Source organism: Gossypium arboreum, chromosome 7 (assembly GCF_025698485.1).
Source record: "Gossypium arboreum isolate Shixiya-1 chromosome 7, ASM2569848v2, whole genome shotgun sequence".
Lineage (NCBI taxonomy): Eukaryota > Viridiplantae > Streptophyta > Magnoliopsida > Malvales > Malvaceae > Gossypium > Gossypium arboreum.
Window position 1 is genome coordinate 92695648 of NC_069076.1, and position 72089 is coordinate 92767736.

General features: G+C 32.2%; 6 protein-coding genes and 1 long non-coding RNA gene across 8 annotated transcripts; 2 read left to right on the forward strand and 5 right to left on the reverse strand.

Moving 5' to 3' along the window:
* Window positions 1-12307: 12307 nt before the first annotated feature.
* LOC108484864 (allergen Asp f 7 homolog) lies at window positions 12308-14971 on the reverse strand. The gene is made up of 3 exons (XM_017788757.2): window positions 14804-14971; window positions 13333-13956; window positions 12308-12585 (listed from the first exon to the last, which is right to left on the reverse strand). The coding sequence occupies exons 1-3, from the start codon at window positions 14883-14885 to the stop codon at window positions 12554-12556; spliced, it is 738 nt and encodes a 245-aa protein (XP_017644246.1). The 5' UTR covers window positions 14886-14971; the 3' UTR covers window positions 12308-12553.
* A 1380-nt stretch (window positions 14972-16351) lies between these two features.
* On the reverse strand, window positions 16352-18008 carry LOC108456698 (60S ribosomal protein L13-1-like). The gene is made up of 5 exons (XM_017755336.2): window positions 17919-18008; window positions 17690-17805; window positions 17467-17600; window positions 16821-16979; window positions 16352-16736 (listed from the first exon to the last, which is right to left on the reverse strand). The coding sequence occupies exons 2-5, from the start codon at window positions 17796-17798 to the stop codon at window positions 16515-16517; spliced, it is 624 nt and encodes a 207-aa protein (XP_017610825.1). The 5' UTR covers window positions 17799-17805; window positions 17919-18008; the 3' UTR covers window positions 16352-16514.
* Window positions 18009-19513: 1505 nt separating this feature from the next.
* LOC108471286 (transcription initiation factor IIE subunit alpha-like) lies at window positions 19514-23458 on the forward strand. The gene is made up of 11 exons (XM_017772925.2): window positions 19514-19734; window positions 19841-19904; window positions 20019-20141; window positions 20649-20769; window positions 20950-21078; window positions 21321-21430; window positions 21529-21712; window positions 21816-22010; window positions 22319-22573; window positions 22673-22880; window positions 23016-23458. The coding sequence occupies exons 2-11, from the start codon at window positions 19882-19884 to the stop codon at window positions 23117-23119; spliced, it is 1452 nt and encodes a 483-aa protein (XP_017628414.1). The 5' UTR covers window positions 19514-19734; window positions 19841-19881; the 3' UTR covers window positions 23120-23458.
* A 950-nt stretch (window positions 23459-24408) lies between these two features.
* Window positions 24409-27362, reverse strand: LOC128295503 (uncharacterized). 2 transcript variants are annotated; one of them, XR_008285964.1, is made up of 3 exons: window positions 26431-27362; window positions 24921-26076; window positions 24409-24779 (listed from the first exon to the last, which is right to left on the reverse strand). It is a non-coding gene; the product is annotated as an uncharacterized LOC128295503 (long non-coding RNA). The 2 variants fall into 2 exon arrangements; XR_008285963.1 differs by having other exon boundaries at window positions 24409-26076.
* A 6129-nt stretch (window positions 27363-33491) lies between these two features.
* LOC108485737 (probable pectinesterase 8) lies at window positions 33492-37573 on the forward strand. The gene is made up of 5 exons (XM_017789584.2): window positions 33492-33919; window positions 34556-34727; window positions 36006-36212; window positions 36295-36554; window positions 37335-37573. The coding sequence occupies exons 1-5, from the start codon at window positions 33528-33530 to the stop codon at window positions 37489-37491; spliced, it is 1188 nt and encodes a 395-aa protein (XP_017645073.1). The 5' UTR covers window positions 33492-33527; the 3' UTR covers window positions 37492-37573.
* Window positions 37574-38149: 576 nt separating this feature from the next.
* Window positions 38150-41824, reverse strand: LOC108486219 (zinc transporter 5-like). The gene is made up of 3 exons (XM_017790132.2): window positions 40607-41824; window positions 39544-39693; window positions 38150-38606 (listed from the first exon to the last, which is right to left on the reverse strand). Exons 1-3 carry the CDS (start codon window positions 41249-41251, stop codon window positions 38301-38303), a joined length of 1101 nt encoding a protein of 366 aa, XP_017645621.1. The 5' UTR covers window positions 41252-41824; the 3' UTR covers window positions 38150-38300.
* Window positions 41825-52965: 11141 nt separating this feature from the next.
* LOC108486383 (VQ motif-containing protein 22-like) lies at window positions 52966-54637 on the reverse strand. Its single transcript, XM_017790426.2, has one exon. It carries the CDS (start codon window positions 54390-54392, stop codon window positions 53802-53804), a length of 591 nt encoding a protein of 196 aa, XP_017645915.1. The 5' UTR covers window positions 54393-54637; the 3' UTR covers window positions 52966-53801.
* Window positions 54638-72089: the final 17452 nt, after the last annotated feature.

Genomic DNA, 72089 nt, shown 5'->3' on the forward strand with positions numbered 1-72089 from the left:
AGTAGAGGTAGACCACCGAGAAATACCGGAGGTGGGACTAGTAGTAAACTGTGATGAAAGATTTAACAGAAGATCGTAAGCTAGAGCACCTGCTAGAGCTTATGCTATACGTGCGAGAAGATGCATCATCTTCCGATGTTATTATCGGTACATTTTCTCTATGATACTATTGTTATTGCATTGATTGATCCCGGTCCACTCATTCCTATATTTGCATGAATTTAGTATCCAATAAAAAGTTGCTCGTTGAATTTATCGAGTTTACGATTAAAGTGTCGAACCCTTAGGCCAATATGTGCTAGTTGACAAGGTTTGCAAGAATTGCCCATTAATGATTCAAGGTCACTGCTTTTCCTACCAACTTGATGTCAGTACCATTTGGTGAGTTTGACGTTATCTTGGGAATGGACCGTTAACATTGTATGATGCTAAGGTAGATTGTAAACAAAAGACACTAGAGTTGAAATGTGAAAATGGAGAAATTCGTGGGTTGAAACAGATGAATCAAATAAATTGCCTATGGTGATTTCGCACATGTCCGCACGTAAATACATGAGAAAAGGGTGTGAAGCTTATCCGCTTATGTAATGAATATTGAGTTGCCTCAACTGAAATTTGAATCAAGACCGATAGTCTGTGAGTTTCGGATGTATTTCCGAGGAATTGCCCGGGTTGCCTCCGAACAGAGAGATAGATTTTGCCATTGATTTGTTGCCAGCATCGCACCGATCTCGATTGCTCCATATAGAATGGCTCAATGAATTAAAAGAATTGAAGGCTCGATTGCAGGAGTTAATGACAAGGGACTTGTGAGACCGAAGTTTCTCCCCGGGTGCTCTCAGATTATTCAGAAGAAGAAGGATGGTTCAATGAGACTTTGCATTGATTACCGCTACTTAATAAGGTGACTATAAAGAACAAGTACCGCTGTCGAGGATTGATGATTTATTCGATCGCTTAAAGGGGCCACAGTGTTTTCAAAGATTGATTTGAGGTCCGTTACTACCAAATGAGAGTTAAGGAGTCGATGTGTCGAAAACCGCCTTTAGGACAAGGTATGGACATTATGAGTTTCTTGTGATGCCTTTCGCTTAACAAATGCTCCAAATATATTTATGGACTTAATGAATCGGATCTTCCTACCATATTTGGATAAGTTTGTAGTAGTGTTTATAGATGACATTTTAATTTATTCTCGAGATGAGTCTCAACATGCCGAACACTTGAGAACTATATTGCAAATCTTGAGAGAAAAGAAACTGCTTGCCAAGTTTAGTAAAAGTGAGTTCGCTTCGTGAAGTCGGATTTTGGGGCATATAGTCTCGGTGATGGCATTCGGTGGATCCAAGCAAGATTTCGCGATCGTTGATTGAAACCGCCAAGAATGTATCCGAGGTTAGAAGCTTTTAGGCTTAGCCGTATTATAGACGCTTTGTTGAAGGATTTTCGATGATTGCCTCTCCTATGACTAAGTTGTTGCAAAAGAATGTTAAGTTTGAATGGACTGATAAATGTCAACAAAGTTTTGAAAAATTGAAAGCACGATTGATCAAGCACCAATTTTAGTACGCCCGAGTCGAAAGGAGTTCGTAATTTATAGTGATGCATCATTGATGTGCCTTGGATATGTGTTGATGCAAGAGGGTAAAGTGGTAGCTTATGCTTGAGACGCTTAAAACCGCATGAGAAGAACTATCCTACACATGATTTGGAACTCGCCATCGTTGTTTTTGCCTTGAAGATTTGGCGACATTATTTGTACGGTGAAAATGCCGAATTTTTACCGATCACAAAAGTTTGAAGTACTTGATGAATCAAAAGGATCTCGAATCATGACAAATAAGATGGCTTGAATTATTAAAGGATTATGATCTAGTGATTGATTATCATCCAGAAAAGCAAATGTAGTTACCGACGCCTTGAGCGTAAAATTTCTTTTTACTTTGAGAGCCATGAACACGGGTTAGCATTGTCGATGATGGGTCAATCTTAGCGAAATGAGAGCTAAACCGTTATTTCTCCGCTTAATTTGTGATGCTCAAAAGAATGATAGTGAGTTGCGGATCAAGAGAACTCAATGCGAATTAGGTTACGACTCGATTTTCGAGTTGGACCAGATGATTGTTTGATGTTTCGAGACAGGATATGTGTGCTTAAAAACGATAAATTGATTCGTAAAATATTACATGAGGCGCACAATGGTCTGTTTATCGCTTCATCCCGATAGCACAAAATGTATAATGATTTAAAGAAGTCAGATTGGTGGCGGTATGAAAAGGACATTTCAATTTGTAACCAAGTGTTTGATCTCACAACAAGTAAAAGCCGAACATCAAGTGCCTTCGTGATTACTTCAACCAAGAATGGTGCCCGAGTGGAAATGGGACAAGATTACCATGGATTTTGTAACCGGTTTGCCTTTAACTCCTAAAAAGAAGGATGCTGTTTGGGTAGTGGTTGATAGATTAACAAAGTCAGCCCACTTTATACCAAGACGCACTGATTACTCACTTGATAAATTAGCCAATTATATGTTGTGAAATTGTGAAGTTGCACGAGTACCTATGTCTATAATATCGATAGAGATCCAAGATTTACCTCGAGATTTTGGAAAAGTTACAAGAAGCTTTGGGTACAAAATTGAACTTTAGTACCGCATTTCATCCACAAACAGATGGTCAAACAGAAAGAGTAATCCGTACTCAAGATATGCTTAGATGTCGTGTTTTAGAATTTGGAGGTAGTTGGGGAAATATCTATCTTTGATTGAGTTTGCCTACAATAATAGTTATCAATCAAGTATACAAATGGCACCGTACGAAGCCTTGTATGGTCGTAAGTGTCGGACTCCTTTATATTGGACCGAGCTTAGTGAGAAACAGATTCATGGAGTTGATCTAGTTAAAGAAACCGAAGAGAAAATAAAAGTAATTCGGATTGCTTAAAAGCTGCTTCAGATCGACAAAAGTCATATGCAGATTTAAAAAGAAAAGAGATTGAATTTCAGGTGGGTGATAAAGTGTTCTTGAAGGTGTCACCATGGAAAAAGATTCTGAGATTTAGTCGGAAAGGCAAGTTGAGTCCGCGTTTTATTGGGCCGTACGAGATTACTGAGAGAATTGGACCAAGGCATATCGGTTGGCCTTACCTACAGAGTTAGAAAGAATTCATAACGTGTTTCATGTATCAATGTTGCGACGTTATCGCTCGATCCTTCACATGTGATTTCTCCAATGTAAATTGAGATTCGATCGGATATGACCTATGAGGAGGAACCAATAAAGATTTTGGCTCGAGAGGTTAAACAGCTTAAGAAATAAAAGTATAGCTTTAGTGAAAGTATTGTGGCACGTACATGGGATAGAAGAGGCTACGTGGGAACCCGAGGAAGCTATGAGGAAACAAGACCCAAACCTCTTTATCGGTAAGATTTTCGGGACGAAAATCTCAAAAGGGGGAGAATTGTGACAACCCGAATTAGGGCCTAATCGGAATAGTGGTTTCGTGACCACAAATCTGAGATAGAAATAATTGTTTTATAATTATTTTGGGGTTTATGATATGATTGAATGATTGTGTGAAAATTTCGTGATGAAATTCTATGCCTAAAGTGCTTAAATTGAAAGTAGGGACTAAATCGAATAAGTTGCAAAATTTGCATCCCGTAAGTTTTAGTATGAAATTGTTTTGGAATATTAATTAGGAGGTCTTAAATAGAAATTTGACCAATTTTAAGTTCATGGACAAAATTAGGACATGGAAGGAATTTTGAAAGTTTAGTAAAGAGGGCATTTTGGTCATTTGGATATTAAATGAAATAAAATGGGAAAAATAACACAAAATTGGTCATCATCCTCCTTAGTTGCTGCCGAATTCTCCTCTCCATAGCTAGGGTTTCTTCAACTTTCAAGCTCCATAGTAAGTGATTCCAAGCCCGCTTTTAATGTTCTTTACGCTTTTGGAATCCCTAAGCTCGATTAAGCTTATGCTAGTAATAATTTAACCTAGGGTTCACATTTGGAAAAATACCCATAGGTGAAATTTGTGTATTTTGATGTTTTATGATAGAATATGAGGTTTTAAATTATGTTAAATAACTTGTGCTACTCGGTTTTAAGTGAAAACGAGTAAAACCAAGATAATCGGTAAAAATACCTATTGTTCATAACTATATGATAGAGTGAGAATTTGATGTTGTTGTAGAAGAGAAAATGTTCAGCATATCATAAAATATAAGAATAAGGGCTGAAATTAAATTCCGAGCCTAGGGGCAAAATTGTAATTTTGAAAAGTTAGGGGCAAAATGTAATTTTTCCATGATGTGATTTTTGGATTGAAATAAATAGTATGAGTATTAAATGAGCTAAATGTGTTATTATAGATCAAGAAAGACGCGAATTGATCTCGAACGGAGAAGGAAAAAGTTTTGGACTAAATTGCAAAATTTCCACATTTTGCACCAAGGTAAGTTTGTATGTAAATATTACAATAATTTCATGTACATTCTTATATTTCAGCCTATTATATAAATATACTAGCTGATGTTAAAATATAAATCGACTATTGGAAGAATGGAAATAAATATAGAGAGAGATCCCTGTTGAACATTCGGAGAGATCGAATGAAATAGAGGAGCGTAGCTAGGTCACATGTATGATGCTGAGTGCACATCATGTGTACAAGAAAGCTACGAGACACCCAGTAGTAGCTAGGTCACATGTGTGATACGAGATGTATCCCATGTAGACAAGAGAGCTACGTGAAAGATAAATGTAGCTAGGTCGTATGCGTGATTCCAAGTGAAGGACACCATGTAGACAAGAGAGCTACGTGAAAGATAAATGTAGCTAGGTCGCATGCGTGATTCCAATTGAAGGACACCATGTAGACAAGAGAGCTACGAGACAAATCGGTTGGGTCGCATGAGTGGTACTAAGTGTTCACCATGTGTACAAGAGAGCCGAACTAAACGAAGTATGATGGTGGAGCTGTGTCAAACCATTAAATATCGAGGATTGATCCGAATTGTTCAACGGGATGGTTTTGTGGTGATATTGTGGTTTGGACCTACACTTATGGTGAATGAAATGTGGTGAAAATGATTTGTGGTATATACATATATAAGATAAAATGAGGTTAGCATAAAGAATGTGTGAAAGAGTGAAACTAGCATTAAAACTGTTTTAGATGGTAGCAGTGACGTGATTTTGAAAAATCACCAAAAATAGGAGGAATATAATTAGAGGTTGAATGAGATGTGAAATTAAAGTTTAATGAGTCTACTTTCATATAAAAGAAATAGAGCAAGCAAAGGAGTTCTATATTTTGAGATATTTACAATTGTATGTGACTTGCTCAGGATGAATACGTGATCCCCTGTTCCAACTTTGAAAAATCATTAAAAATTGTACAAGGAAAATTAAGAAATATAGTTTACATGCCTAAATTCCTTATTGAGACTAGTTTTAAATGAAACAGACCTCAGGGTTGTTTGAATTGTGTACTGAGAGATATTCAATTCGTAGTGAACAGAGGTCAGATCAGTCAAGCTGTGTAACAGGGAAACTTTAACTAATAAACTGTACTAATTGGCTGAACCAAAAATTATAGAAAAAATTAGCAAAAAGCTTTATGAGTCTAGATTCAGGAAATTTTACGGATTTGAATTTCGAGTTTTGTAACCTGAGTTATGATTTATTTAGAGAATATGATGCAGAGAGACAGCTAAATCAAAGTGGAATGAATAGTGAAGTTAAAGTAGATAAACTTGAATTGTTGTGTAAACATGTTAGATTCTTTAATTAGTATTTACATACTTACTTACTAAGCTATAAGCTTACTTTGTTTCTCTCTTTTGTCTTATAGTGTTCTTCGCTTGCTCAGAGTTAAGGATCGTGAAGATCTATCCGCACTATCATACTTTAGGGTATTTGAACTAAACGCTTTTGAATTATGGCATGTATAGTAGGCTTAATTATTTTGTTACGTGTCATATTTGTCTAGGTTAAAATATTAGTTACAAGATTTCGACCAGATACTTTGTACAAGCCATTAAAGTGGGCTAATATTGTTCAAGACATATGTTATACGATGCACTATCAAATTGGATGACATATTTACATCTCGATTATGTTTAATGGTATGTGTTATGTTCTGGTAATACCTTATATCCTGTTCCGGTGACGGTAACGGGTAAGGGGTGTTACAAGACAACTCAACTTGATTAAAACTATTAGAACTAGAGTAATCACTTTTCTCCTAGAGTCTGGCAATTCTTTTGATAAGATCTCTTATGAGTGATTATGTTTCCAAAAATGATTTTATTCCACTTCTTGAAATGAAAAGTGAGTTTACCAAGAGAATTTGAAATATTACCAAAGTACTCCCAATTATTCTTCAAAAATTCGTCAAAATACGGATGTTCAGCCCACCCAGCTAAAAACCTAAAAGGTCTTCCCCGAGGAGGAGCAATATTTGGATTAAGCACCAAAAGAAAAGGGCGATGATCAGACTTTATCTTCGAGAGATGGGAGACCATACAATTAGAAAAATTACGAATCTACGCCTCATTTCCCAAATCTCGATCTAATCTCTCAAACAAAGTACCCCTATGCCAAGTAAAAGGTGGTGCCAAGTAAAAGGTGGACCACTGCAGCCTAAATCATGGAGCTTAGAAAAATCGACAAAATCACTAAAATGTGGACATTTTTTGCCCTAAGAAACACCTCCAGATTTCTCAGAAGAAGAAAGGATTGCGTTGAAGTCACTAATAGCCATCCAAAGAATCTGACCAACCAGCTTAGTGTTTCTCAAATCATTTCACAGCACTTGACGCATTTTCCTGTTGGGGCTCCTGTAGACAAAAATGATAAAAATAGGATGCACCGAAGGAATTTGCCAAATCCGAGTCAAAATAAATTGTGGATGATTGCGAACCACCTCAAGTCGAACAGAATCTTTCCAACCAATCCAAATACCCTAGAGAATCCAATCGCCTCAACACGATGCGAATACTAAAACCCCAGCTTAGCAATGATACTGTCCGCCTTGGTCCCACTAACCCTCGGTGCCAAAAGGCTAACTGTATCGGGTTTATATTCTATGTTATATTCCCAAAAAATTCTAGGAAATTTAACATTGGCACACCTCTGGCAATTCCACGAAAAAACAGTGATATTCATAAATAAAAATAAAATTAAAGGAAGAAAGTCAAACCTAGTTTTCAAGGCCACTAATGCCCTCCGAATTAGAAACAACACCATCAACCTCGGTATTTAAATTTTTATCGAGGATTTGGTTCGATAAAAGTTCCGTCATGACTTCCATAAACTTAGCTAAAGGAATGTGCGAATTTCTAAAAGATTTAAAGCAATTCCCTCTACCTCGTAAGGCGAAAGAGCTTTTACGAATACTTTGACTTCCTCCTCTTTTTCGGTCTTTAAGGCTACAAAATTAGAAGTCGAATTTAACTCCGGAAGCTTCTTTGACCGCGATTCCATAAGAACCTGTTGAGAATTATGAGCATAATATTTTTACTAAAAGTAACAACAGAATGATTACCTGGATCGAGAGAATTATCGGATATTAGTATGATGAAACCTTTAGACTCGTCAAAAATAGGATTATAATGAGCTTTAATTTTTTCCAGCTCATCAGTATTGAGATTAGTCTGAATTTTAGAACCCAACCTGCCTTGAATACTTGTATCACCAAAAAGATTAAATGATGCTCCTGCATGTTCCGAATTTAATTCACCATCATTAGAAGTAATCTGATTTGGTAAAATAGCCATTGAGCCCTTCTTAAAATTAGTATTACCGTATATACCCACAGACCTTTTGCCCAATGACTTGTTCAAGGAAGCTGTAGATAATCTGCCCACTTCATCTAAGCCATCATTCCCTAAATTTTCGTTAAAACCCTATCCACTAACTAAGCCCACACCCAAACCACTCTTATAGCATGCATTAAAAGATGACCCAAAACCAACATTAGTAGTAGCCCTAACTATCGAATCTCTTGGAATATCAGCCTCCTTCCTATTTGTTTTTTCCCCTAAAAATTCTCTAACAGAAAACTTTCATCACTGATTAAATCCTTCTCCTCCATTAGCGTCGCAAACCGAGATCCTTGTTGCTGTTTCTTTTGTTTCGACTTATTCTTTTCCGGAATCTCCTTCTTTCCCCTCCATGATGTTTTCCTTTCTACTAGCATCCACGGCCCAAAAGCCAGCTTTTTCTCACCTTTTGGGAAACAAAAGGTTCGCCATCCGATCTATCTTCATTAGGAGTAGCCATCTCGACTGCCGGTTCACCACAAAGCCCCGCCAGGTTCTTTTCGATCGCAACTGACAGGCATGTTCCTTTAACATGTCCGTATTTGCCACAGACGAAGCATACCGTCGGAAAGGCTTCCTATTCGACTCTTTGAACGGCTCCATCAACAATCACCTAAGAAATCAATAAATTTTCCAGGTTAAAATAAACAACCAAACGGGCAAACCTACCTCTGGTCTGATTGTCGGTCTAAATGTCGAGTTTAACCACTTTTCTGATGAGGCCCCCAATGGCTTCAATTATTTTCCATTTGTATAGATAACCCAGTAGATTCGATAGACGAATCCAGGCCAAAACTATACTAGGGTAGGGTTGTGGAGGACTAAAATGTCTAGTCCATGGCTGAACAGTTAAGTATTGTCTATATACAACCCAAGAACCCTGCGTCAAAGCTCTGTTATAATCTACAGCATCCTGAAACTTGACCAAAAAATAGCCATTATCAATGTCCATTAATCGAACAGAGTTAGCTAGTTTCCAAAAAAAACATAATACGATTATACAGGGCATTTTTAACCAATGTTACGCCCTAATAATTTAACAACAACAGTTAACTCCATTTCTGTAAATAAAATATCCTTAATACGATAAGAAAAAATAATGGTCGGAACACCATCGATAAGGGTTGTATTCACATCTTCTTCGAGTAACTCAAAATCATTCTCACATCCCACATTAGGAGTAGATCGATCCAAGGCAGATTCACCAGATTTTGCCCCCCACAAGTTTGTCTTTCCATGATAAAACTGATTGAGATTCTAGATCTCTGGTCATGGTAGTGTCTTCGTCAAAATCAACAGCATGATCATTGAATCTCACTTTTTTAATATTACGATCATATTCAGGATGAGGATCACCATCTCTATTGTTGCCGAAAAGTTGCAAAAAAGATAGCATTTTTTTCTATATAAGTCAAATTTTAAGCAGCAAAATATAAACTCTAATTTAAATTTCATATATATAACTACCCTAAATCAAAATTTATAAATTAAATTAAACATTAAACTAAAATTTATTTAAAATTTAAAATAAACACAATCAATTCCGTACCGACAAATAATAGGGAGGAAAGGACTATTAATATATACAATATTGTACAAAAAGATAACAAGTGGAATAGGTTAAATTAAAATAATCAAAAGGTTGATGGTGAATTGTCGTAAATGAGACAACTGAAATCAGGAGTCAAAATTAAAGATAATGAGTAACCCCACCACGTAGTTACATAATTTTAGCACATTATATATATTCCTTTTTCAATGTCACTTTCACCGTACCTTCAACAATGTATGTGGCTCAATCTAAATTCCAATGGTTTTAGAAAAGTGGATTGAATTTGGTTTGATTGTACGGACATTTCATGGATTCGATTAAATTATTTTTTTATTTATAGGTTGAGATGAGTTATGATTTTTTTAAGTTAGATTTTAAATTTAATAACTATTAATACGTGGAGGTTTAAAATTTTTTTTTGTCCAAATTAATCTTTGAACTTGGTAATTATTTTTACATTAGAGTCTGAACTTTTTTTAGTCCTAATTATTCTTTAAACTTAGTAATTGTTCTCACAGTAGGGTCTAAAATTTGTCCATGATATTTTTTTTGGAAACCTTAAAATTTAAGCTCTAATGTGAGAATAATTGTCAAGTTTAAGGACTTTGGTCAAAAAAATGTTCAAACCCCTATGTAGGAATAGTTACCTAGTTCAAGCCCCAATATAAAAACAGTTATCAAGTTTAGAGACTAAATTGAATACATAAAGGTTTGAAATCTCAAAATTAAAATTGTTACTAAGTTTAGATCTCAAAAAGTAAATTAACCCCAAAAAATTAAAATTGAAAGATAATAATTGAGAGTTTGTCGAATTAGGGACGACAAACCGATTGAAATTACACTGACTTTTTGGGATTTATACAGTGTGGGAAAATATGTCGGTTCATTCCATGCACCGAATTGCATGGCAGTATCCTCCTTTGGCAGCATAAATAAATAGGATTAATTTTTATTATACCCCTTAAATTAAGACTAAGATAAAAATTCAATCCTAAATTTTGAGTCATCAAAGTATTAGTATCGTAATAATCATAGTTTCTCGTCAACCTAATCATTAACAACTATCAGCTTAAATATAATGTAAAACACATATATTAACTTACAAATACTTATAATTTGGATGAATATTATGGAATTTGAAAAGTGTTTGTACCAATATTGTTATTTATTTATATATAATTTTTTAACTGTTAAAGCACTTGTAATAGGCCAATTTTGGCTTGGGCCCGAAAAAGAAAAATAATAATAGAATCGGTTGAAAACAAGATAAAAATGGTCAAATTGAAAGACAATCATTAAATTGAGGCCAAATAAAAAAGATGGAGAAAGGCAAGGAGTTATCAAATTTTGTTGACTTGGTAAATAGTCAAAAATAGGAAGATATTAATTTATTTTTATTTTATTTTATTTTATTATTAAATTAGTTAGGTTATTTTTAGTAAACTCCATGTATATAAATGGGGATATTTTGTTCTTTGAAAAGAATCAATTACTCTTGTATTCCTACTTCAATTTGGAATTTGACGTGGGAATTGTGTCCATTTCATTTCAATTCCTTTATTTTTTTCTAAATTCGTCTAATTGCTTTTAACCCGTCCGCTTTTTATGATTTTACAATTAAAGTTATTTTTATTTTTAAATTTTCCCCACGGTTCTACTATGGTTTCAATTTGGTCCCCCTGGCAACGGCGCGTTTTGGGAGAAGGGATATTTGTTTTTTGGTCCCTCCCTATTTTGCGCGTGTTTTAATTCGATTGTTCCCCTCTCTTTGGCCTCAAAATTTCTATTTTCAATTCAATTTAGTTCCTTTTCGACTATTTTAACTATTTTATTGTTAAATTAATTAATTTGAGTTTTATATTTATTATTATTTTTAGTATTATTATTTATGTTATTACTGTTACACTATTTTTATAATAATAATAATAATTATTATTATTATTTCCACTATTATTATTATTTTATCACTACTGTCATTATTATTATAGTATTATTAGTATTATTTTTATTATCATTATTTTTGTTATCTTTTTTAAAACCATTTCACCCAATATTTCATGCATGTGTTTATTTGTTCACTTTCAATTTAATTTAAATTCTCGCTAGAATTTTTTGTTATTTCATTAATTATTTTATTTATTTCATTTTTATTTTATTCTTGTCCTCATTTTTATTTTCTTATTATATATTATCCTATTATGTACCTATTCATTTATTTATTTATGTCTTTATATACCGCAAGTTTATGTTATTCGTTATTATTATTGTATTTGTATTATAATTATTCGCCAAGTATGACCATTTTTGTGTTTTAACCGATTTTCTATTTTAAATGTTACATTGATTTTATCTTTTAATTTTTTTTTTATTTTTTACCCAAACTCATAAAAAAGGATTTTTCAAATAAAGGCAATATTCCATGTTTGAAAATTCGAGAAATCGTGCCTTAACGTACTGAGTTTCGGTTTTTCGTTTGACCAAATAATTAAATATCCTTTTAATTGCACGCTTTGGAAATCATGAGATGGCCTCAGTTTTGAGGGCTTAAAATGTCGTATCCTAAAGTACTGGGTGTAGTATTTTATTCTTTCGAAACGAGTGAGTCTTAAATTCCAACTCGAGTTATTCAAACACTCTTTAAATTGTATTTTAAAACTTTCGACATTAGGACATAATTAATTAATCAATCTGGTACTAACCTTGGGCGTGACGAGGGTGTTAATCCTTCCTCGTACGTAATTGACTCCCGAACCCGTTTTTAATATCGTAGATCAAAATTAATATTTTAATAAAACAAAATGTTTTATGAAGTGATCCGATCACACCTAAACAAAAAAGATTGGTGGCGACTCCATATTTTGTTTTAAAGTCTATCCCCATTTTTTAGAATAAAAAAGGTTTCGACAGCACTAATCCAATTCTCTGATAAAAATTTATACCCAACTATTATAATTAAATGCTGAAAATAAAGAACATTGCTAATTGCTGCAATTTGTTCATCTATGTAGAATAAATCTACTCCACATTATTTTCTATCCTTTCTTTTTTATGCATTATAAAACATAAATTACCATTATAATTTTATATAAAATACTTATTATAAAAAGCCTATAAGATTCATAAAATAAACTTCTATCAAAAGCTCTGCTTCATAATTCCCTTGATCAAGCATGGCCAAACTTGCATTTATTGAAACCTGTCACATTTTCATTACAAAGAAAGAAACCGTTAATACAGTTACATTGATGTTTTTCTTGTCGGAAAATACAGTTTAAAAAAGGTATAACGATAAATTTGGGACTCATTATTTACAATTTGTTACCAATTTACTCTTGTTTTTTTTAAGGTAAATTTAGTTATGAACCTTTTAGAAAGAGTGAACTGCTTTTATTTAACAAAATGTTAATTAAAGGAGTACTTTTTAACAATATTGATGTGACAGTTCATTTGTACTTTGTTTTAATCATTTATACTTTGTTTTAATATGTCACTATTTATCTTATATACTAAATGAATAAATAATTTTAAAATCATAAATATATTTAAAATAATTAAAATTCCAAATTCTAAAAAATATAAAATGTGCATAAAAATTAAAAAAAAAGCATGAAGTACATATAAATTGTCATGTAAAAAATAATTTGACTCTTTTTAAAATGTTGATAGGCAAAGACCTTAGTCTTTCAAATGAAAAAAATAAAAATCTTTTAATCTCTTAATAAATTATAAAATTAAAAGTTACTATGTAGTAAAATTATACTTTTAACTTCAAAAATTAAATGATTTTTAATTAGTCCTTTCAAAATGATTTCATCACTTTAACCTCACAAAAAAGTTGTAATTTAATTTTATCTCCTCTTAAAAAAATTTATGAGTCACCTAGGACTAAATTTAGCTAAAAAAAAATCAAATTGATAAAAAATTAATAAAAGAAGAGACTTACTAGGATCGACTGTAACAAGCATGGCAGTACCACCAAAATCACAGGTGCCACCATTCCCCTTCGTGTTCAACCAATAGCTATTAAAAGCAAACGAAGCATGTGATATCAACGTATTGGGTTGAAAACACGGCTCATTGGGTTGAATCGCTTTACAATTCCCGCCAGACCCACATGCATAATCCATAGCCGCTTGGATGATCGAGTCCGGCACCGTTGGTTTAGCCACACACCAAACGCCGCCGCCGGAACGTGACGATTTAGGCGGTGGAACTGAAGACGACGGTGGGCTCAGCGTTGGGGGTCCGTAAATGGGTCTTGGAGTCAATCCATGTTCTGGTGGGGTAGGTTGGTGTTGTGGGGGACTTGAGAAAAAAATACTAGGTGGATTAGCTGATGAACCGTGGCTGTGACTAGATGTCGGAGGCGGCGGACATGGAGTGAACGGAGAGCCGCCAGGTTGAGGAAGTGGTGACAGTGAATCGAAAGGAGGGAGATATAAAGGTGAGTTGATGGTATACGGATCAACATTGGAGACAAAATGACTGGTTAATTTTTGCTTGTTAATTTGACTTACATGGTGATTTGAGCCCTTTTGGTTCCACATATGGAACATAAATCTGGCATCTGTACATAAAACAAAGGGTTAAACTACCTGGGAAGTCCCTGTATTATAGGGAAAAGATCAAATTAATCCATTTATTATTAAATGGATCAATTTATTCCTTATACTATTAAAAAAATCAAATAAGTCCAAATGGGGTAAAAGTACCATGGACGCCCTGTTCTATGAGTCAGATTGCATTTTGCCCCCTCTACTCAAATTAGCTCTTGTACGTTAGACCAAAGAGCAAATTAATTCTTTTTTGTTAAAAATTTCATCAATTTGTACTATTAAAATCTGAAGTGGCTATTGGAATAATCATCCAATGACACGTGGTATGCTATGTGTACCTATGTACAAAGATCAATTTTTAATAGTAGAAATAGAAGGAATTTTTAATAGAAGGAACATTTTGCTCTTTGATCTAATATACAGGGACTAATTTGCCTATTTTTAGAAGAGAGGGTAAAATTCAATTTGACTTCTAATTCAAGGGCCTCCATAGTACTTTTACAATCTGAATTGTAACAAGTTAACATTTATTGTGTAAAAATATCTTAAAATAGATCAATTTCAATAAAAAATTTCATTTATAGAAAGATAAAAACTTTAAAAATATTAACTCTATTAAACAACAAATGATATTTTTAAACAATAAATGTTAACTCTATTCCAATTTGACATTGTTTAATTCTTTTTACTAGCACATGGACTAAAATGATCTATTTGATAATAGTAGGACTAATTTAACATAGTCCCTATAATTTAGGGACCTTTCAGGTACAAACACCCTAAAACAAAGACAAAAAGAACTGGTTTTTTAATAACAAAACATAAAAATAAGCATAAATTAGATATAATTTTACGTACCACAATGACTGAAAATGGTGGCTAAAATGGAAATGAAGAGGACTGAGTTGAAAAAATTTGAACAGTGAGTCATTGAGTCCATGGCTGTAAGCAAAAAGAAAAAGAAGAAGAAGATTGATAGAGCACTGAGATGAGCAGCACATTGGGGTATAAATATTATTGAAATTAGAGGGGAACTAAAAGAAGATTCAAAGCTAATGATGTAAAAAAATGGTGAGAATTTTGTTTTTAATTTGGAATATATGCTTGCTTGGAAATGGAGGAAAATAAGAGAGGGGGGGTTAGGTTTATTGCACTTTTGTTTTGCTTGATTTCTACTCAAAGTCTTGAGAATATTTTTTTTTGATATTCTTTGATGTTAGAATCCCAGAAAACATGAAAAGATTAGAGTAAAAAGGGGTTTCAATGTTATTGAAGAATTATGGGTTCTAGAATATGAGAGTAGAGCTGATCATGGGCTGGGCGGCCCGGCCCGGCCCGAAGACCCGCTCGAAAAATGGGAGAGTTTGGGTAAAAATATAGCCCGAAAAATGGGTTTGGGCAAAAAAACAAGGCCCGTTTAAAAAACAGGCCGGGCCTCGGGTAAAATCTTTTGGCCCGGGCCCGGCCCGAATTATATATTAATATATTTTTTATTTTATTTTTAATTATTTTAAATTTTTAATATAACTATTTTATTATATTTGTTAATTTGTGTATTGTTTTAAGAATTGTTTTAGTATTATTTTTATTTGTTTTAAATATATTTGATTTATTATATTTTTAAATTTTTTTATTTAATAAAATAAGAAAAAAAAATTAATATGGGCCGGGCCGGGCTCAAACTTAGTAATTTTATTTCGGGCCGGACTTGGGCAAAATTTTAGGCCCATATTTTGGGCGGGGCCGGGCCCGGGCCTAGTAGACGGGCCTAAAATTTTATTTGTACCCTGCCCGAACCCAACCCGGCCCGACCCATGATCACCTCTATATGAGAGATCCTACTTTAGTTTTGGTGTTATGGTGATTTAAAGAGATTTTTTGTTCTTTCAATTTTCGTCTACTCGAGACCGATGATAGTTTTTGTCTCAATGCTTGAAAATAAAACAAAAAACTTCCTAAAGTTTAGAGAGCATTAGGGCATTAATCAGTGAAAATGCTACCTCCAACAATGCCTTCTAAACTTTTAAGACATGAGTCACTATTTCGGGTCTTTTAATACGTAATAATGCTTAAGTTCAAATTAGATGCAACGGTCGAGTTATTTATCGAATATTTAGAAGGATTTAAATGGAAATATTAAATTAAGAAATCTATAATCCGTATCACGAATTTGGAAAATATTTTAATTTCAAAATGAAAAAAACCTTCAAATATTTGAACCTAGTTGAAATAAGAAAGAAACTCAGGCTTTAATGTTCAAAGGTATATAAAAATTCAATATAAGGTTTTTTAACCGATTCCTAATCTAATCTAATCAATTCAAAGTTACTTCTCAATCAACATTGAAAAACAAAGCGATTTACCGTTAGCAGCACTTTTTCATAATGCCAATACCACAAAGCCTAATTGCAGGAAACTTCTCAATTTAATAAAATGCTCAACAAAAAGGATTACTGTCATAATACCAAAGTTTTCTAAAGCTGTCTCAGTTCACTTGACAAAATGAAAACAAAATTTAAGGTCTTTTTAGCAAGCCAAATAACAAAACACTGTCCCCAAAAGGGTAACCTTACTTCTTGTCTTCCTTCTCGGCCTCGGCAGCCTTCTTCAACCTAGCACCAATATGACGTTCGTTCGCACGTTCAACACGGAGCTTGTTGTATGCCTTGAATGATTTCATGTCCTCGGTGACCTTCACGAGCTCAACGGAAGGCTTCTCACGAGAAATACGCATGTATGGTCCTTGGACTTGGGTTGCAGTTGCGAGCTCTTCGGCAGTTGAATCACCAGCCTATAGGAACAAGAATACGATATTGAAAATACAAAACAAGGATTCAATGTTTTGAAATGCAAATATGAGCTGATGAAAAATTACCTTGAACTTGCGAGCACGCCTTGGGAAGACAACAAGTTTGGCCTTGTAGGTCTTAAGCCTCTGAACATTGGCTTGAAGACCTTCAAGTGATTTGTTCTTACGGCGGTGATCAACAGCGATACCAATGGTCGGTGCAAGTTTCTTTGAAATACCAGCAGCCTGGTCGGAGAATTAGGTGAGTTCCAGATTCAATACAAGCACATACAAACCATAAATCAAAGTCGAAATTCAACATATACAACATATCTTCTACACAAACTATTATTCATCATTCTCTAAAACTATTCAATCAATTGAAATTAGTGTCAAAAATTAAAATGAGATTTATCATAAATCTATTCATTAGATACATATACGTATTCAATACAAGCCCATATGTACTAAATCGAGGTTGAAATTACACGTTATACAACACATCTTCTACACAAACTAATTCAATTTATCGTTCTCTAATATTAATCAATCAAATGAAATTAGTGTTAGCAGTTAAAACAAGATTTATCGTTCTCTAATACTTATCAATCCAATCCACAAACACATACATGCAAATGATATACAGCTAATGAGGGAAAAAACCACTAAACCTAAAAATCAAAGCATTTGAAACAATACCCAAAGATCGTATTAAAAAATTAAAACAGCAAACCTTAAGCTCTTCAAGGGTGAAACCCTTTCCAGCTCTCAACTTCATGTTATACTTCAAAGTCTGGCCATGGACAATAGGGCGAAGGGGTCCAGCAGTTGGCCTTGGAAAGATCCTCACAGCCTTCTTTTGCCTTGCTGCAAATCCACAAAAACACCATCATTAAACAAACAATTTCAACCACTAAAATAATATATTTTTTTTAAAACGAAGTGAAAAAACCCACAAATTCTTCTTCTAGCCTTTCGTGCTGGCTGATTGAACCAAGTCTTCACATAGTTCTGCCAGTGTTTCTTGAAGTGCCCATTTGGCACGACATTGTTATGCTTAACCATGACTTACCTGCAATATCAATGTTTAAAAGGGAAAAATATCAAATAATTATAACAATCAAAAATGAAAAAAAATTTGAAAGAAATGAGATTAAAGAAATGAGATTAAAGAAGACGAGCAACCTTCGGCCGAAAGAAGAAAGGCGCAAAGAGAAACGAACCCTTTAGCTCTGTTTTAGGGTTTCTCTATGACAATGGTTTGTTTATTTATATTGTTTATAGTAGACGGCGCTTGTTAACCTTAGGATGATCGGACGGCTGTAAAGAAATGGGCTCAAAACGTAATTTTAAGATATTTTAAAACTTAAATGGGCCAATTGGAGCCCAAAATTATTAAAACTACTTTCAAACATTTACGTTGTTTTATCTAGGCATAATATCAAATTTAGCCCTCAATTTTATATCCATTGTCAATTTAGCTCTATTTTTTAAGCTAAATTTGGTCCTCTAGCTTTAAAAAAAAGTCAAATAACTTTGTTTAATGAAAATGTTGACTAAAATATTAATTTTTAATGACGTCTTGTGGCAACCCACGTGGTAGTCCTTGTGTACTTCATACGAACATGGCACTATTTGTCATTTATGTCACATTAACAAATAATTTAAAACTTATAAAAACATTTTAAAAATAAAATTCAATAAGAAATTATAAAAAGTTCATAAAATTTCAAAAATAACAAGAAGTACATATGAATTGTCATGCGAAATGTCATGTTTAAAAATTTAATGTTTTAGTAAGTATTTTTATTTAAAAATACAAAATTCAATTCTTTTAAAAGTTGATGGTCAATTTTGACTTTTTTAAAAGTTAATAGTCGAATTTAACCAAAAAATTAAATTGACAAAAGATATAAACATTGAGAATTAAATTTAGTATTATGCCTTTATTTATACGATGAAGTAATGTTTTGATTTAACTACTATCAATTATTTACATTATTATATATATTAGATTTTGTCAGTGATGAAAAATGTAAGTAATAAATTAAAAATTATTAATAATAAATAATTATTTTGGTTGAAATGATAAAATAAAAATTAAAATCATAGTGTCTTGGGCTTGAAATGAATTAACCTATGAATTTAACAATTATCATTTACTCATTATTAAAATTTTAAAAACTAAAAGAATACATAAATTAAAAGTGACCAAATTAAAATATATGAACTAAATTAGTAACTTAGCATGGTATAGAAACTAATAGCAAAACTTACCAAATTTAGCTCTATGATAATTTTATTTAGTTATTTTAACCACTTAAGCCCTTGAATTATATATATATTTTTACTTTGGTACCTAAATTTTTTGTCATATTTTGATATATGAACTATCGTTTTGTTCTAGTTTATCTAAAAAGGTTGCCTATAAGAACATAACACCGATTAGAGGCAAATTTAGGGGTGGCGGGACCTCGACCCTCTAAAATGAAAAATTATTATTTAGGCCTTTTAATTTTTTAAATTTTAAATTATTAAAATAAAATTATACTTAACCCCATAAAATTTTAAAAATTGATTTAATCACTAAAAATTATAAAAATATAAATTATAAAAGTTAAAATTTTATTCGTACCCTAAAAAATTATTCTAATTTCACTCCTGCACGTGATATATTCTTATGTGACGTCAATAGTTTTAATAATTTAATAAGATCGAAATTAATAAATTAACTATTAAAATGAAAAAAAAAAGTAATAACTTTGAGCAAAATCGTGAACCACAACGGGTCAAATATTTATAATTTTTTTAATTATCCGAATCCACATATCTAAAAAAAAAAGAAATCGAGAAAAAGGAAATATCCAAATCCGTATATAAGCCTACATTTGATCAAAGCCATGGTGTGTTTAATAAGCACATACATTGGGCGATGTTTTGCCTTTTTATCAAATTTTGGCGCAAACAATGCAACCATCCATCGCTATATCATTTTTAACAGGTAATTTCTCCGATCATTGAATTATTCATCGGATAAACCGATTTCATTTACTGTGCTATCGAGAACCCATATTCTTTTATCAGCTGATGCAAGTTTCTTTTCGAAGGTAATTACGATTAAATTGTTTAATGCGCATCGCGTAACAACATGAGCATCGAGCCCTTTAACAGGTATGATCTTTATTTACTGCAAAAACGATTATTTTAGAAAATTGGGCTATTATCATTTGCCTTTTTAATTATTTATTTGTTTATTTTTGAAATTGAAAAAAAAAAAAAACCCAGATTGGTGAAGCTTGCAGCTCGAGCATTTTATGATAATGTGACGACAAAAGCAGAAAATCAACCTAAGATGGGTCGTGGTGATAATAAAGGGATTGCTGTTGTAGTACTTGATGCTCTTACAAGGTAAATATTTCCTTATTAATCTATTGGAAGCAACTAAAAATAGATTTCTTTTTTTTTTTTTTTTTTTGGAAGTAGGAAAAGATGGTTTTGTTTGTTGACATTGAAGTTTTTCCTTTTAAGTGAAACCAAGGCATATTAAAATGAAAATTATGTGTTGGGTGCATTTTTATTGTATTAAAATTGAATTGTAGAAGGGAATTTTCATTGATGTTGTGATCTTGTCTAGAAAGAAAGCACATTGATGTGAGGCATTGGAATATATTTATGGTATACTATGGTGAAACTGAAGTATTAGACTAGGCTGAGTACTTTGCCAAGTGTTTTTGAAGTTCAACTAGAAGTCGTGCCGTAGGCAGTTAGTGGTAAGAGATATGTTTAGTTATGTCATGAATAGTGCTTCCAATCTATATAAATATATTCGAGAATAGTTTTGTGTTGCAGGCTAATTGTGCCAGCTTGGTTGAGCTGCCTGTTATTGTAATTCACAACTTTTGCTTTCTGTTATAGGAGACAATGGGTTAGGGAAGAAGATTTGGCAAAGGAGTTGAAACTACATTCAAAGCAACTTCGGCGGACTCTACGGCTATTTGAGGAAGAAAAATTAATCACCCGTGAATATAGGAAAGAGGTTAGACTCTTGCTATAGTCCTCTTTTCTCTTCCCCTGTACTGATGTTTCTAAGTTGTCACTCAGTTTTCTATGTGAGTTTTTCTTTGTTATGAATCATCACTGTCTTGTTATAAACATAAACTAAGCATATCAAATACTTGAAGCTTACTTTCTTTTTCTCTGTCTGATTTGGTCATAGACGGCTAAAGGGGCAAAACTATATAATGCTGCAGTTGCTGCAACGGTTGATGGTCAACCAAGTGGGAAAGAGGGAGAGGAGAAGGTTAAATTACATACTCACTCTTACTGTTGTCTGGATTATGCACAGGTTGTTATTTTATTTCTTCCTTTTTCTTAACTTTCCCAATTCTTCTTCCTTTTTCTTAACTTTCCCAATTCTTCTTCCTTTTTCTTAACTTTCCCAATTCTGATCAGCATATATCAATTTCTCGATAATGGATTGGATTAAGAAGTCATAAGGCCTCTTTTTCCATTTTATCCATCTTATCATTTGCAGAGCAGATTTTGGCTTCTGAATCTGAAAAATCTCTGAAGCATTGTGTTTTCTAGATATATGATGTTGTTAGGTATAGATTGCATCGTATGAAGAAAAAAATAAAGGATGAACTCGAGGACAAAAATACCGTTCAGGAGTATGTATGCCCGGGCTGTTCAAAACGGTTTGTCACTGCCCTTTCTCTTTTGTCCTCTTTTTTTCTTCGCTCGGGTCATTTGAAATGCATATATGATTTTAGTCAATTTGTAATCGTGTTTTCAGATACAATGCTTTAGATGCATTGCGATTGATTTCCTTGGAGGATGAATCTTTTCACTGCGAAAGATGTAACGGAGAATTAGTGGCTGAGAGTGACAAGTTAGCAGCAGAAGATGTAGGAGAGGGAGATGACAATGCGAGACGACGGCGACGTGAAAATTTGAAGGACATGCTTCAGAAAATGGAGGTATATTCATTTTTACTTGATCTATTTAGTCTTTTGTGCCAATTTAATATGGGAAACACATTATCCAGTTGATGTGTAAGAGTAGACAATGGAATGATTGCAGGTACAACTTAAACCATTAATGGAACAAATCAACAGAGTAAAAGATATGCCTATTCCAGAATTCGGAACCCTCCTATCATGGGAAACTCGAGTAGGTGCTGCTGGTCATACTCTAAACGGTGCTGGTTCTAATGATCCTTACAAAAATTCTCAGGGTTACGGTGGAACACCGATGCCATTTCTTGGGGATACAAAGGTAAGCTTTGCTTCAACTATATGTCTACTATGAAGTGCAACTGCTAAAGATGTACTAATGATTATGTAGTATTGATGCTACACTTTGACATATTACATCTGCATAAATTATTGTTGGTTTAATTTTCTACGTACTCTGAACCGGGTATTTGCTGGTCACATTTCCAAAATTTTCAAGGTTCAAATTTGCTGGAAACCTGAAATTGAGCACACAATGTATTTTGAGCTTTGGGTTTTCTTAAATTCGAATGTTGGATAATCTACCGTCAACTTGGATCATTATTAAAGCTTCTTGCCTGTTCTTGACAGGTTGAAGTTGCTTTTTCTGGTCTTGATAGCAAGGAAGATGTAAAAACCGAGAGTGCAAGCACATCCTTGAAAGTTTTGCCACCTTGGATGATAAAGCAAGGAATGAACCTAACAAAGGAACAACGTGGAGAGGTCAAGCAAGAGTTGAAGGCAGAAGGCAGTTCATCACAACCGGCTTTTTCAGACGACAAAAAGTCAACCATTGGAAATGATGATAAGAAGAATGTACAGGAAGATGATAAGAAGAATATACAGGTATGTGTAATGAGATGTATGATTATCCTTTGATTCATTTTTCTTTCGTTTTACTAGAATTTGACTCGGTTTTTTTTTTCTTTCGTGTTGTACTGGAAGGATGAGTATCTTAAAGCATATTATGCTGCTTTATATAAGAAACAACAAGAACTAGAAGAAGCAGAAAACAAAAAACAACAACCGGCAGATACATCTTTAGAAACTGATCTTTCGGACTCTACCAAGCGTCAAGTTGGCATGAAAGTTAAACGTGAAGACAATGATGAGGAAGATGATGATATTAATTGGGAAGAAGATCCCTTTTCAAGTAAGTATTGGTTTTTTACATTTTATTCACAGTATAACTTAGTTTCTCTTTGATGACCATGAAAACTGGGTAAAAGTATTATGAAGGCCCCCTATTAGGAGCCAAATTGCGTTAGTAATATCTTCCTGCATACAGTTTCAGGCAGTACGACCAATAATTACAAAGTCGATGATTTGAATGTTGAAGCGGAGGCATCTGCAGGTGATGACGAGGATGATATAGATTGGGAAGAAGGCTGATATATATGTGTATATATATATCTCCATGGCATTAGCAAGAGTAACGTGTGGTGTAAATGCCGGTCTCTACTATTCATATCTTCATTTGTTCTTTCAAGATCTGCCGTCCCTGCAACTGTTTTGTTGGTATTAATTTTATCTACCATCACCTGATTTTGTGCAAACAGTAGCAGTGGGAAGCAGAAATTTATTTTCGTGGTCTTAAAAACGGATTTTCACGAACTCGGATTGTTCTAAACTGTAAGTAAAAGTAGTTTGTGTAGCAAAGATATTTTGGTCATATAAATTTTTTCATGTCTTGATTCAGTTATATGATGTAGCTTTTGTTTAACCAAGGAACTCAAGTACGTTTTAATTTGCACTATATATGGTAAAGGTATCATAGACCCCCTTATTTCTTATTGTATTTTGTCCTCTTTACTTTAAAAAAATGGACAAATTAATCTTTGTACGATATATCAAAGAACAAACTGATTATTTATGTTAAATATTTCATCCATTTCTATTGTTAAAAACTGATGCAACTGACGAAATAACCAAATAATTACACGCAACGTGCCATGTGTAACTCATGCTGACATATAGGGATCAAATTCTAATGGTAAAAATGGATGAATTTCTTAACAGAATGGTTAGTTTGCTTTTTAATTTAACGTATAGGGATTAATTTGTTAATTTTTTTAATAGAGAAGATAAAATATAATCCAACTCACAAGTGTTTCCATGGTACTTTTACTCACTACATACCATGAAAAATAAATAAATAAATAAGCTAGTGGCAAGAAGACAATTTTCTTCATTGCAATGAAGGCTTGCTCTCGAATGGACATTATTTGTAGATTAAATTATGTTATTAGTGCTTGTACGTTGGGGATTTGATCATTTCATTGTTATTTGGTCATTTTAAGTCCTTACATTTTTAAAATTTTTATTCTCATCAAACAATTGTCAAATTTATTAAGCTTTGCTATTTTCAAAATGCAATGGGGCAAACATATTATTATATATGTAATGCCATGGCATTTTGTTACTTGCGCATATTACTCATTAAAAATTTAATTAATGGATTAATGATTATCATTTGTGCTAAGATTGAAATTTCAAATTTTGAAAAATATAAGGACTTATGATTTAATTGTAGAATATAGATTAAATCTACAACTATACACATAATACGTGACTAGTAATAGAATTTAACCAAGTAGAGTTACCTGTTATTGTTTTGGGTTAGGACGAAATTTTCAAATTAAAAAAATATAAGAATTAAAATTGACTAAGTTAAAAGTATAGAGATTAAAAAGTTGATCAAATTATAGGAACTAAATTCATAACTTTTACAAAGTATAAGGGCTAATAGCAGAATTTAACATTAAGGTTTTTATTTAGTTATTACAAAGAGAAGAATGTTAAAGAATCATTATATTTTAGTCAAGAGAAATTATGAGCTTGAAAAGCCCAGCCCTAACAAGACCACAACCTTAATCTCTATACACTATCGTCGTCATCGGAAAAGAGAGTGCCAAAGAGTGCCGGAGGGGAAGGAGGATGCACCTGCTGACGACATGAACTCTTCTGTTAAGAGATCATGTTGCGACAACCATCCAAAAGAATACTGTCAACCATCGATGAACTAGTTGGGAACCTACGATTGAAGAAGAACCTGCAACCATTAAAGCAACCTTAGTTACTAGACAAATAGGCAGGTGCGGTGAATGCCAAGCTCCAATTAAAAATGGGGCCAAAGTGGTAATGACACTATCCAAACAAAGGATCAGGGTTCTCAATGAGAAGCCAAGAGTACCAAGCCTGACACCATGGGCAAAAGAGGAGGGAACCCCCACAAGGCGGTTGGAGAAAAGCCTCTTAGATCACTGGTCAAAGGCTGAAGAAAGAGAGAGGCTTGAATTAAATAAAAAGATAAACTGAGAGCCAAATAAAGAAAACAGGCAACAGCCAACACAAAGTTGATCGCACCGGTGACCACAAGGAACCTAGGGTGTCTTTTTTCTTTTTGACAAGATATAAAAGCTTCAATTACAAGCTAACAATGGTATCTATGTTAAGGTAGCATAACTCATCTGTCTATTTGCAATTGATCATAGGATAACCTTTCATCAATCTAGCTAAAATATTAGAAGTCGAGTTCATTTCTCTTGGTACTTGTTTAAAGAGTACTCTTCAATCACGCTGGCATAGTTCTTGGATTCGCACAATTAGATCTCTGTTAGAATATCCTCGAATTTCTTCATGAACCCCTTTAATGGCTTGCGCACTATCAATCTCAATAATAATATTAGCCCATTTAGCTTCACAGGCTAATTAGAGGCCATCATAGATGACCCAAACACTGCATCTCTTAATACTTCTTTCTATTCTCCACATCTAATTATTATGCTCATATCGTGCCACTAATGCTGACCATGCAGAACTCAAATTCAGATTACGAGCACCACCAGTATTTATTTTAAAGAAACTGACAGGTGGAGGGGCCCATCTTTGGTTCCTTTTTCGGTTCTCATTACTCCTCTTCGAATTTATCTGTCTTTGCTTACTTGACCTAGCCCACAATCATGAAAAATGTATCAAATTGACTATGTTGTAATGGCCATATTGGAACATGTACACATTCCTCTGTTTCCAAATTTTCCAACAAACAATCCCAAACAAGGATGGCCAATGTGCATCCTGAAAATTAACCTCAAACTTATTTACCAAGTTAGTAGACAACCCATCCTCCAAAGAGTAAGTGAAAAATCGATCTGAGATTCTCGAGGGAATAAACTGAATCCACATTTCTTTTGCCTTAGGACAATCTCATATAACATAGATACAAGATTTTTCGGCATTCCCACAAAGCTTACAAGAAGGGTCTTCCGATAATCCTCTCGTACACCTTTCCGCATTTGTAAAGAGACATCCCTTACATTTAAAGACCAAACAATCTTCCATTTTGCTTCCTGCATATTTAACGAGTTATTTGTAAGCTTGCTATAAGCCTCCTTAATGCTAAATTTCCCATTAGCTACCCAGCTAGAAAGAACATCAACACGGCCTACAAGAGTATTCAGAATCGGAATTCCTTCGATGTAGGATAGAATATCCTCATTTAAAAAACATCACAAGTACTCTCAATTCCAATTGCCCTCCATATCTACAGCCTTACGGAGCATAATAAAATCATCAACCAAAGAGGGAAACAAGCAATGATTTATAAGGGGTCCCACCTTAGATATCCAACTGTCAGTCAAAAACTTTATATGATTCTCATCACCAACTGACCAAAGAATATTTTGATGCAAAAGGATCCAAACCTTAGCAAAGGATCTCCAGACAAAAGAACAGTTGCTCCAAGAAATGTCTTCAAGATATTCGTCCAAGAGCTTGTACTTAGAACGGAGAACCCTACCCACAAAACTTGCTTTTTTGTTAGGAGATTAAAACCCAACTTAAGCAAAAAAAGATTCATTTTGTTCCTGAACTCTTTGGATACCTAATCCCCCATTAGGTAAAGGTTAACAACAATCTCCCCACTTTATCAAAGCCGATTTCTGAGAGACTTCAAAACTCCCCCAAATAAATTTTTGGACGATTTTCTCAATTTCTGCACAAATACTAGACGGAATTTTCACAGTTTGCATAAAGTAATTAGGAATCGACAATAAAACTGACCGAGCTAAAGTTAAACGTTTCGCCACATAAAGCGTTTTGGCATTCCAATTATCCAGCTTTCATCTAACTTTATCAACAATGAATTTGAAAGTATTCACTGTTATTCGTCGGTGAAAGAGAGGTAGTCCCAAGTAAATCCCCAAATCCTCACTCTGACAATAACCAAGAATACTACAGATAACATTAGCATGGTCGGAATCCATATTGCTAGAGAAAAACACAGTAGTTTTAAGTCTGTTGACTTTATGTCCTGAGGCAGCTCCAAAAGTGTTGAGAACATTCTTTAAGACTTTAGCCTGATTAATATTTTCTTCAACAAACAAAAACAAGTCATCAGTAAAAAAAAAAAAATGATAAAGGAGGACCATTCTTATCCAAAACAATTGATTTCCACACTTTGCCTTCAACCGTATGAATAAGATGACCCAATTTCTCTATACAAAGCACAAAGATGTAAGGAGACATCAGGCATTCTTGTCTGATACCCCTCCTTGGAACGAACTCGGCCGAAAGCTTCAAGTAAGGTGTCTTTAGGAGAGATTCTGGAGATTTTTAGAAGAGAAGGGGTTGTATTTTTCTGAATAAATCTTTTAGGCTATTACAAATAGAGGTGCTCATGGGTCAAGTCGGATCGGCTTCGAGTTTAAGTACGATATTACCATATTTTATACTTTCTTAAGCTCGATCTAACCCAAAATCTAGGCTTAAAATTTTGTTCAATCTGTCCATATTTGCAAAAGATTAAACTAAATCTATTTTAGATCTATCCATATTATTTTAATATTTAATAATTTTATATATTTTTATATTAAAATTTGTTATATAGTCATCTTAACATTATTTTAATGTTTACATTATAGTAGTAGTAGTATTATATATTTAATATAAGTATTTTTTTAATGTATTCTAAATTACATGATATATAAAAATAATATAATATAAAGTATTATAAACTTAAAATGGGTCAGACCTTGAATGTTCGAGCCCGAGTCCAACCCATATTTTAAACAGACTTAATTTTTTTACCCAAGCCTATTTTTCGAACCTAATATTTTTGCCCAAACCCTCCCAAATTTCAGACGGGCCTTCAAGCCTAGGTGGGTAGCCTAGCCCATGAACAAGTTTAATTACAAATAAATAATCCCTCTCTAACTCTTAAATAGAAGTAGAAACACATTTCAATTAAAGGTGTTTACGGGTCGGTTGAGTTTAAGAATGATATTAACACATTTATTGTAACAGCTAAATTTTTCAGTGATGTCGGAAACAGTGATTCGAGATCACTAAATCCGAAGAGTTATTTTTAATTAGTGAATTTTACGATTTTAAAATAATTAATCAGGTAAATTAGGTTGAAAACGAGGTATCGAGACCCAATTCATAAACCGAGCCATAAATATTTTTATAAATATTTATGGAGTGTTATTAAGTTAGTATTAAAGTTTCGTTAGAAAATTTTAACGTTTGGTTAGTCAATTAATTAAAAAGGACTAAATTAAAAATAGTGTGAAATTTATTAAATTGTGATTAAATAGTTTAAGTGATTAAAAAGGAGGGATTTAAAAGGAAATTGGACCCAAATTGTATGGGCTGGACGGTTGGGCAAGAAAATCAGCAAAAAAGACAAGGAGAAACAAGGACAAAATGGGAAATTTTGCAAATTAAACATATAAAACAAGACAAAATTGAAAAATCTAGAGATATCATCATTTTTCTTCAACAAAAACGCCATGGGAGGTCTGAAAGCTGCTGGTTTTTCATACTTTGACATATGTGAGTTCAATTCTTGCCCTTTTCTTTGAGATTTTTATGTTTTTTTTACTTTTACAATTAGGTCCAAGTGTTTAATTCATTAGTTTTTTATTTTATGGACAAAAGTAAAAGCTAGCATTGATAAGTGTTGGCTGTTTATGATGAAATAAAATGAATGTTAAGCTTTGATTTTGTTGTTTGATGATTTTATCAAGTAAATTCAATAGAAATTATTTTAGGACCTAATTGTGAAAAAGTTGTGAATTAAGGTTTAGTGTTAAAATTCTAATTTTCAAAGGTTGTGTAATAGTTTAGAATGATGGAATAAAATGTTAATTGAGAAAAATTAGCTTAATAGATGGGCTAATTGAGTAAGGACTGAATTGTATGACCTGTGAAATTTAGAGGAAAAATGGTAATAAACATCTTGAACTAAAACAGCTTTGGACAGCAGCAGTAGGTTAACTTTGAAAAATTACCATAAATTGTAAAAATCGAATTAGAGGATGAATAATATATAAAATTAAATCTTGTTGAGTCTAGTTTCTCATAGAAGTAACGGTGTAAGCAATTGAATTGTAAATTATGAGATATAATGAATTTTGTGAGACAAGGTCAGGATGAATTTGGATTCCCCTGTTTTGATTTTGGAAAATCACCAAAAATTGGATAAAATTAATTAGAGACTAAATTTTATATGCTTAGAATCCTTAATGAGTCTATTTTCAATATAAATCAACGAGAATATTATCCGAGTTCTATACTGTGATATAATTAATTTTTAGTGAAGAGAGTTCAAAACTGTCGGATAGTGAAATAGGGGAAACTTAAATGAATAAACTGTACTAATTGGCTAAACCAAAAATTTTGAAAATTTTATGGTGGAATGATATGTGAGTCTAGTTTCAGGGAAAATTTACGGATCTTAATTTGGAGCTCTGTAACTCGAATTATAAATAATTGAGTGACTATAACTCTTGTAAACAGTTTAATGTGAGCATTAATAAGTAAATTGTGAAATCGTACTTACAAGAATATTATATACATTAAGGATGTAGAATGGAGAGGAGGAGGAGGAAAATAAATGATATATGTTTATAAGAAAACAGTATGAGAACGATACATATCATGACATGTATATATATGACTAATTTCAATATGATGCTTGTTGGGTATGAAGTTGGATTGAAATGTCTAAGGCAAGTATTTTATTCTTCGTATCTGAAATGTGGTATTTTATAAAGATATGATCTAGCTTTAAATATGAATGTTTGATGATTAAGCGAAAAATTTTATGAGAAATCAGTTGAGTTCCGACTTGATTTTAATGTTCATGTTGGGCTTCGAGGGCCCAAATAAAGGTTGTTATATATATATATATATATATGATCTCAGAAAGTGAATTGTAATGTTTTGATTAATCTGTAAATGTTCTTTATGTACTGGTAACTTGTAACACTCTGTAACCCTGTTTCGACGACGGATACGGATTAGGGGTGTTACATTTATGCTTGCCCAATATCAGTATAGAATATAGGTCCAAATTTTACCCAAGCTTGCTCATATTTGTTAATGGCTAACCTAAATCCATTTTAGGTCCAATCATTTTTTTGAAATTTTAATAAAATATTTATATTATCTAAAATTTAATATTTAATAATTTCATATATTTTTATTTATTAAAATTTTACATGTAGACATCTTAATTGTTTTTAATGTTTATATTATAATACTAAATTTTATTATAAATTTAATTTTTATGTGTTATAAATTACATAATATAATATATTATAAACATTGAAAACGGGTCATGCATGTTCAATCCTGAATCTAACCCATGTTTAAAACAAGCCCTTTTTTTTTTGCACAAACTCATTTTTTGGGTTTAATATTTTTTAGTCAAACCCTCTCAATATTTGAGCAAGTTACCAGCTCATGAACAAGTTTAGGCTTCAAAACATTTAAACTCATTAAACATTATTGTTAATAATACTAATGTCAATCAATTAAAATTTAATCAACAAAATTAACATTATTGTTAAACATAAAATATACTTTCTATTTTATTATATTCAAGTAAGTTTTACATCTAGATTTTAATTTTAAAAAGTAAAAAATTCACTATTGATTTTTTTTTTTTGAGAATATTGAAAAGTAAAAAATTCACTATTGATTTTTTTTTTAAGAATATTAGTGTTAGATATAAATTTGAAAGGACCTAAATCAAACCCATAAACAAAATAAAACCTTTATAATATGACTCCCTAATCCAAATTGACCCTTTAATTTTTTTTCTTACAAAATTGTTAACTTTTTAAAGTTAATTATTAATATAATATGCTGATTGAGTCTTGGCTCGATTAGTATAGTTATTATTGTCAATGCATGAAGATATTGGTTCGAATATGTTGAAGCATATTATCTTCCTATTTATGAGTTGAGAATGGACTATAAATAATTCTAAGTATTGTGTCAAAAAGAACATATATTACAATTATTTTTTTTTTTACTTTTGGAGTGTGACTTCAAAAAGAGGATAATTACAATCGCATTTAAACGTATGTTATGTACAAGAAAGAACGTGCTAAAATTAATGATTAACAAGAAGATTTAATGTCAACATAATAATGATGAAACTTTATCAATTAAAACAACTTAGCAAATTCAGATAATTTGTTGAAGTAATTTATAAATCATATATTATTTTTATTTAAATCATTATTTGTATCGACATTATTATTAATGCAAGAAAGCATATATTTAAATGTGTTGAATCACATTATCCTCCTATTTATAGGTCGGGCAGAAGTTATAAATAGTTCTAGACATTATACCGAAAAAGAGCGATATAATTAAAATCTATAATAAAATTATTCAAAAAAATCATGACGGATAATCAAGAAATTAATCATTTATTATACATCACATGTAATAATTAAATTATAAACTTAGAGGCTGAAGTATTGTCCCAAAAATTTACTTAATTCAACATTAAAAGGATTTTTAAATTTATTTTTACAAATGAACTTTATTTTAAAGTTTTTTATATTATTTGATAATATTTAAAGATTTTTCCATAAATATTTTTTAAAAATAATTTTTAAGCAAAATAAAAATAATTAATAACTCTAATACAGTAGTTTTCGAAAATAATTTTGTCCACGTAAATTTTAAATCAATTTCACTGTGTTAAATATAAAATATTTATATTTTACATCATAAGTTTATTTAAAATTATAAATTAAATAAATATAAACTTTGGTTCTATAGAAATAATCTCGATTTTTAACTTGTATTCCAAAAATTATTTAAACACCACGACTATATTTATTTATATAAATTATATCTATATTCTTTTAGAAAATTCTTAAAGAACTCAGTTTTTAATTATTTAATTTTCGTGATTGGTTGATCTCAGCTAGAGATATTTATAGGTCAAATCAAGTCTTGCATTTCAAAAATTTCCAAGTCAAAGTTTTTAATAGGACAAATATTTGATAAATTGCTAATGAAGTTTTTAGACTTTACAAGCAGAATCAGGAGATGACAAGTGTTCTATAAGGGTATAGTAAAATATAAAAATAGAGTAAGATGACAAATTTTAATGTTACTTGTAGAATAAAAAAAGTAAATTGTCACTATACTAAATACTAATTCTTTTTTTAATCATTTTTAAATAATAAAACGGGTCAGACTGAACCAACTCGAAATTGAAAAATATGAAAACTTAAACCCGATTCAAAGCGAACCAAACCACCCGACTCATGAATATCTCTAAACTTGAGTGGGTGATGTCATTGTCATTGCTGCATTATTTAACCACCTTGCCCTAGCGTTTTTATAGATAAATATAGTTTGTTTGAAAGTGACGATTCTTTTGAAATAATCTTATCTTAAATTATTTCTTTTTTCTTATTTCTCAAATGCCTCTACATAAAATAATTTAATTGAGATGAATTAATTTAGAAAAATTTTGAACTAAATAAAATTACGAACAATGACAGATAAAATAGAAAAATTGTTCAAAATAAAAAATAAGGACGGAATTGAAAAATATGTAAATATTGAATATTAAATTTATTATTTATTCCTTTTTATAAAAGCATCTAGGTACAATTTTAGCTTATAATGAAAAGACTGCTATGGACAAACTGGTGACGCAATTCGAAAGACCTTAAGCAAGGACAATTTGTTGAAGTAATTTGAGAAAGGTCAAAATTTGATATTAGTCCTTGCACTATGTGTAAGTTAATGATTTAGTCCTTACATTTTAATTTGGTAATATTAAAATTCCAATCCTAACCAAGCAGTACTAGTTAAATTTGTTAAGTTATGCTATTTTTAAAATCTTATGCGATAAACATATTTTCACATATATATGTAATACCAAGTCAGATTATTATCATAGAAAAGCCACGTTATTTTAGTTAATAGATTTATCATCTATTATTTGAATCAAATTGATATACCAAAATTTAAAAATATAATAACTAAAATGATCAAATTGGTAAATATGGACTAAATCTACTACTTACAAGACCAATAACAGAATTTGACCTAACATATTTACCTACAAGTTTCAAAAATTCGAAAAGCATAGGGATTAAAATTGATCAGTTCAAAAAGTACAAGACTAAAATCAACTAAATTAGAGTACAAAAGATTAAGTCTACAACCTAAACATAAAACAAGGACTAAAAACAAAATTTCACCTTTGAAAACCTTAAAAAACGTAACCCAGTCTAAGAAATGAACCCAATAGTGGACCCCTAACAAAAAAGGATGATAAAAAGTGAAGGCTAAACTTTTTCCATTTCATGTTTGTTAGGTGAGAAAATCTTCCAAGAAAATTACCAAAAGCCAACCAGGGTGATTTGCAAGGCATGTCATCAACCCTTAAACTTCAAGTCCATGTTTACGGCATATTATTTCATTTATATATAAACACCTCATATGCCCCCCTCCATATTTCATAAAAAAAAATACAATGAACCCAAAAAGCCTTTGTTTTACTATTCTTATTGCTATTTTAGCTGTTTTCATATCCCGGTTTATCATCGATCCAAGCCCTTATTTCCACAAAAATATACTTGATTTTAGCCTAACCCTTTCGTCGTCGTCATGCATCATCATGAAGTTCATCCCGTTTGACTTTAGTGACTTTTGTCGACACCGTAAACACCCTGATAAGGGTAAACCGGTATCCGTTTGTGACGACTTCCCTCCAAATTTTCCACCTCCCGAAACCAACACGACTTTGACGCTTTGCGTTGATCGGAACGGGTGTTGTAATTTCACGACCGTGCAAGCTGCCGTCGATGCTGTTCCGAACCTAAGCATGAAAAGAAGTGTAATATGGATCAATACTGGGATTTACTAGTGAGTTCTCTATCTTTACGTGACGTTACTTTGTGAAATTTAAGAAAGGATTGTATGAAACAGTGACGCCACGTCATATGTATCCATTTCCAATAGTTTTATGCCACATCAGTATTCTTATCTTGAATTTCATGATTTTATCCTGAATTTCAGTATTTTAATTTGTATTTGATTTTTTTCAGGATAAAATCTTGAAATTCAGGATAAGAATACTGATGTGACATAAAACTATTGGAAAGAGATACAGATGACGTGGCATCACTGTTTCATACAATCCTTTCCCATGAAATTTATAGATTTAATCTCTATGTTTTAAATTAATCATTTTTAGTCTCGTACGTACTTTTTAAATTTTAAAATTTCAAGTTATCACCAAATGATAAGTGTTAAATTTATTAAATTAAATGATGTTATTTCCAAAATTTGATGCGGCAAATATATTATCATATATATAATATCATGTAAGCTTGTTATTTTTACATATTACTTACTAAAAACTCGGTTATTGAATTAACAACTGTAATTTTCATAAAAACTGAAATTTCAAATTTTAAAAATATAAGAATTTAGAGTGATGGATCGAATTTTTTTACTATATAACGGGAAATATAAATACATTTTATTGTTTTTTTTCAGTGAGAAAGTGATTATTCCAAAAACAAAACCAAATATTACATTTCAAGGACAAGGATATACATCAACAGCAATAGCTTGGAATGATACTGCAAATTCTGCAAATGGAACCTTTTATAGTGGCTCAGTTCAAGTTTTCTCCACCAATTTTATTGCCAAGAACATAAGCTTCATGGTGAGATATACACAATTCAATATGTTAAAATAGTCAGTTCCATTATTATCCGAATCAAATAATTATTAATTAATTCATATTTTTTCTTTTAAATATATTAACCGACTGAATTAATTTTGGTTAATTCAGGTGATTAATTAAATTAACCAAAATTTGTACAAATTTTTTATTCAAACAAATTTAAATCATTAAAAAAATCATAAAAATTTTTCCTTTATTTTTAATTAAAAGAAATTTAAAAGAAAAACAACAAATAATATAATAACGACACTAAATTAAAAACATAATAACAAACATTAAGTTAAAAATATTACTTTTCTTTGTTATTGGTTTTTTTATAACTTTTGTTGCTTTTTAAAATTAAATTTTAGTTTTTCAAATATTTTAAATTTTCATAATATTTTTAAAGCAATATTTATAAATCTATTAATTTTTATATATTAGGCTTATATAATGTATTGGACCTATATTGAGCCTATATATAACTTATAATATATTATTAATTTTAGCTAATTGATTAATTCAGAGAATTATTTTGTTTCAATGAAATTAACCAGTAATAGAAATTTTCAAAAAAATTTAACTAATTATCTTTGATTGAATTAGATTTGATAACTGACCGATTAACTGAACCAATTCAATTCAATTGGTTAATTAATTTAAAATTGAAAATGTACACCCTTATAATCACATAATATATAACAAATTAAGATTAGTCTAAGTATGAAATGCATCCTCTACTTTATTAAAATTAATAAGTTACTCCTTTACTTTAATATGAAAGAATTAGATACTCATACTTTACAAAAATTGAAAACTTAATTTAATTAAGTAATATTGTTGAACATTGTGATTTACTTGTTAACCTAGAAATCAGCATTCTAGTGCAATGATTTAGCAAAAGTAAACTATTAAACTATTCAAATTCATCTGTTTACCAACTAATGGATTAATTTCCGAGTTTTGTAAAGTACAATGACATAATTTTGAAATTAAAAGTAGTATAATATTTGGTCCTGTTAAAATTTGATAATTTTATGGTTAAAATTTGTCTTTATATATCATGTATTATTGTCTAATTATCTTGTCATTTATACCAGTTTTTAACAATATAATTGAATTAAATTTTTACATTTTTTTATTTAATGTGTAAAATTAATTTATTCAATTTTTAATAGAAATGGTGAAATATAATTGAGTAGAAATGTCCTCATGGTATTTTTACCTTCATTTACGCTTTCTCTGATGTATTCAATTTTCCCTATGCATGTATGGTAGAATGTAGCTCCTCTACCTCGTCCAGGTGATGTCGGAGCACAAGCAGTGGCCATTAGAATCGCCGGCGACCAAGCAGCTTTCTGGGGTTGTGGTTTCTACGGAGCTCAAGACACCCTCCACGATGACCGTGGCCGCCATTACTTCAAGGATTGCTATATACAAGGTTCAATCGACTTCATTTTCGGGAACGGAAAGTCCCTTTACGAGGTAATTACAACATTTTACTGAGCGAACAGTTAGAAACACCGTCGATATGCTGACTAATTTAAGATTCAATAATCTTCAATAGGATTGCCAGTTAATATCCATGGCGAACCAGGTGGCACCGGGATCGAAATCCATAAATGGAGCAGTGACGGCACACGGAAGAGCATCGGCGGATGAAGACAGTGGGTTTGCGTTCGTGAACTGTAGTATTGGTGGTACAGGAAGAATATGGCTCGGCCGTGCATGGCGGCCATATTCTCGTGTGGTTTTCGCTTTGACGTCAATGACGGATATTATTGCACCCGAGGGTTGGAATGATTTCAATGACCCTTCACGAGACCAGTACGTATACGAAAATCAAATAATTAATAAATTCAAAAAATTAATATTTTAGATTTTAAAAACTTTCCGATAAATTTTTGAATTTGGTATAATTATACTTTTAATCATTCTTTAAAATTTATAATTCAAGTCAATCCTTTTCAGTTTTGGTCAAATGAAAAAGTTGTATTTTTGGCCCTTTCAAAAATTATTTATTTAATTAATTTAAACCATCCAACACAAAATTTACTAGCTTTGCTTCCCTTCTCTTTTTGAAATTTCATCTTGGTCCCCCAACACAAAGTCATTGGCTTCGATTTCAGACAGTGACGGAAAATTCCACTAAGTTTTGGAGTTCATTAAAATTTTCAAAAAATATAGGAAATCTAATTTTTTTTTTGAGAAAAATAATGAGAATTTTAAAGGGTTTAATCAAAATCGTCATAACTTTTGTAGGGTTTAATTAGAATTTTCAAAAATTTAAGGACTTAATTATAAATTTCCAATTTTTTTTAGGATGCCAAGTCCCCCTCTAGCTCTTTTTATGTTCCGCCCCAAATTTCAGATTGTTTTGAGTTTGGTTAATTAGGTTTGACACTTAAATCCATATTATTTCAACTTATTCATTTAGGTTATTTAAGTTATTTCGAACTCAGATTATTTTAAGTTTAGGTTAAGTAAATTTATTTAATCGACATCTTTGTGTTCAAATCGAGTTAAGTTGAAGTTGAATTTAAATTTTAATTAATTGAATCGAATTTTCAGGTTGGGATAAAATTGGTAATTAACTTAATGATACAGGACCATATTCTATGGAGAATACAATTGTACGGGTGCAGGAGCAAATATGAGTGGAAGGGCACCGTATGTTCAAAAGCTAAATGATACGCAGGCTTCTCTCTTTCTTACGACGTCGTTTATTGATGCAGATCAATGGTTACAATCTTACAATAGTTAGAAACATTTATTAAAATTATAATCTCCCAAAATTTAACATTAATTCATTTCATTAATGTAATAAACTATTTAAGTTAAATGAATCTGTTTTTTTTATCACATCATGTGAAAGAAAAAAATGAAATAAAATTAATACGATGGATATTAGTGTTTTTATTTTTAATAAAAATAGAATATGTTGTAAGTCTGTATACTCATCATAAACTTTAAATTTAGTCATTTTATTTTTATTTTCATGAATTTAATAATTTTTCTTTTCAAATTTCAAAATTTGAGTCTAAAAGTTAATACCGTTATTTATTTATTTTTGTTAAACTTGATGGTGATATTTTGAAATAAAAAGTTTCCTCACTTTCTAATTATGCAATTAAAAATAATTTTAATCGTGTTAACAATTGAATTTGTATTTTTAAATTTAAAAGTTGAGGATTAAATTTATTGTAATAAAAGGAAAGGAACTAAATTTCATAAATAGTTAAAGTATAGGGACTTAAAAGCCTATTTTAACCTAACAAAAATTGATGCAGGATTGATGGTGAAATTTGACTGATAATTAAAATTTCTTCTTTTGAATAAATTGAATAAATTTATTTAAAGAAAATACAACAAAAATATATAAATATATAAAATTTTGTAATATGTATTATTGATATCTCAAATTTATATTTAAATATAAAATGTTTAAACATTATTATAATATAATAAAATATAATAGTGCAATATAACTACATGGTATTTGCTATTTTCAAAATAGGGCTATATTTTTTTTGGAAATTGATGGGTAAATTTGGCTCATGATCCCTCAAGCTTTTAAGCCCAATAAGCCATGACAGACATGAAAGCAGCCCCAAGTAGAAGAGAAACAATGGCTCCTGCTTGAAGTTTGGAGTTGCTTTGTAACTTCGGGCTCATAAAATCAGCAGCGAGCAGATCAACGAGCGCCGTGTATATTAAAATCCCGGCCGACGCCGCGTTGAAAACTCCTTCGACAATGAGAGCTTTCGGGTTGCTATCGTCGTACCCTTTCGATATGATGATTCCAATGCCGATTCCAAATGGGGTTGTGAGGGAGAAAAAGAGTGCCATTATTGCAACACTACCGAGCTTGAATTGTGCCTAATAAAACAACAACGTAGAAAATTAGAAATCATTGATTAAAGGTTAAACTCTGTTATTAGTCTATGTATTATTTGTAAGTTGTGATCTAGTCCTTTTTAAGTCTTGTTCGAGTTTTGAAGTTTTAATACTTAACTGATCAAATTCTGCTATTGGTCTCATAACTTGTGGATTTAGTCAATTTGATCATTTTTAGTTTGTTTAAAAAAATCATTTTTAGTCCCTATGCATTTTGATTTTTGGAATTTCAATTTTGACTCTAATAATAACTGTTAAATTTATTAATTAAAATAGCGTGATTTTTCTTTAAGTATTATGTGAAAAATAGTAAACTGACATGGCATTTGATTAAAATTTCAAATCTACAACTTACATATAATATAAAAACCTAAACTTGGCAACAACTCCCACATTTGAAATTGAACTTTTTGTTTGGTCCAAGTTAATCATTGAACTTGGCAATTGTTCTCATATTAGAGCTTGAACTAAGCAATTGTTCCCTTATTGGGGCTGAAATTTTTGTTGTCTAAGTTAATCTTTGAACTTGATAATTATTTCCATATTGAAACCTGAACTTGACAATTGTTTTCACATCGATGTTTGAACATTAAGATTTTAAGAAAATAGCAGGGACTAACTTGGACAAAAAAAAAGTTCAAGCCCTAAATGTGGTAACAATTACCAAGTTTAGAGGTTAACTTGGACAAAAAAAGTTTAAACCTCAATATAAAAATAATTATCAAGTTTAAGGATTAACTTAGACCACAAATAAATTCAGACCCCAATTTAAAAATAATTGTCAAGTTCATATCCTAATATATTGAATCTCAATAAAAAATTTAACTCTAAAAAACTACTAAATTTCCTCTCGATTAAAACACACAATCAATTAATTTTATACCATGGAAGAGACATTAAAGATGCATGCTATAATTACCTGAGAAATGCATCCACCAAGTCCCATGCCTTCAAAGAACTGATGAAAGCTAAATGCAGTCACCAATGACTTTATCGTCTTTGGACTTTTAGAAGCTCCCAATGATATCCCTATTATCACGGAATGCACCACTATCCCTAACTCCAAAACCTTCAAAAACATAAATATAATGAGTTAATTGCTCTCAAAGTCCTCAAACCATCACCTAAATTCTAAATTAATCCCTAAACAACCAAGTTTTATGATCGAATTGTCAAAATATCAATATCTTATCAATTAGTCAGCCTAGCTGTCAATTTAGATATTAAATACTTGTTCAGACACGATACAAAGTATATTTAAGACAAGTGAATTAAATTTATCATTATCAACGTATTTTCAGTTGGCTCGTGTTTTTTATGACTGCAAGTGTAATATATATATAAGATTTGATTTACTTACACCCAAAGACCTCAAACTATAACATTATCACCTAGATTTTAAATTGATCTCTAAACTTAAGCGTTCTAATCAAGTCCTTAAAGTATAAATATTATATCAATTAGTCCAACCAACAATTTAAGCATTAAATATTGATTTAAATATGACGTGGAGTATATTTAAAACACATGAATCAAATTGCAAATATGTGTATACATATCACATAAACAACTTAGATCCGACATGTTAAAAAAACAAATAGGGACAATCAAATCAATGGCTCAGTGGCAAAACTTCTGTGAATTTCAATTTAATTGATCATTTTATGGTTTGATCTTTGTGTTTATAAACTCATTTCATCTTTCGGTTTATAATTGTACCAAAAAAAGAAACAAATAGTGCCAACAAAATTTAGGAGTATTATTCTTTTTTAACATATCAGAACATGTTGTTCATCCAATAGATACATATGTTTTTAATTTGGTCCATGTGTCCTAAATGTAATACACCATCATATCCAAACTAGCATTTAACACCAAAATTAACAATCAATAGTTGACGAAAGGCTTTGAAGTCCAGGATTAATTTAAAATCTAGAGAATAATTTGAGCACATATGATGAAATTAACCATATTTTTTGTACCTGAGATATAACTCGACGTCGAACAAGCTCAGGCGAAGCCGATGGCTCGACCATAGAGACCGAACCATGACTCGTTCCATGATTATGAACATGTACATAACTTTGATCATAATCACGTTCCTCGGTTTTCTTTTCATCGTCGCCGCTGCCGGCGTCAACCTGCCGTAGTTGGTTCTTAAAGTGAGATTTAGTGTAGTGAGAAGTAGCGTAAACATCAACAACCAATGTAGCAATCGCCGACGCCATCGCCACTAATCCGGCGAACGGGAACTTTCCCCAAGGATGTTCGTCGAGGCAATGACACGTCAATTTGTCGGTAGCGTCGGGAAGAACATGGATGAATCCGGTAGCCAATATCACACCGGCGGCGAACGCTTTGATTGCGAAGAAAATGTCTTTTTCGGGACGTAAAGCATCGATGGTTTTCCCCAAAAGGGGAACGCAAACGCCGATGGCTCCGGCGATGAGAATCGAAAATATAGCGACGATTTTGTATCTCGTCGCTAAAGAGTTTTTATTTGAATCATTAGTTTCAGGTTCGCACGTACAGTTGCTATCTCCTTGTACTAAAGAAGGAAATAGGATGAGAAAGAAGCAAAGGAACTGTAAGAACTGAGCTTGTTTGAAGATGATAATGGCTGCCATGAATTTTAAAATTGGAAACCCAGATTTTTTGAAGGAAAAAGATTTGGTGAGAAACTGAAATGAGAAAGGTTTGGGTTTATGTGGTAATTATTTTCCGTGGTGTTTTTCTTGTTGGGGAAAATTCTGGGTAGCCAAACCGGAAGCAGGCAAAACTGATCAGTGTCGTGGAAAAAATGAACCATGTAGAGGGTGATTTAGACAAGTGACTGTGAAGATTAGACACCGTATGGGGACTGTATTTGCGGATTATTTGTAGTAATCGAAGTGATTTTTCCTCGGAGAATTCACAAGTTTGAAATGGAATGACAAGCTTGCCCATTTGTAATTTTTAGAGATAATTTAAGTTTATTAAAAAAAGTGATGGATTCCCTTCTGATATTGAAGTGTTTGTTGATCGGGAACGATGGATCTCTCAATAGCACAAGATTTTAGTTTTCCAACTTTACGAAATTTCGAGTGTCTTGCGGGAATTATTGAATTCGCCGATGCGTGGTGCATCAGTTCAAAACCCTACCAAGATGCTTATGCTCTAGTTTGTTGAACTCCGCACCATTAGGAACTCAAGTTTTGAAAAAAGGTAGGAGACAAAACTTTTATAGGAATAACGCCAACTTGTTGAGAGGCTCATCAACTTTCGACAGATGATATTTTGAAAATACTAATAAAAGGAGTTGACTGCCCCTCAATAAAATTTAATTTAAAATAATATTTAATACACCATTAACAAATAATATAACACGATATATTATTATTGGATAAAAACATAATAAAAACATATAAATAAATATTAATTATAATTACAGTATTTTTTTCTTGGATTTCAAAGTTTTAATTTAGGATTTAAAATTTAAAAGTTATATTAAATTTTAAATTTTCGATTTTAAATTGAGAGGTTTAAAAAATTATTTTATTTTTGATTGTTAAAATATCCACTAAAACGAATGATTATCTTTCACTAATAATAATCAATCATATTACTCATCACTGACGATTTAGCATTGCTAAGACATCAACACTTCAACTTGGTCCTATATAGCATCTTCTGACTTTTCAAAAGTTTTTCAATTATGTTTTATTCGGAAGTTAAAATTACAATACAATTATATGTAAATTTTAAATTTAATTATTACAAACAAAAATTGTCTGTCTTTTTGAGTAAAGATATGAAAGAGATGTTTAAAGTTAAATTGTATTTTATTTTTTTACTTAACAAATGTCAAATTATTCCTTATACATTAGATCAAATAATAAATTAATCGTTTTTAATTAAAAGTTCATTCATCTCTATTGTTAAAAACTTGTGTGTGTTTTGTGGAATAACCAAATAGTTATACATGGTGTGCCATGTGATGCGGTCGTTGAGAGTACCAAAAATAACCTATTCCCTGTAAAATAATAAAAATAGAAAAAGAATAGTAAAGGGAAAGTAGGGTCGAATCCTCAGGGATCGAATTATACGAATGCTTGTTTCTCGAAATCCTGGGCAGAATTGTGCCAAGAAAACCTGCGTTCCTAGAAAAAATAAAAAAAAAATAGATTTTAAGAATTGATTTTGAAAGCTAAAATAAAATTAAAACAAATTTTAAAGTTTACTGAAATTATAATTACGAAAATAATAAAAATAATAAAGAGAGTTTTAAGTGAAAAGAAATTCTTATGGGAAAGTTCCAGCCTCCAGTTGTCTCATTCCGCCTTGGGCTTAATCCTTGGCTTTCGGATGATCCTTCTCGACTCGAGTAAGCCAGTTATAGTGGAAGAGGACGCCTACGACCACCAGCTCCAAAAATTAGACTTACGATTTTTAGGAACCCGACTCTAGCCAGTAATCTATGCTAGATCAACGCTTCTCAATGGCAAATCCCACGCCATTTTGTCTCTTTGGCTCGCCAACCTCGACGCAGATAAGTTAACGAACCGACTATGCAATCCTTCCAAAACATACAAAGCACCGCCTTTGCATATCTTTGAAAAGCTTACTTAAGGGCCATGGACGAAGCGTCACCAGTAGTCTGAGAAACGATGAATACTTGGCAAGAAGGCTAAGTACGGATTCTAGGCCTCAAGAACCTTTTTTGGGGAAATATTGACAACTTTTGGCTAGAAGGGTTTTAGTGGCTCGTGATAATTGTGGGAAAGAAAATAAATAAAAATATAGAAAAAGAAATTTTATTGAAAAGAAATATGAAAGAACAAAAGACTTTTGGGGGAGAGTGTTTTCAGAAAAAGATCCTACCAAATAGAGTCACTTCACCCCCTATTTATAGTGCTAGGGAGATAGTCTAATTGAACTTAAATTCTAAAAAGATAAATACATTTAATTAAAGATAAACAAAGATAATTAAAATAAAATCCTAAATTTGAATAATCCTAATAATTATCTTAATATTACTTATCCTAATAGAATAAAAGAAAATAGAGTCTTCCAAAATAAAATCTCTTCTATTTGCTTTTAAGTCCTTGTGCCTTCCATGTTCGCACTTTTGGCACTATATTTGTCCCACGTTGCATATTGGCCCATTTAATCTCCAAATTGACGCTTTTTCCCTTGAATTTACTTTTTACCTCCAATTTAGTCCCTAAAAGATAAAAAGACATAAATAGCTCAAATTAGTAGGCTCAAGCTCAAAATAAACACATGAGTAATATATAAAAACACGTCATTTTAGAGTATTATCACCATGTATATCTCATACTAATGTATATAGACCAATTTTTAATAGTAGTAATAGATGAAATTTTTAAGAGAGTGACTAATTTGTTTTTTATCTAACATACAGGGACAAATTTACTTATTTTTTTAGTAGAGTGAGCAAAATGCAATGTAATTCACTTTTACCACATTTTTCTTGTTTTTTCCATACCCTTTCACTGCTTTTCTTTTAGTTTTTACTTACATTATTCCTTTATTTACGCCGAACTTTTAACTTTTTAATTAATTTATTTAATATTAAAATTAATTTAAATTATAATATATTATTTATTATTTATTTATTATGATAATAACACTTTTCAGCTTCATATGTGAAAATAATTTTAAATGAGTTTATGTAATTTGATTGTTGTGTTCTAAATTGGCTATGTTTATTATAATAGACATCGATAATGACAATAGAACAATCGAAAAACAATAAGAAAAAAAAATAAAACACACAAATTTTACATGAAAATCCTTTCGAGAAAAGAACTATGGGCAGAATAAGAGAAATTTTCTAATGTTGAAAACCGAACGATATAAAAGGAGTTTCGACTACATCTATTTAAAGATTGAAAAATCCTATTCTAATAAATGTCAAATAGGGAAGTGTAGTTCTATACGAATTCTACTTGTGTGGCATGGTCCGTACCACCTCCACATCGTCGGTCGCAACCCCAGTCTAGTTTTATACTTAATGAGGATATGTTTAGGTCACAGAGCTCTAACAATGTTGATTTAATTTATATTTTATAAGTTGCTATTACTTATAGGTTAATTTAAATAAAGAACATATATCCACAATACATATAAATATGAAATGAAAATTTTAAATTCTAATTTGTTAGAATGACAACATATTGATTAATATTTCTATTATTAGTTTTAATAAAAACAAAAATAATAATTAAATTTATAATTCGGGTCAAAACTTTTAAATTAGAAGTAAACATTCTTAGCACTATTGTAATCATATATAAATTCGAAATTTTATTTAAAAACCATTCGATTTAACAAAGATTAGTATATGAAAATATATGGATGTAATAATCTACAATATGGACCACACTAAAGCATTAAAAGAGCAACATACAAAAAGATAGAATAAATTTTAATTTTTTCCTCGAAAGCTAAGCTTAGGGACCAATTTTTTTTTTTTTATTTCGGTCCTTTCACAATCCCAATAATTGATGGGTAACTTGTAAGGTTCTAAAAATCTCAACAATAAATAATAACAATAATAATACTTATGGACGTGATAGTGTACATTAAAACCCTGTTTTTGTTTTTTTCATGAGTTTTTGAATTATCATTTCCGTATGAATTTACTCAAAATTTAAAAAAAAATAGTAACACGTAGCACTTTCATATCGAATGTCGGTAATTTTTGGATAAAATAAATAAAATTGATAGATTATGTACTATAATAAAACCAAAAAAATATTAAAGTGAAAAATATATAATTAAAGTGCCAATTCGTGATTTAAGCTTTTTAAAGAGAATTGTGGTGGGGAACCAAGGTTTCTTCTATGTTAGTGCTAAAGTCCATGAAGACTAATCATTTTGAGGTTCATGCCTACTCCTTTTAATAATGTTTTTTTTAAGGTTTGAACCCGATTCTTTCGAAGACCTAATACTTGTCTATAAGAGAACCACATTGTTTACTAGCACTTTGTTTTTGCCTTCATTTTAAGGTTAATTGCTTCAAACATTTTCAAACTTTCTTTAAATTTTAATTAGGTCCCTAAATTTTAAAATATTCTAATTAAATAATCAAATATCAATATTGTATCAATCAAATGTCCTTTCATCAATCTACCCATCAATTTAGGCATCAATTGCAGTTCGAATCTAACGTGGAGTATAATATGTGTATATGTGTATTATATAGACAATTTGAATTTGACTTATTAAAGAAAATAGTGTCAATGGGTTTTAACAAGATTATTTATTTTTTCTTAACATGTTATGTCCAAACTGTCCATATGGTAGCTACACACATATTTATAATTTGATCATCATATTTTAAATATACTCTAAGTTAAATTTGAGCTAACATTTAACATTTAACCTAATGGTTATACTTACAAAAGGATCAAATCGATATGACACTAGTACCTTAAGGATTCAATTAAGAAGTTTTGAAGTTCAAAAACCAATTTAACCTATCAATTATTGTTTTGAGGACATCTAGTGCAATTAACCCTTTGTAGCTGGCACATGGCCACTAGTGGCTCAGTTTGGCTAAAGTCCAAAGACTTGGACTTAATTTCCATCTCGTACGACGAGACAATAGGATGGAAGACGACCTCAAAATTTTCAAATACAATTGATCGGGTCTTTAGGGTTTGGTTTAATTATGAATTTCATCTATCTATTTTTTAAAAATTAAATTTTTAATCCTTTTATTTTAATTTATTAGAATATGATACTTGTACCGTGTTATAATTAAGAAGTTAAATCAATTAAGTAACATTGTTAAATAGTGTCATTAAATCGTTTATCTGGGAAATCAGCAGTTTAGCAACTTATATGCACAAAATTAGCAAAAATCAATTGCTCGTCAATTTATATGCAACCAAATTAGCAAAAATCTATAGTTTAAGTGAGGGGAGAGCAGTTGGTTTTATCGGTTGGTTCCAATTGAATTAAAGCTTAAGAACAAACGTAACCAAATCAACTCTAGGTTTGGTCGGTTAATCAGCTTAATTGGGTTGTTTTTAGTTTAGTTCTTGAGCTTGAATTTAAATCATTAAAATTAGTCTGTTTTTTTTTTAAAAAATCAAAAGCTGATTATCAATTGAAATAACCAATAAAACTGAACCCATAATTGAAAAAATTATTCAAAATAAAATTGATATAAGTCAAATTAATTGATTTAAACCAATAAATGCACGTGTTTACCAATAACTGGATTAATTTTTAATTTCCTTAAAGTATGAAGATTGAATTCCTACAAATTAAACAATTTTCATAAAATAAAAGGATGAAACTTTCAGTTAAGACTTACATATGAAATATTTAAAATTTTAATTGAAGTGATGTTCCACTCATGTCTATAGGATTGCAGCTGTAAAACTTCGGACAGAAAATGAAATATGATTAAATTAAGGACAAAACAAAACGGTATTGTCACCTTTTTAAATTGATTTTTTAATTTTATTGCACAAAAATATTGGGAAATTCGAAAAATTAAATAAATAAAATGAGAAAAAGTATATATTTATGCTGCTTATAATTAAATATAATAATTTAATTTATATAAATATGCTTATGGAGAAATATTGAAATGGCTACCAAATATTTATAAAAATTAGATAACAAAAACAATCAAATCTAGTACCAAATCCAGTTAAGCCCAAGTCCAAGGCCTACATTTGGTTAATACAGATCAGGAAATTAGAAATAAAATACAAATAAAACATAATAATAATAAGCAACAAGGTGACAATTTTTAAATGGGTTTACTATTATTAAATGGGTCAATTTAGTTCATATTTTATAAAAAAAGAATTAAATAATGTCAAATTGGAATAGAGCTAACAGTTTAGGAGAGTTGATATATTTAAAATTTTTACGGTTTTGTAAATAAAATCTTTTGTTTGAAATTGAACATTAATTGAAAAAGAATCATTTTCAAGGCATTTTCTATACAGGAAATGTTAATTATGTTACAATTTGAACTTATTTGATTCTTTTTAATAGTATAATGACTAAATCGATCTATTTAATAATAGAATGACTAATTTGATAAAGCCTCTATAATGCAAGGACTTCCTAGATACTTTAACCCATTTTTAACCATTTAATTTTTATACAATTCTTAAATTAACTATGTAACATATTGATCATTAAGTGAATGATGTTACAATTAAGCATATTCGAATATATGTTCTCTAGGATGATACAATAACAATAAAAATTACAAGTAAAAATATAATATAATAACAAATATGAGTTTGAACAACTATAAAATAGAATTAAACAACTTAAGTAGACCTGTTCATGGTTTAAGCTTAATTTGAGCAAAAATGTAGGCCCAAAAAAGGGTTTAGAAAAAAACAAAGTCTGTTTAGAAAACGGGTCGAGCCTTGGGTAAGGCTTTTTAACGCCGAGCCCAGCCCAAATTTGCAAAAAGAAAAAATCTATTGTTTTCTTGTTGTTTTCTCATTGCTTTTTCTACTATTTCACTATTATATTGTTATTATTTTGTTGTTATTGTTTGAAGATTATATAACTCTTATTTTATTGTTTATTTTGTTACTATTTTAGAGACATTTGCTTGTTAAGTTACATCTATATTAGTGTTATTTAGCTACAAAGATTTTTTAATTTATTTTCAGTTTGTTGGGAAATATTTATTTTAATGTTTTTAGTGTTTTTGATATATTATATTTTTAAAAATATATATAAATATATAATATAAAAATTTTAATATAGGCGGATCGGGCCTTTACTTTAGCATTTTATCCAAGCTAAGTTTGGATAAAATTTTAGGCTCATTTTTTAAGACAAGTTAAACTTAAGCCTATTGAATAGGCCTAAAAATTTGTCAAGACCCGACCTAAACTCGACCCGGCCCATGAACAGATCTAAACTTGAGTTACCACGAACTCGATAAAGCCATGAGTTACCAGCACATGGAACCAAAGCACTGCCCAACCCATGGACCAAATGTTATTATTCCAACAGCTTGTGTTCATGCTGAAAAAAATTGTCGGAGTTCAGCATCAGGAACGTGATCAAGTGGTTTTTCAATAGCCATACAACTAATCGCCCAAATACTTTCAAAAACTCAGGGCTTTTTGCCCTTCTCTATTGTTTGGAACCTCGTACCGAAGATCCAAACGATCAAACTCCTCAGAAAGATAGGAGCGTTTGGCTAAAGACTCATGACATTTGGATGACGGACGGTTGGAAATTGGAAGAAGGTTCTTTTAGTATTTTCAGAGAATGTTTAGAAAAGTCCAAGTTGTTCCAAGGGAAGATATGCCGAAAAAACTAAAAAGGCAAACGGGATAGAGACAAATTCCGTCGTTAAAGGTGTTCAAAGTTCGCTTAAATTTGAATTAATGAATCGAATCGATCTAATTCGATTAATTGGCCAGTGGTCGAATTTAGTTCGGTCGAAGATTGATTAATGATTTTTTGGAATTCCAGTTATTGGTTAATTCAGTTCGAACCAGGTAATTAACTGAATTAACCAATTAATCGAAATATTTGTTGTTTTCAAAACTTGTGTAGTGTTTAGTTTGTTAACTTTCAAGACTTATGTAATGTTTCTAATGTCTTATTTGTTGTTTTACCTCTATTTAAAATTTTTTGAACTATTAAATAAAAGAAAACGAACATTAGCAATGTATTTTTTTATATGTTTTATACTAAGTTTAACCAAATGTCAAAAACATATAAATTTCGATTAATTCAATTAACCAATCGAATTAACCGAAATATTTCGGTTCGGTTAGTCTATTTGAAAAAAAAAACTTTATTTTGATTAACGGTTAAAGATTTTCATATTTTGGGTAATTCGATTAATAGCAATTTGGTTTAAATATTAATTGAACTGACAATTTGAACGCCCTTACAGTCGGTACTCTCCAAGGCAATGATGACCCTCAAAAAGGAGTTGACCGACATGAGAGTGGATTTGATTGATTGATAAAACTCAAGCTATTACAAGAAAATAGGTTGGAAAAAAGCAAAGAGGAGACGAATCCATCGATACCTTTTAAGAGTCAATTTAACATTGCTTCTCAGAAACACTTTTGAGGCAAAAAGCATTCTTGAAATAAAAGTATTGCTAAATAAAATGTTTTTGAGTTTTCCAAAAATGCTTTTGGGATAAAAAAAATATTTTGCAAAAGCACTTTTCTATCAAAAGTAGAAGTAAAAAATTTTAGCTTTTACTGAAAAGTTCATTTTAGACCAAAAGTATTTCTATAAAACAATACTAAACTGACCCTAAAAATAAGTGAGGTCGGAAAACAAGATGGCATGTTAGAAAAATAACAAAACAGAATCTTACAAAATTATTACAATTGTAATTTGAAAGTTGATATCCACCTTTTAAATTCAATTCTTACGATTATGTTTTGAACCACATGAATTACATCGAAACAAACCTTGAAACAATTATCAAACTGAAATTACTACATTTATTTTCGTATTGATTGAATATAAAGTACAGTAGTCAAATAATTTAAAAATTAAAATAATACGGTCAATTGAGTTTTAATTTGATTGTTATGAATATTATTGTCAATGTAGTAGGACGTGGATTCGAGGCACTAAAGCCGCATTATCTTCCTATTTATAGGTTGAAGAGGGACTATGAGTAGTTATAATTATTGTGTCAAAAATAGCAAATATAATCAATAAAAAAATAAAGAATATAATTTTTATTTTTTTTAAAAAATAAAGTTAAAGAAAATATAGGGAGGTACCTCTAACAAGTAACACTCTTAATAACATCAAAATCTAATGTCCTTTTGTTAACATCCAACAATTTTATTTTATTATCCAAAGTCAATAGCAATATTATCCTTTTAATTTATTAATACCAAATGTTCAAAATCATCAACCAAAAGCATATTCTAATTCTCTTAATTTAAAAAAAAACACATGTTTGGCAATATATAATTACTGTAATAAAGGCGCACTTTATTTTTAATTAAAGAAGATAGTTAGAAATTTCACATTAAAAGGTAAAAAATAAATTGTAAATTTTCTTTAGCTACCGATAACTACCATTTTGTATTTGAGAGAATCAATGGAATTGCATTATGATAAATTTAAATATTATTAATTTTAATATATTTAATCATTTTTATTATATTCATTTTTATTTTATATATTTGACCGAAATTTTGAATGATTTAAGTTTCAAACACGGGTGAAGTCAAAATCAGTTCCTTTAAGGGTTGAAATAAAATTAAAAATGGTTTGAATTTTGTATTAAAAAAATTTATAAGGATTAAAACAGTAATTAACTCATTAAAATAAAATAGGTCATTGCCCTTGCCTACCTCCTTCAGATCCGCCTTTATCTATAATTACCAACACTTGTTAAGCCGTTTGGTAAAGAACTTAACATTCTTTAATCGAAATTTCAAAATTAAATCTTGTAGGCAGAGAGCTTTGTATCTCATTTAAGGGTTCGGTCTGACTCAATTTTTGATTTAGCAAGAGCAAAGCCAAAAATTCTGTTTATGGGTGAAATAAAATTATAAAATTTTGGGAGCCAAAAGTAAAAGTATTATGTTAAAAATACTTAAATTAAATTATTTAATTTTAGATGGCCAAAATTTAAATTTCTTAATTCAATTAAAGAATTAAAATGCTTAAATTTAATGTTATATTTATCGGAAGACCTTATATTACAATTCTACTTTTTGATGTGATTATGCCTTGACCAGTTTGATTATCATCTAGAAAAACCACTACAATTTTAATGTATCATCTCTTCTAAATTTTAAAATCACATTAAAATTAAAATATATTTATATTTTATATTTTCAATTAACATTAATTTCGCGTATATACACGTGAAATAAATTTGACTTTATAAATTCTATATTTTCTCCCATGGGTCCCATTAAACAGCTTACATTCAGCCCTCTGCTCAAACTATTTCACACTCGTTGTTGTCTTTTTCTTTTCCTATCAATTGTGGAACTCCTTCATCTACCTTTTTTTTTTTTAATTTTATAAAGATAAATTTAATTTTTAATATTTATATCTTTTATCAATTAAGTCCTTATTCTTTTTTAAGTTAAATTTAACACTAACTTTTATAAAGGAGTCAAATTTGACTATTAACATTTTAAAAGAGTTAAATTATTGTTTCTTTAACTAAAATATTGACTAAGACGTTTAATTTTTAAACATAGCACTCCTATGACAATTCACGTAAACTTCATATTTTTTTTTTAATTTGTAAGCATTTTATAATTTGATTTTAAATTTTTGAATATTTTTATAATTTTTTAAATTGTTTGTTAATGTGACATATAAAGGCAAACAGTGTCAAGTCAACATGAAGTATATATGGACTGTTACGTAGGTTACCATGTCAACATTATTAAAAATTTTAATGTTTTAGTCCCCATTTTTGTTAAAAAATTTATTTGACTCTTTTTTTGATAGGTTAATTTTTAAATTTAACTAAAAAAAAGAATAAAAACCAAATTGACAAAAGATTAAACGTTTAGGGGATAAATTTTGCATTACACCTTTTTTTCATTTTTATTCGCACTAATTATGCTGAAACATTTATAATTTTTTATTTATTTTGATAAGCAAAACAATTAATTTTCCATATTCACCTCCACCTTTCATGGCCCTTAATTCCATCAATTTATAATCGAATATTTAACTATGTTGAAGCTTTAGATTATTATCTTAAAAGAGAGAGAAAAAATACCCATTTTTTCCAAAAGAAATAAAATTAATTATAAATTTCATCTATCTAATTTATATATATTAATTTATCAAAATTTGATCATAGTAGTTTATAACAACAGAAAATTTACTTCATTTCAATAACACTATATATTATTCCTCGTTATTAAATTGTTGACCTAAAATTGATAGTTTAGTGATTTATATGAAAGGAACTAACAAAAATAAATAGATTAATCATTTATATGTAATAAAATAGCAACAAAAAAAGCAACAATTCAAGTTTGTGTTTACTAATAATTGGACTAATATATTAGTTCTTGTAAAATACGAGAATCAATTTTTAATAAATAAAGTAAAGAGACTAACTTCTCAATTTTTATAAAATATAAAAATCAAATTCAAATAAATTAAACTAGTAAAACTAATTTCCGATTTTTATAAAAAATGAATATTAAAATTATACCATTCTAAAAACAAGAATCGATCCCATAAAAATAATAAAATTTTCAATATTTGAATCTTAAATATGTTAAATATCCACATTCATTTAATTAATTTACTACTGTAATTTAAAGATAAAAAACAAATCCAAGAGTATCTAACATAAAGAAAAACATTAAAAAAGGAAAGATGCAATAAACAAAATAAATAATACATTGGTCAATTTTTGTCGTTAAGACAAGTCAGTACTTAACTTTTTCTTTTTGCATTTACGTCCCTCTCAAAGTCAGAAAAACATGTCTGACCAAAAAAAAACTTAACTACAAAATTGACCCACAAAATATATTGCTTTCTGCATTTGGATACCTAAATTTTCTTTTATCAAAAGCAGTACCTAAACTATTAATTTCGTTTTATTTATTCATAAAGTATACAAATCCAATAAAAACATGTCACACATCACGTTCTTATTGGTTGATCTCGTGTTTTAGGGTAAAGTGAGATTAAATTTGTTGAAGAAAGGCCAACTCTTTTTGAAGAAATCTTTGTAGCGTCATCTATCCAGAGCTGATGGGCCTCTCAACGAATCGGTATTGTCCTCTAGTTGAGCCAAGGTTTTATCTCCTAATTTTGTAAAGAATTCAAGTGCCTGAAGTGACGAGTTCAAACAGAGTTGGAGCGCCTTATCGAAATGGACCATGTTTGATGCATAATCACCTAACAAATGGAACGTGATCATCTTGGGTTTGAACCCTAGCAAGTGATCATCAGGTTGTGCATTGCGCTCGATCCAACAAGATGCTTTAGCTCTGTTTAGGAGACAAAATCTTAACTTGATTCGAGAAAATACTTATCCGTTGAGAGGTCAATCTATTTCAGATGGACAATACTTCGAATACTTCTTTGAAAGAAGTCAGCCACCCTTTACGAAAATTACTAATTTACGTATATTACCTAATGAAAAAAAGTTTAACTTGAGGATCAATTTTCCAATTCAGCCAAAAAAGAATCTCAAAACATGAATGAAGTGTTACTCGTGTTCTCATTAGAGGAACCGGTTCTAAAAGGAGGAACCTGCGATGAACCACCCTCTGCAACGAACTGTTCAGACCCATGTTCCATGTCCAGTCTAGGATTATTCCCCCCAAGTCTTGAAAACATGTACGCCTGGTTTTGATGTTGCGTTAATTGAAGCTGCTGTTGTTGTTGATATTGTAGCTGAAATCCGGCCGGAGGAACTGTAAGAGAACCGGGGTTAATAGCATTCGGTTGACGTATACCGAACCCGAAATCCGGTCCACCAAGGTGAACCGAGTCCGATGCAAAGCGTACTGCGCTCGGACCGCCGGTGAACTGTTGAACCATGGCTCGGAAATTCGTCGGGTCGGTGTTAAGCAAAGTCGTAGGGGTTCGCCTTGAAGCCCTTGATCGTTTCCGAGCTGGTTTCCCAACTCGGCCTTCAGGACTCAAATGACCACCGCTTGAAGTGGCTGTCACGGTGGTAACGACGGTGGCGTCGTAGCCTTGCTCGTCGAATGATTCTTGTTCTTGGTTGGAAAGATTTTGGTGGTAAAAATGAGACCAATTAGTGGGACTTGACATGGGGCAAAAAATAATGAGGAAATGGGTTTTTTTTTTTTTGTGGGTGTGGGGTGGTTGAGAGAAGTGAAGGGGAAGAAGAGAGGGTGATATTTATGGTATTTATGGTGGTTTACACGGCGGTCAAAGGCGGAATATTAGGAAAAATCGTGGCCATTAAATTTATTGAGTTAGATACTTGAAAGCAATAGCTTGTGGGGTATGGCGGAAAATGAAAAAGGGTGTTTGGCGGATTTGCGTGGGATTTGGAAGGAAGACATATATATGTGAAAGGTGTTGGAAAGTAATTTCGAGTTAGATTCGAAAAAAAACTGGATCTTAATTTTGTAATTCCCAAGCTTTTCATTCTTAATATATATTTTGATAAATTACATTCAAGATTATTAAATTATTAGTAACTTTACATTTTAGTTACTCAACTTTAAAAAGTTACAAAATCGTCATTGAACTATTTTAAAGTATTCATTTGAGTCTATAGGCTGATAAAATTGCTGTTGTATAGTATTCTCTATTCACACTATTTACACTAATTGAAAGCACTCTTTCCTCTTCTCTTTTTATAGTTTTTTTTTTTATGAAATAACTTTTAATGGTACGAGTCTGTGAACTAAATCTAAATAATTTTCTTCTCTAAGCTTCAACACTGATTATCAGATCAACTTGAATCTAAGATATGTTGTTGCATTTGTCAATGGGTATTAATATACTGTACCGATTAATCGTCGTTTGGAGCTCGTTACCTGCACTTTTTTAAAAAAACTTAAGAGCCCAATAATTAGAATAAAAACTAATATAACAAAGATCTAATATAAAATTAGAACAAGAATCAGATCTATCATGTCAAATTATCAAAATAAATAAATAATGTAACTAGATGCGAAGCGTGCACTGAATCCATAAATTTCTTTAAGTTTTATCGGATCCGGGATTTGATCTTCCAAATTAGAACACAAGAAATTCGAGAATATCTGCTCTCCTTTCCTAATGATGGGATACTAGAAAAGATATCTTGTGTATAATTTAGGGACCATAACTCTAATATTAATAACCTTGGCATATTAGTTCTAATCAAATTCTAATTAGCCCATCATTAATTAGAATTTGATTAGAATTCAATTACTAAAGTATCTACAAATATTTGACCCATACTTTATTTAATAATTAAAGCCCAATAAAATGTTAACCAAATTAGATCACTTTTAATTTGGGCTAACCTACCCTTATTACATATGTGATGTCCATATTTTCCAACAGTCTCCCACTTGGACCACATATATATACTAATTACTCTATAATTACATGTCATTATATAACCTTATGAGCTCAAAATTTTAATATCATATCCAAAAGGTATTCCAAACAATCTCGTCCATTAATTATGTTAACATAGAACCAAGGCGACTTTCGTTACATATATCGTAACTAAATCCATCCATGATTAGGTATATTAACACAACCAAATGACATAGATCAAGTATGGATATGTAGTATGAAAATTACATGCAATATGATCTAAACATGTCTATTTCCAACTGGTCCTCCTTAGTGAGATCAAGCTTTACCAAAATCAGAGTGTGAATAAACCAAATAAACTTTATTTCTGCAGAAAATAAACTTAATATCTTTAAACTGAAATAACTGAAAATGTGTCTATAACATAAAAGCATTTAAAATACAAACTCCCACTAAAACCAAATATCCTTTAAAAGACATTACACCCATATGAGCAGTGCGCTCTTATAAAACCTTAGGTGTAGTTCCTTAATAAGCAGATCCGCAATCATGGAGTTCGTCCTCATATGCTTTATAAGCACCTAACCACTCTGAACTTTTACTTTAACAACCAGGAACTTAAAGTCTATGTGTTTTTACTTTGATGTGCTCCTGTTGCTATTGGAATAAAAGATTGCAATTTGTTTTCACAATAGACCTTTAACTGATTAGACCTCCGATATGTGAGCATGTAATCTTTTGTTCTCTGAAAATACATTATAACCCTCTTGGATACTATCCAATGGTCTAAACTAGGGTTGCTTAAAATATCTGCCTAACATCCCAATAGTGTACACAATATTCCAATGTATACAAACCTGAACAAATATTAGACTTTCTACAACTAGAATGTAAAAAATCTAATGCATTTTTTTTTTGTAATCTCAAAATCATTCATAGGGCATTGATTGAGGCTATACTTATTATTGACAAAAAGTATGTCATTAACATATAAAACCAAATATAGAACCTTACTCCCACTAAACTTATGACATATACGATTATCAACAAAATTTATCTCTAAACTGAATGAGATAATTATTTGGTAAAATTTGTAATATTATTGACGAGAAGTTTGCTTAAGCCCATAGATGAAGTTCTTTGCAAATCATTAACTTTGCATTATTAGACACAAAGCTTTCTAATTGTACCATATAAATGTATGATCAATGTTACCATTGAGAAACCATTAACTTAATATTCAACCATTTCTCCAGTGGGCCTTTTTAATGACATTCATTCTTGATGTTGTTGAGTTTGTTCTTTTGGATTCACTTTTTAATCAATGATAGGTATGAGAACCTAAACATCGTCAAAAGTGATAGTAGGAACTGAGTTGTAATCTAATTCCTCCTCAAAAGCAATGTCTCTAACCTTATTTCTCCCTCCAAACTCAACATCCTCAAAATGTTGCAATTCTCGCCTCAAAAATATTCCTAATTGTTGGATCATAAAACTCATAACCCATAGATTACTCAAAATTTCCTTGACCATTATACTTTATAGACATTAAAGAAGTCAAAAGTGATGTCATATTAACCTTATTGTTTTTGGCGAATCGTTTCTCAATTTCATCAAGAAAACCTTGGCCTAAGTAATCTCTTTAGATCCTGTGCCCCTAAAGGCTTTTGGAATATTGTGCTTTATAATAATTGCTTAATAATTAGACTTGTGCAATTTGAACGATCCCACCTCTCAAAATCCCCTTTAACATAGGGGTGCTTTTTGTAGTGAGAGGTGCGAGTAGTTTTTCCCTTAGTGCAAGGTCTATGTTCATACAACCAAACACTATAAGTAAGTGCATTTTCCATTCATTGAAATTAGTCTTATTAAGCATGGGTATAGAATTTATATTAGCAGATATTGTGGCAGTAGAAGATGAATTAGCTGGATATAGAACAAAAATAAATAAAAATAAGCCCAAATCAATATTCATAAGTAAACAATAAATTCAAGATAATGGCTAATCCCATCTCAAGATACCAAACACAACATTAATATCAAGTTTTTGGACAGAAATATTAACAGTAAGCGGTACTCTTGTTGTAGCAATCAAACATTGACAATAAATTATGTCAAACAATTAATTAATCTTTGGACTAACTTATTACTCACATAAAATACTTTATAATTATCGCACATTTATCACCACAGATGTCGTTGAAATTCTACCAAATATTAACTTACCTTTAGGTCAATTAATTAACGCATGAATCACAAAAATATATAATCATCTGGATATTTCAAATAAAGTAATCTACACGAAACAGGTCACTTTGGGTAGTATTTTGTTTCAACTAATCTATTTAAAATATTAGACATCCTTAATTAAAACCCAAAGCCAAAATTTGAATTTATTTGTTTCGAAATATTTCTTTTAATTTCATCTTTCAATCAAATTAAAAGATACTAGTATATATATGTATATATAATTATTCCAAAACAACATAGTGTGATGCTAGCAAATATACTAATAGTTGAATAAATCATAAACCATAAACAACTTCACATAAGACTTAAATTTTAAACCAAAATAATTTGAATAAAGGTAAACCTCATCTTAAGATATCAGACACTCCATTAATATTTCATCTTTGGACAAAATATTAACTTGTAAGTGATATCTTGGTGTAGTAATCAAACATTGACAATAAGAACATGTCGAACAATAAATCTTCCTTTGGGCTGATTTATTACTTACATGTAAAATCGAAAAATCATCACATGTTTATAACCATAGTTGCACATGTAATATTATTAACTTTCATTTGGGCCGATCAATATCAACATAACTTAAGTTACATACACACAAACTTTTATATTTTAAAACAAAATAATTTATACAAAAAAATCACTTTGGTCAGTTATTGCTTCAATTAAGTTATTTTAAAATATATATAAATATACCAATATTCAAATTTAAAATTTCCCCAATAGTCAAATGTCAAAACTATTTTTTTATTGCTTTATAGACTCCGAAATAACTCAAAATGAGGTTGTCTTGATAATGCAATAAAAAACCAAAAACCTTAAATTTTTGTCTTTTAATTTTCTTTTTTTTTTTTTGTTCCAAAACCATATATATCAAAACCAAACAAAAATAATGTAATGGTTCAAAACTAAATAATTAACAAGCACATGTATTCATAATTTTGGCATGGATAAAAACACCAAAGAAATTCACGCAAATACATGTATTCATAATCAAATAGAAAAAATTATCATGAAGTTACCATGTAAATCCGAAGTTATATTTATGATTAAACAGATATTCACATGAATACTTTAAAAATATTTTCAAGCCAGTAAATCTGAAAAAAATAAAATCATAATAATTGGCATATCCCACAATTCATACAATAAACCATATCATCATAATTTAACCAAATATTTGGAACCATAAAATGCCAAAACCTAATATTGTAGAACCAAACTTAAAACTAAATATATATGTATTTATATCTTGGCAGCATAGATAATTGCAATTCATCGACTAATATTAATAACTTAAAAATAAGCAATTATGTCAAGAAAAGGAATCAAAATAGGCGACACAATTGGTAAATTTCAACAGCAAATATGATGCAAAACATTAAACATTAAAAATTAACTTATTTTGCACGAAAGCGCTCATAAAATTAAATATATAACCATAAAAAATTAAATTCAATGATATCCATCAAAACTTAATTTCACCAATTAAACTATAAAAGATATCTTACTGAATAATGGTTATAAACACCTATTCACACAAACTATAATTATGCACTAATCCTCAAAATAATTGATATGCATATAATATATATGCACACAATTATAATAATATAAAAATAATATTGGTTTGCCTTATATATTTTATGTAAACTTAAATTTATATTCACGACTAAAGACATTATAATAAAACTTCTTTATACACACAAATACTTAAAAAATCCATAACCACTAAATATAAAAAGAGTCCCAAATTACATAAAAATCTTTATATGCTAATTACTTATGAAAATTCATAGCTACCATATTTTAAAAAAAATCCCAAATATTTTTAATTTTAATTGGGTTCTATAAAGACTAAAACTTATATAAAATAATTATAGCGAAACCAAAAGTAATCATTCAGATATATGAATTAAATTCAATGGTAAATATAATTCATCATTGTACAGGCCAATTTTGGGCCAAACCCAAAACCCAATAAGCTAAACTCAATAACCCCAAACCAAATACAACCCAATTACCCAAGCCCCTTAACCAATACAAAACAGCCCAATACCTAAACCACTAAACCCGAAGCCCAACTACCCCAGCCCAATAATCCCACTCAGCACTTAGAAACCCTAATCCCACTTGCGCCGCACGCCCCTCTGACATTAGCCCATACCCTGACGCCCCAGCTCCCCCTCCCCTCTTTTCTTTCCCCGCTCCTTCTTTTCTCTCCCTCCTATTCCCTTTTTTTTTTTCTTTCTTCTGTCCCAAATGAAAAAAACAAAATTTTTTAACTTATATAGGGGACCAAAACGGTGCGTTTTGGTCCCCCTCATTTAGCTTGAAACGGCGCCGTTTAAGCCCCTGGATCAGGTCGACCCGACCCTACCCACTCAGGATCCGCGTGTTTTTTAAGTGGAGGGGCTAATTGCGCTTTCAGCCCCTCCGGTTTCTTATGATTTTATAATCAGGTTTTTTTTAATATTTTAATTTGGCCCCAGAGTTTTGCCCGTTCATCAATTTAGTCCCTCGGTGCTGCGCTGCGTTTTGGGTAATAGAGAATATTGCGCTTTTGGTCCCCCTTGTTTTCACGCGTGTTCATTTTGGTCCTTTATGTCTTTATTTCTTTCTAAATTCGCCCTGAAATTCTGTTCTTATTCCGATTTAATCCTTTTTTCGTTTATTTTCCTTTTTTACATATTACTAATATTGTTACTATTATTTTTGTTAATATATTAATTATTTTTTAGTATTATTATTACTAATGATTGTCATTTCTAGTTTTTAGCATTATTATCAATATTAATATATGGATATTATATATGTATATATTCATACATTTATATAGTACTATTTTAATTACTTTATTTTAATATTATTGTTATATCATATTTGTTTTTATATATTTCATTATTATTTTAATATTATTATTAACATTATTAGATGTTATTTATTCCTAATATGTACATTATGTAAATGTTTTAATATTATATTACATGTATTTTCTTTGTTGTGTATATAAGTTTTTATATTATATTTTATACATTTTTAATATTATTAGTTATATTTTTATATACTATTACATGTATACTTCTAATATTATATTGCATATTTCTAGTATCATCATTTATATATATATATGTGTACTAGTATACGTATAGCGTATAAAATAGCTTTCCTATTATTATTATCATTTCTAAGGGTACATACGTAGTATATATGTTCTTTATAAGTTATATATCTATTTTTCAATAATATTACTTGTTATGTATATTTTATACATTTCCATATACATATTTTCAATACTATCGTGTAAATACTCTTATTCCTATTATTATGTATATACTTTAACATTAATAGATATACATTTTGTCACTTCATGTATAGTTCAAATAATATACATGATATCTTTCTAACGTTATCATTGCTTATATATATGTGTTTTGACGTACATGTTCTTAATGTTTTTATGTATGTATATTCATTATTTTCTCGTGTTTGATGCTATAATTACATTTAATCTTGTATGCATTGTTAGTATTGTCCTTCAATATCATTGTAATATTTGTTATTTGTTTTAAATATGTTTATAGTTCTTCCATTTATTTTATTTATTTCATATCACTTGCTTCACATTATCTCGAAAAATTATCTATGTTTTTCTCATTTACTTCAATAATTAAGGTAATATATCGAATTAACACTAAGTCATCGACTTCATCGCTATGTTGGGTGAACTTCAATCGACTCGTGTTAAAACGGTATACCTTTCTCAAAAAAATCAAAAATTGAAAACTTCTCGTTTTTTATCGAGTCACGATTAAATATTACTTTGAACTCATATTTTTGAAAATCAAGACAACACTTGTTTATGATATGCCAATTTTTGGGCGTCGCGAGGGTGCTAATACCTTCCTTGCGCGTAACCGACTCCCGAACCCTAATTTTTTTTCTTTGGCTTTAAACGTAGACCTTAACTCGGCCTTTTCCTCGATTTTTAAAAGAAATCTAATAGGTGTCCGATCGCACCTAGAAAAAAGATCGATGGCGACTCCCGGTTTATTTTAAATCAAAGTTTTTAATCGCCACATTTAGCGGCCCGAATCCACAAAATTTTTACGTCGCTACAGCTGGCGACTCCACTGGGGACCCTTTTTGAGAGTCGTGTCTGGAATTAAACACGTTTTGTCAAAATTTTCAAATTTCCTTGTTCAAAGTAAATATTTGGTCGTGATCCGAAAATCTCGTTTTCAAAATTCCTGCATTTGTATCATGTTGTAAATATTTCTTCTAACTTGCTTATTTGTTTGTTTTTCAGTTTTCAACTTTTATGGTTTTGGTTTAGTTCCTTTAAGTAAAACGCAAAGGTTTATGAGTTTTTCTCCCACACACCGTGCACTTGCATTTTGCATAACATAAAGCTCTCTACCCGGCTCGTCTGCTTAAGTGAAAGTAAACGCTATGCCTTCGTGAGTTAACTCGTCCCTCCGCACAGGCTAGTGAATACTTTCGGGTTACATATGACTTATGCTTTCGTGAGTTAACTTGTCCCTCCGCATAGGCATAAGTAAATGTAATCCCTCGAATTGAACTCGTGAGCCTGTGATGGGTTATGACCGAAGCTTCGTACTAATCTTAGCAGATGATAGTATGACCAATTCGAGTACCTGTCTAGAACCGAGACTGCATATAATGAACCATACGAGCTATCCAATTAGAGCTATGCCGAACCTCTGTCCGTTTATAGTCACCCAAAATGAGTACACGGGGAAAATGCCTTTTGCCTTTCATTTACACAATTTATGCAAAATAATTGGATTGAGTAGTTTAGTTTATTTGTCAAATTATATTTGTTGTGTTTACTAACCGAGTTTGTTTGTTTTTATTTTTTATTTTCATCATGCATCGTAGGCATCATATTAGGAAGGTGTTGATTAAAGGTTGGTTGCCAAAAAACGGGTTTCTGATGGAGGAGTCAATTACACAAATGACCGAGAAGAATGCCGTGGTGCGGGACTGGTCTCTAAAAACTCAGAAGGACAAGGGGGATAGTCTTGTGGAAAGGTGTGCTGCCAATTTGCCCGAACAAATAACTATGAATGTTCGTCAAAATAACCTCGAAGATTTGGTTCAAATTTGGAATCAGTGGGATTCAGACACTAGAGACATTTTCACTGAGAGGTATGGAGATATAGCTCACCTGATCACCATCCGTGTAGACGAACAGTTGATTCAAGCCATGGTTCGGTTCTGGGACCCAGCTTATCAGTATTTCACCTTCAATCAAAAAGACATGACTCCAACCATAGAAGAGTATGCTGCTTTACTCCGTGTCGACAATGTACAATTCGGCAAAATATATGTGAAGGAGCCTAAGCCGATGACCTTCAAGAAAAAGTTAGTAAGACCGATGACATGACCGATGCATGGGCTGAAAAAGCAGATAAAGAAGAAGAACGAAACCATTTGCATTCCATGGTCCTCCTACGAGATTTGACTCGAACCATCGACATCTTGAAAAGGGTAAATCTATTCGCTGGCCATTTATGGTTTGGTTATTTTCCCAAAGGTTCTCGGACATCTCAAAGTTGCGATAGTTGATTTCTTGAAAGGTTAAAACAAGGAATCAACCTGTCCCAACCATCCTAGCCGAGACCTTCGTGTCCCCGAGTAGTTGTCGAAGAAAAGGGAGGGACGATTTATCGATGCGCTGATTGCTCAATGTTTGGATTTTGAGTCACTTCGGAAGGTGGAGCGCACTCCATTCCATATGTTTTCTAAAACATTCTCCCGCTAGAAGCTTTCCTCAAGAAAGAATGGCGAAGGAAGTCACCGAGCAACATTGGGTATCGATCTTTCGAAATCTTGGCACGAGGATATAACATGGAGAGCACCTCGGATCCGTCTTTTCGCTTCGCTATACAAATGTGGAAGCCAAGATTGGGTACCTTTACTTGGGTTATGGGGAGGAGTTGGATATGCTCCGCTATTGGTCCAAAGGCAATTTTCTTGCGACAATTCCTCCCATAATCGGAGGATTAGCACGATTCGAGTTCGCTTTCACGGGTGAAGGATATATGAAGAGAGTCCGAGACACCGCAAAGTCTTGGAAGGAAATTCATTTCATGGAATTAGCCTTGTATGCTGATACCCTTACCCAAGATTACGACGTATGGAAGAAGCAACGGGTAAACAACAAGAAATCTCATCAACAAACCACCCCATCCAGAATCCTTTCTCGAAGGAAACGCCGTCTGAGCTAGAAATGGCAAGACAAGAATTCGAACGCGAAAAGGCCAAGATGTCTCGGGACCTTAGTGCCCTTCAAGAAGAAAACTATCAATCAAGATTGAAGTTCAGGTTGAAAGATCCGAATCGAAAAAGTACAAAGAGAAGCCGAGATTGTGAGAAACGACTTAAGGGACCTTCATTTGGAAAACAAGAAATTAAGAAACACTATAAAGAATAGCGGGTTAGGCAAGTCGACAATGAGAATGGAAGGAAGAAATTAGCAATATCAAGGGAGGAATGGAGTTTTGGAAGGGAAAAGCAAAGAAAGAGGAGGAAAAGGTCACAAGACCGTGATAGAGTTAAGAAGGAAAAACGCCGAGTATGAAATAGTGACTGCAGAATTGGCGAATAGTCAGTCTGAACATCAAGAATTAAAAAGGAAAACACGAGATTTAAAAATATGCTGCAATCTCGTCAACAACAATTAGATAACCTCCTGAAGAAAAGAGTATGAGGGAATTCTCAAAGAAAAAGAAATGCAACTCGACTTCTTAATCAATGAAATTCGCAAAGCGGCTATGCAAGTTGTTCAACTATCAGATGAAGCCAAAGTTCTCAGTTGCCAATTCCCACCGAGCCGAAGATCGAGCATATCAGAGTTTTTAGAGCAAGTTAAGAAACAAGGCAATGTGGCTAGGAAATTTGTGTAACCGTTGGAAAAACGGAAACTTTGTGTAATAGACTATGTTGATAAATGAAATGCCTAAATATGGGGCTACCTTGAAATTAACACCATTTTTTTTGCATTCCTTGCATAATTAACATATTAATATTTTGACATTTGTGCATTCATTCATGCATTCATCCATACATAACATATCCCATACTCGGTCGCTGAAGACAAAATATATAATTCGCAGTTGTAATACCACAAGACTGGAACCACGTCATCAGTATAAAACGCGCCGACAAGCTAGAGTGATGGAAGCTGAATTCAATAAGAGAATTGAAAGGATGGAAAAGGCTCAAAAAGAATTACAAGAGCAACTGGCTAAATCGCAACAAGAGACGAGAGACCTAATGGTGAGATCTCGAGAGGAATCACTCGAGCAAAGAGATCAAATGGCCAAGATGATGGAGATGATGTCAGCTCTAGTCAAAGGAAAAGGACCCATGCAGAGCCCTGACATTGAGGAATCTCGATCAAGAATTCACCACGATCAGGATCCACTCTATCCCCCAGGATTCACTCCACCGCTCGCATATACAACACAGAGAGGGTGTACTCAAGGGGAGCCCACTGGCTTGGAACATCGACCTATGCCACCTGCTCCACCCACTAATTTGGGGCAAGGAATATTCACGTCAAACCCAGGGGCTAGTCCTGCTGATCCACTAGTTCCAGATCTGGATGACCCAGCAGAGTTGGCCAAGTTGAAATCGGATAACCATGATGCAAAGTATAGGAGTCTAGAGGAAATACTCAAAGCGATAGAAGGCACTGAAGTCTTATCCGCACTAGGTGCCAAAGAACTCAGTTTGGTACCCGATCTGATTTTGCCCCCGAAGTTTAAAGTGCCTGATTTTGAGAAGTATGATGGGACAAGATGTCCAAAGGTGCATCTGGTCATGTTTTGTCGAAAAATGACTGGTTATGTGAACGAGGATAAACTACTCATACATTGCTTTCAAGATAGTCTAACAGGGTCAGCTCTTCGGTAGTACAATCAACTTAGTAGAGAAAAGATTCGATCCTGGAAGGACTTGGCGTCGATTTTGCGATCAAGACAAGCATGTATCGGAGATGGTGCGGACCGTATGACCTTGCAAATGATGGAGAAGAAACCAGCAGAATCCTTTAGACAAGATGCGAAGATGGAGAGATATCTCGCCCAAGTGGAGCCTCCACCGACTAAGACCGAGATAACAAGATTTTCATCAATACTCGAAAGCACCATTTTATGACAAGTGGTGGGAAGTGCTACGAAGGATTTTTGGATATCGTAATATCCGGTGAACTCATAGAGAATGCCGTCAAAAGCGGTAGAATAGAAGGATCAAAGGCTCAAAGAAAGCAAAGAACCGTAAGGAAGAAAGAGCCGAAGCCCACATGGTGGGAACTGGGAGTCGTTACATTCCCAATTCGTATCCTAACCAACCTCGACCTCGAAATTATCCACCCCCGAATTTCTATTATCCTCCTCAAACTCCTTACTACCAAGCATCACCTCCTTCCTACCCTGTATACGCCATGAATCACTAAAAGCCCGTCACCACATTCCCACAAAACACTCTACCCACTCAAAGCCAACCCAGAAATGAACCAAGGCCAACAAGGCCTAATCCCGAGAGACAACAATTCACCCCTATTCCTGTATCATATGGGGAACTGTACCCAAAACTTCTGGAGAAGCAATTAATATCTCCCATTACATGGCACCCTTAAACCTCCATACCAAATGGTACGATCCAAACGCTTAGTTGCGCATACCATGCAGGGAACCGAGGCACTCTATCGAGAACTGTCTTGCTTTCAAAAGAAGAGTTCAAGGACTCATTGACGGGTATCCTACGATTTGATAGTGCCAGAACGCCACGGGAACCCGTTCCTAATCATACCGAAGGGAATGTGAGCACAATGGGGAAAGAGGATGAATGGAAGGACGAAGATGTGTTTGAAATAAGGACTCTCTGCAGAAAATCTGGGAGGTATTGGTTAAGAAAGGATTGCTCAGTCACTCTGATAGAATTTTTGGAGGAGAAGGTCAAAGTTTTTGCAATTTTCACGGGATTGTTGGACATGACATTCAGTCATGTGAGGACTTTAAAAGGTTCCTTCAAGATCGGATGGATAATAAGGAGATCAAGGTCCTTAACATGAGGGAAGATGCCAACGAAAGAGAAGTATGCGTCTCTGATAGCCAATCATCAGGGCCCCCTTATAGTGCTGATCGACCATTGGTAATTTATTACGACACGATGAGAGAGCCATTGAAACCACAAATGGTAATTGAAGTACCGTCTCCTTTCCCGTATAAGGACAACAAAGCAGTACCATGGAGATATGATGTTAATATCGTTACACCGGAAGTTGAAAAGTCCAAAGCCACAACTGAAGATGTTGGGGAGGTAGGTCATTTTACTCAAAGTGGACGATGCTATTCTAAGGAAGTTGAACCGGTAAAGAAGAATAGCGACTCGAAGCAAAAGGGGAAAGCAGTGATGCACGAAGTCGAGGTCGAGCAAGAAATTCCACCCGTGCAAGAAACTAAAATGCCTGTGAATGAGGAAGAAGCTCAAGAATTCTTGAAATTTATTAAGCACAGCGAGTATAGTATGGTGGAACAATTGAGCAAGCACCAAAGACGAATCTCGCCTATCTCTCTCGTTAAATTGAGCCACATCGAATGCTTTATTGAAGGTGTTAAATCAAGCTTATGTGGCCAACAACATATCTGTCGAAAAGCTGGATAGATGGGTAAACAATCTGAATGCGGACAATTTCATCTCTTTTAGTGATGATGAGATATCGCCAAATGGTAGAGGTTCGGTGAAAACGCTGCATATCACGACTCGCTGCAAGGGCTACATAATACCGAACGTACTCATCGATAATGGGTCAGCATTAAATGTTATGCCATTGGCCACGCTTTCTCGAATACCGATGGATTTGTCCTACTTAAGGCCCTGTCATTCCATGGTCAGAGCATTCGACGGGACGAGGCGCGAAGTCATGGAAAAGATCGAAATCCCTTTGGAAGTGGGCCCTTACATCTATGAGGTCGAGTTCCAAGTCATGGACATTACACCCTCTTATAAGCGCTTTTGGGAAGACCTTGGATCCATTCTGCTGAGCGGTTCCATCATCCTCCATCAAAAGTTGAAATTTATCATGGATGGTCATTTGGTCACGTCGAGGGTGAAGAAGACATTATCGCATCTATCTCTGGCGATGCGCCATACCGAAGTAAGCAAGGACGCAGTAGAATGTTCCTTTCGATCCCTCGAATTCGTCAATGCCACTTTCATCGCTGAAGGAAACAAAATTCCGATGCCAAAACTATCGAAAAATACCAGAATGGGTGTCAAGTTGACCGTAGGAAGAGGAGCTCGTGCGAGAAGAGGTTTAGGGAGACATCTACAAGGAATAGTTAGGGCTTTAAAGCCAGTGCACCACAAGTCCCGATACGGCTTGGGGTTCCAGCCTGACATACGTCAAAGAAGAAGACAGTGGAAGAAGGATCAAGAGAGAAGAATTGCAAGAACTTTAGGCCGAGAACCAGAATGGGAACCGATGGAGTACCCTCATTTGTCAAAAACATTTACATCTGCGGGAATGTTGTACCCTGGACAAGATGATCCACGAAACATGCTGGGGTTAATTGAAAGGGGTTTTCAGAATGTCAGTATAAGTGTCATTGACAAAGAAGCTGGTGCAAGTAAAGATGTCTCGAGGATACGCCTTTGCCCTCCTAGTCTTATGTTGAACAATTGGACTGCTGAAGAGCTTCTTGTAGTTTATAAGTCTTCAGAGTAATGCTAAATATTAACCTTCTATTGTGTCCTTAGATATAATAGACTTCTTTTGTAAGAGCTTGCATTCGATCTTTATCATTTAAATGAATATCGATGAAGATGCATTTTGTCACGATTTTTCGCGTTATCACTAATTTCATAATCATTTCCTCATTTCATAGCCTATCCTTACATTTGCCTCATTGCCATGACATAACATTTTGTTTTTTATTTCCAATACTTGGATGTCCCCCTATAGCTTCCTTTTCTATTCAACTTTCAGGTGCTCAGATATTGACGACATGAATAAGCCCGTTACGAATCTTGAAATTGATTTTGAGAAGGCTGTTTGCTTAGGAGAATTTAAAGCCGAAGAAAATGCTGAAGATTATATCTCGTCTCCTGAATTATTAAGAATGGTGGAACAAGAGGATAAACAGATTCGCCTCATGAAGAATCAGTGAAACAATAAATTTGGGCATCAAGAGAGGAAACAAGAAGTGAAGATTGGGACTTCTACTTGAGAGTACTAGGCATAGTTTGATCACTTTACTCATGAATACAAAGATGTTTTCGCATGGTCATACCAGGACATGCCGAGGCTAGATGAAGATTTAGTGGTCCATAAGCTCCCATTAAAGCGAATGCAAGCCCATCCAAAGAAAAATTAAGACGGATGAGACCCAAATCTTTGCTGAAAATAAAAGAGGAAGTCAAAAGCGGTTTGACGCGGCTTCCTACAAGCCTTCAAATATCCGAATGGGTGGCTAACATAGTCCGGTACCAAAGAAAGATGGAAAAGTACGAATGTGCGTGGATTACAATGACTGAATCGAGCAAGCCCAAAAGATAATTTTCCTTGCCACATATTGACACGTTGGTGGACAACACAAAGAAACATTCATTGTTTTCTTTCATGGACGGATTCTCGGGGTATAATCGGATCAAGATGGCCCCGAGGATATGGAGAAAACTACCTTCATAACAATGTGGGGAACGTCGCTACAAGGTGATGCCATTCGGGTTAAAGAATCTTTGGGGCAACATATCGTAGGGTCGTGGTAACGTTATTCCATGACATGATACACAAAGAAATAGAGGTCTACGTCGATGACATGATTGCTAAATCCCGAGGGGAAGAAGAGCATGTAGTGAACCTCAAGAAGTTGTTCAAGAGGCTGAGAAAATTTCAGCTAAAGCTTAATCCAGCCAAATGTACATTCGGGGCTACCTCAGGAAAGCTGCTAGGCTTCATTGTCAGTGAAAGAGGTATCGAAGTTGATCCAGATAAAATAAAAGCCATCCAAGAATTACCACCTCCACACACGCAAAAGGAAGTTAGAGGATTCTTAGGGAGATTAACCTACATCGCCCGATTTATCGCTCAACTTACCAACCAATGCGACCCAATCTTTCGGCTTCTTCGAAAACATAACCCGGGAGAATGGAACGAGGAATGCCAGGTGGCCTTTGATAAGATAAAACAATATTTGTCTAGTCCTCCAGTGCTAGTACCGCCAACTCTTGGAAGACCATTGATATTGTATTTGACTGTGTTCGAAAGTTCAATGGGTTGCATACTGGGGCAACACGACGAGTCAGGAAAGAAAGAAAAAGCAATCTACTACCTCAGCAAAAAGTTCACTGAATATGAGGCAAAATATTCGTCCATTGAGAAATATTGTTGCGCTCTGGTTTGGGTAGCTCGGAGACTTAGACAATACATGTTGTACCATACGATATGGCTGATTTCAAAGCTGGACCCGATAAAATACATGATGGAATTGCCAGCACTATCAGGAAGAATGGCACGATGGCAGATTCTCCTCTCAGAATATGACATTGCCTATGTAAGTCAGAAGTCGATAAAAGGAAGCGCAATAGCTGATTTTCTAGCAACTCGAACAACAGAAGAATATGAGCCTTTAAGATTCGATTTCCCAGACGAAGACTTAATGTGCATCTCAGAAATAGAATCTGAGTCATCAAAAGAGAAGTCATGGAAGATGTGCTTTGATGGTGCGTCGAATGCGTTAGGGCATGGAATTGGAGTAATCCTAGTATCACTAGACGAGAATCATTATCTGTTCACCGCAAGACTGAACTTCTTCTGTACCAATAATATCGCAGAATATGAGGCCTGTATCATGGGGCTTCGTGCAGCTATCGAACAAAACATCGAGATCTTGGAGGTGTACGGAGACTCCGCCCTAGTGATTTACCAAATCCGTGGAGAGTGGGAAGTGAGGGACTCAAAATTGATTAAGTACAGCAATTTAGTGGCTGGATTAATCAAGGAATTCAAAGAAATAACTTTTCATTACTTCCCACGAGAAGAGAACCAATTGGCGGATGCCTTGGCCACTTTGGCTTCAATGTTCAAAGCAAGTAAAGAAGCAGAAATAATGCCCCTCAAAATGAGCATATATGAGGTCCCTGCACACTGTTGTAGCATTGAGAAAGAGTCAGATGGACGACCATGGTTCTATGATATCTTAGAATATATCAAGAATCAAAGCTATCCCGAACAAGCAAATGAGAACGACAAAAGAACAATTAGAAGAATGGCAGCAGGATTCGTTCTTGATGGGGATATCCTATATAAAAGGGGAAAGGATCAAATACTTTTGAGATGCGTGGATGATGTCGAAGCCAGAAAGATACTTGAAGATGTCCATGAAGGAATCATGGGACACATGTCAATGGTTTCAGATATGGCGGAAAGATTATGAGACTCGGTTACTCTTGGTTGACGATGGAAAGCGATCGTATTAGTTTTGCGGAAAATGCCACAAATGTCAAATCTATGGCGATAAAATTCATGTAGCCCTTCGCCCTTCACGTCATGACTTCTCCGTGGCCTTTTTCTATGCGGGCATGGATGTTATAGGCCAATTTCTCCAAAAGCATTAAATGGACATCGATTCATTTTGTGGTTATCGATTACTTCACAAAATGGATAGAAGCCGCTTCGTTTGCCAATGTGACGAAGACTGCAGTTTGCAAGTTTTGAAAAAGGAAATCATTTGCGGTATGGTTTGCTGAAAGAATCATTTCGATAATGCCACGAATCTGAACAATAAGATGATGAAAGAAATGTGCGAGCAATTCAAAATAAAGCATCATAATTCCTCGCCTATCGCCCAAAGATGAACAGGGCTATTGAGGCGACTAACAAGAACATCAAGAGGATCATTGGGAAAATGATGAGACATATAAAGATTGGCATGAGAAACTTCCATTTGCTTTGTTTGCATATCGCACATCTGCGAACATCTACGGAGTAACTCCTTTCTCTCTAGTCTATGGAATGGAAGTCATGCTACCCATTGAGGTTGAGATCCCTCTCTGCAGTATTGATGGAATCGAGTTAGAAGAAGCGAATGGATTCGAGCTCGATATGATCGATTGAACCTCATTGAAGAAAAAGCGTCTAAGGGCAATTTGTCACGGGCAAATGTACCAAAAGAGAATGATCGC

Excerpts from the sequence above, each read along its gene's own strand:
- LOC108486219 (XM_017790132.2), bottom strand. The coding sequence starts at position 41,251 with ATGGCAGCCATTATCATCTTCAAACAAGCTCAGTTCTTACAGTTCCTT. Across the intron at positions 39,694-40,606 it reads GACGTCGAGTTATATCTCAG|GTTTTGGAGTTAGGGATAGT; the intron begins GTACAAAAAATA and ends ATGTTTTTGAAG. Across the intron at positions 38,607-39,543 it reads TTGGTGGATGCATTTCTCAG|GCACAATTCAAGCTCGGTAG; the intron begins GTAATTATAGCA and ends TTGTTTTATTAG.
- LOC108471286 (XM_017772925.2), top strand. The coding sequence starts at position 19,882 with ATGAGCATCGAGCCCTTTAACAG. Across the intron at positions 21,713-21,815 it reads ACATGCTTCAGAAAATGGAG|GTACAACTTAAACCATTAAT; the intron begins GTATATTCATTT and ends GAATGATTGCAG. Across the intron at positions 22,881-23,015 it reads GGAAGAAGATCCCTTTTCAA|TTTCAGGCAGTACGACCAAT; the intron begins GTAAGTATTGGT and ends TCCTGCATACAG.
- LOC108484864 (XM_017788757.2), bottom strand. The coding sequence starts at position 14,885 with ATGGACTCAATGACTCACTGTTCAAATTTTTTCAACTCAGTCCTCTTC. Across the intron at positions 13,957-14,803 it reads CACCATTTTCAGTCATTGTG|ATGCCAGATTTATGTTCCAT; the intron begins GTACGTAAAATT and ends TTTTATGTACAG. Across the intron at positions 12,586-13,332 it reads GCTTGTTACAGTCGATCCTA|GTTTCAATAAATGCAAGTTT; the intron begins GTAAGTCTCTTC and ends AAAATGTGACAG.
- LOC108486383 (XM_017790426.2), bottom strand. The coding sequence starts at position 54,392 with ATGTCAAGTCCCACTAATTGGTCTCATTTTTACCACCAAAATCTTTCC.
- LOC108456698 (XM_017755336.2), bottom strand. The coding sequence starts at position 17,798 with ATGGTTAAGCATAACAATGTCGTGCCAAATGGGCACTTCAAGAAACAC. Across the intron at positions 17,601-17,689 it reads AAAGGCTAGAAGAAGAATTT|CAAGGCAAAAGAAGGCTGTG; the intron begins GTGGGTTTTTTC and ends GTGGATTTGCAG. Across the intron at positions 16,980-17,466 it reads TCACCCTTGAAGAGCTTAAG|GCTGCTGGTATTTCAAAGAA; the intron begins GTTTGCTGTTTT and ends TTCTCCGACCAG.
- LOC108485737 (XM_017789584.2), top strand. The coding sequence starts at position 33,528 with ATGAACCCAAAAAGCCTTTGTTTTACTATTCTTATTGCTATTTTAGCT. Across the intron at positions 33,920-34,555 it reads ATCAATACTGGGATTTACTA|TGAGAAAGTGATTATTCCAA; the intron begins GTGAGTTCTCTA and ends GTTTTTTTTCAG. Across the intron at positions 36,213-36,294 it reads ACGGAAAGTCCCTTTACGAG|GATTGCCAGTTAATATCCAT; the intron begins GTAATTACAACA and ends AATCTTCAATAG.